The sequence below is a fragment of the Bolinopsis microptera genome, chromosome 13, assembly GCF_026151205.1.
Source record: "Bolinopsis microptera isolate Bmic1 chromosome 13, MBARI_Bmic_1.0, whole genome shotgun sequence".
Taxonomy (NCBI): domain Eukaryota; kingdom Metazoa; phylum Ctenophora; class Tentaculata; order Lobata; family Bolinopsidae; genus Bolinopsis; species Bolinopsis microptera.
The window spans coordinates 12,521,351-12,593,439 of NC_087084.1; the positions used below are offsets into that span (position 1 = coordinate 12,521,351).

General features: G+C 38.4%; 6 protein-coding genes across 7 annotated transcripts; all 6 read right to left on the reverse strand.

The window, feature by feature from the left end:
* Positions 1-3,238: 3,238 nt before the first annotated feature.
* LOC134825153 (serine/threonine-protein kinase tousled-like 2) lies at positions 3,239-20,724 on the reverse strand. Of its 2 annotated transcripts, none has more exons than XM_063837297.1 (21): positions 20,645-20,724; positions 10,995-11,062; positions 10,712-10,768; positions 10,373-10,531; positions 10,083-10,157; positions 9,755-9,895; positions 9,353-9,466; positions 9,059-9,163; positions 8,626-8,738; positions 8,257-8,348; positions 7,905-8,056; positions 7,666-7,745; positions 7,453-7,508; positions 7,213-7,341; positions 6,665-6,811; positions 6,395-6,499; positions 6,086-6,202; positions 5,743-5,843; positions 5,384-5,509; positions 4,890-5,012; positions 3,239-4,701 (listed from the first exon to the last, which is right to left on the reverse strand). In XM_063837297.1, exons 1-21 carry the CDS (start codon positions 20,709-20,711, stop codon positions 4,618-4,620), a joined length of 2,211 nt encoding a protein of 736 aa, XP_063693367.1. In that variant the 5' UTR covers positions 20,712-20,724; the 3' UTR covers positions 3,239-4,617. The 2 variants fall into 2 exon arrangements, with proteins under 2 accessions (XP_063693367.1, XP_063693366.1); XM_063837296.1 differs by having other exon boundaries at positions 9,755-9,898.
* Positions 20,725-23,516: 2,792 nt separating this feature from the next.
* LOC134824652 (phosphatidylinositol N-acetylglucosaminyltransferase subunit Q-like) lies at positions 23,517-27,176 on the reverse strand. The gene is made up of 6 exons (XM_063836606.1): positions 27,004-27,176; positions 26,476-26,564; positions 26,170-26,301; positions 25,819-25,956; positions 25,443-25,634; positions 23,517-24,403 (listed from the first exon to the last, which is right to left on the reverse strand). The coding sequence occupies exons 1-6, from the start codon at positions 27,114-27,116 to the stop codon at positions 23,889-23,891; spliced, it is 1,179 nt and encodes a 392-aa protein (XP_063692676.1). The 5' UTR covers positions 27,117-27,176; the 3' UTR covers positions 23,517-23,888.
* A 1,339-nt stretch (positions 27,177-28,515) lies between these two features.
* On the reverse strand, positions 28,516-30,271 carry LOC134825166 (ADP-ribosylation factor 1-like 2). The gene has a single exon (XM_063837318.1). The coding sequence runs from the start codon at positions 30,227-30,229 to the stop codon at positions 29,645-29,647; it is 585 nt and encodes a 194-aa protein (XP_063693388.1). The 5' UTR covers positions 30,230-30,271; the 3' UTR covers positions 28,516-29,644.
* A 694-nt stretch (positions 30,272-30,965) lies between these two features.
* Positions 30,966-32,375, reverse strand: LOC134824798 (deoxyribodipyrimidine photo-lyase-like). The gene has a single exon (XM_063836774.1). The coding sequence runs from the start codon at positions 32,373-32,375 to the stop codon at positions 30,966-30,968; it is 1,410 nt and encodes a 469-aa protein (XP_063692844.1).
* A 340-nt stretch (positions 32,376-32,715) lies between these two features.
* Positions 32,716-34,718, reverse strand: LOC134824919 (deoxyribodipyrimidine photo-lyase-like). The gene has a single exon (XM_063836926.1). It carries the CDS (start codon positions 34,680-34,682, stop codon positions 33,072-33,074), a length of 1,611 nt encoding a protein of 536 aa, XP_063692996.1. The 5' UTR covers positions 34,683-34,718; the 3' UTR covers positions 32,716-33,071.
* Positions 34,719-52,185: 17,467 nt separating this feature from the next.
* Positions 52,186-54,565, reverse strand: LOC134824653 (E3 ubiquitin-protein ligase TRIP12-like). The gene is made up of 5 exons (XM_063836607.1): positions 54,422-54,565; positions 54,118-54,277; positions 53,767-53,972; positions 53,497-53,575; positions 52,186-53,267 (listed from the first exon to the last, which is right to left on the reverse strand). The coding sequence occupies exons 1-5, from the start codon at positions 54,560-54,562 to the stop codon at positions 53,077-53,079; spliced, it is 777 nt and encodes a 258-aa protein (XP_063692677.1). The 5' UTR covers positions 54,563-54,565; the 3' UTR covers positions 52,186-53,076.
* Between the last annotated feature and the right edge of the window lie 17,524 nt (positions 54,566-72,089).

Here is a 72,089-nt window from a genome sequence, read left to right on the forward strand (position 1 = left end):
TTATCTTGGATACTCAGGTGACACGCCGGATCCTTAGTTCAGATCACAAAGTTGAATGTTAGCTCTCGACATATAATCTAATGTAAGCTGGTTAAATACCTTACATATTCGCCCATTGGCCCCATTGAACCCGTTGGCGTTACGAGATAAGATTCCAGTACTGTCGGTGATGATTTGCAACTACTTCCACTATCTTATAGAGTGTGCGGATTAAATACCAATGTTTTGTTTGTTTTAAGTCCGTGTTGTTGTTTGTGCCATTTTCACCACGAGACTTTTGCAAATCGACAATTTGCTACAGGAAGTATTTATGAACCTAACAAATTTAGATATCCTACTCCATAGATTACTCAGTTACAATTTCAATCACAATTATGTTGATATTATATAAAAGCTGATCGGTTGGATTAATAAAATATTATCATATTAGTGCTGGTACACATCTCGTGATTGTTTTGTGTTTGCAGTATGGCTGTGATGCCATTTCTGCTGGGTTCACATCATGTTGTTTCTACTCAATACCCTGTTTTCTACAAACAGTATGCCTGCTGACGTATATAGAACGAGAGTCATCTGGCCAGTAGCCATAATCCCATCCAGTATACAATAAACCTGCACGACGATTAATATATATATATATAGGAAGATTAATAGGAAGATATATAACAGTTTATATTGAGTTGGTGAGACTGAGAGCCTGGAAATATCAAAAACTTATTCGATGCTATATGAGTAAGAATTGTTTGAAGTTTGTATTGATATCCTGAAAACTTGTGCGATCTTTGAGCTGAAGTGCAACAAACAACACCACCACGCTCCCATCATTTTTCCACTACGTTGCACTTGCATCACTGATCACGTAGCCACCTTTAAGTCAATTACAAATTACAATATTCAATGTAACTATAAACTTGTTTAACCGCTCTTTGAACAAGTGACCAGATCTTACCCAGGTTGAACATTATCTTGGATACTCAGGTGACATACCGGATCCTTGGTTCAGATCACAAAGTTGAATGTTAGCTCTCGACATATTATCTAATGTAAGCTGGTTAAATTTAAATAAATACCTTACCTATTCGCCCATTGAGAGATATGAGCAATTTGATATTTAAACAGTATCAAATTGTTTATAATGTCAAATGTGCTCCTGTACCTTTTTATACAAATATGCAAATTATTACGATCATTTCTACATATAGAAATTATAAAAAATAACTTAACCTAGCTTGCTGGCCTATTGCTTGCTACTCTCACGTATAATGCGAGAAGCTCAAAAAGAGCGCCGCGCATTGGGACTGACGTGCCAGGTTACATTACAGACTGATTATGGTCAGCTACAATCTACATGTAATACTATTCTGATATTCAGTTGAATATTTTAACCTACAGTATACTAATACTACAGGGTGGCCCAAAAGTGACTACCCACACGCAACCTTTTAATAACTCACGTAATTCGTCTCCAAATTGCACCAAAATTTCAGAGATTATAGATATGGGTCAAACTTAGATTTCCTGAAAGTTTCGTAAGCCACGCCCAATTACAGTGGGCGTGGCGTGACACTCCCTCTTTTTCACTATTGTCTTCATAAAATGAGAACGCTTTAAGCTAAGAACTCCACATTTTTTGCACACATTTGGCTTGATAATTTAAAACCTTTCCCAAAGTTTCAAGTTCATTGTTCAAAATTTGGCTGAGTTATGACCATTTCAAAATTCATCGGAAACGTGATCCGAGCACTCAGTCAGTGATCTCTGCACTTGGTTAATGGCCTGTTTGGCTCACATGCACCGCTTGATTGGTTGCAGGGCTTGTTAGCCCTGCTAGTCACAGGTTCGTTCCTTACAATCGATAAAAAGGAATGAACTATCCATTGAATTATCGAAAATGGTTCACTATCCTCCCTATACTGCGGAACAACGATTGTTTGTCTACCTGAACAAAGAGAATGGGGAGTTCTGTCCTCAGCTTAAACGACAATTTCAAATGAAATTCAACCGACCATCCCCTTGCCGGAAAAGCTGCTTTGATATGCATCACAAGATCAAGTTCACTTTTTCTGCAAACGATCGGCGAAGAGTCGGCAGAAGACGAACTGCGAGGACCGAAGAAAACATCACCATGGCATGGTTGTTTGTGACGTGATGGATACACCTAAAATTGGCACCCGAAAACGAGCTCCTGCCTTAGACCTCAGCAGAACATCCCTTCAACGAATCCTAAAGCGAGATCTTTCTAACCGGGCCTATCGGATCACAAAGAAACACCAACTTTTAGACCGTGACTCCTGATTTTCCTGAAAAGGTCACGATCTGGTGCGCCATCAGTTCTCGTGGAATCCTAGGACCTTACTTTTACGAAGAATTTGGTGTTTTCCTGTCTAGCAAAGTCATTATCGGTATCCAATCAATCATGATCAGGTCGTCATCTCCTCAGTATGTTTGGTAAAGCCTAATGAACCTCATTAATACAGCTAACGCCTTACTCTTGATCAGATTGGGTGACGAGATCACTGATTGAGTGCAGAGATCACTGACTGAGTGCTCGGATCACGTTTCCGATGAATTTTGAAATGGTCATTACTCAGCCAAATTTTGAACAATGAACTTGAAACTTTGGGAAAGGTTTTAAATTATCTAGCCAAATGTGTGCAAAAAATGTGGAGTTCTTAGCTTAAAGCGTTCTCATTTTATGAAGACAATAGTGAAAAAGAGGGAGGGTCACGCCACGCCCACTGTAATTGGGCGTGGCTTACGTAACTTTCAGGAAATCTAAGTTCGACCCATATCTATAATCTCTGAAATTTTGGTGCAATTTGGAGACGAATTACGTGAGTTATTAAGAGGTTGCGTGTGGGTAGTCACTTATGGGCCACCCTGTATTATAGTATACTGTATAATACCGTATAATACAGATCCGCGCATAGTGATAGAGTAGTCTTAATATTGCTACACATTGCACATCTCTTTCACACTCACAGAAAGCCGTGCTGAACTCTGAAGAGAGCTAGAGATAATATATCAATTATATATTCATAACACTAAGTTACTAGAAACAAACATTTCGTCCGTGATCAGACGTTCATGTCCGCCCCGTTGTCTTATCTTTACGTACTGTGAGTCCGCAACATTCCAGTATCCGTGCACTACGAGAACAGAGAATCATTGTCTGAAGTTTGAACATGTATCCCACGTCTGTTTGGTCTCGGCAGTTAAACAAATAAAACAATTTCTTGAAGGAACGCAATTCAAACAACCCCAAAACAACAATTTTCAGTTCAAATGATCAAAACCATTGTTACCAGGCTATTCTCATAACCTATCGCATTCAGTGGACACAGCACTAGATTCCGACGCGCTCTCAACCACAAAAGTACCTAATTTTACATACAGAACACGATCTTAGCAAACATCATAGGTTCAAAATAAGTCCGGAATTTCTGTGCACGTGGAGAGTAGTCGGAATCACGTGTGCATGTCACTACAGCTGATAAAGTTAATACCCGGACCAGTTTACTCCGCTAGTCAACCTGCCAGTTAGCATCCATTCTAAAAAGCGCACTTAAACCATTCTACTGGCACCGGCTCATCGCTAGTTACATTTTCGGAGATGTGGTGTCTATTTGGTATCGTAGGAATGAAATTAATGAGGGCTCTCAGAAAATTTAATAACGCAACCTGTGAGAAATTTCAAATTTGTTCATAGATTTTGCCGAACATTTGAATTCAAGATGATTTTAATGGTGAGCGTGATTTAGAGAATGAAAATTTCGTAGATTTTTACGTTAAAAAAAAAGTTAAAGTAACTCTGTTATTTTGAGTAGTGCAGTGTACTACTTACTAAACGATCTATTTGACCAATTTCAAATGAAATATTGAACACCATTTCAAACTATGTACTTAACCATGACATTGGAATTATGTCGTTAAAACTTATCTGTTGAAATTGCGATGAGCCGAAATGTGCCTCAAAATCGTGGGATTTTATCATGAAGTAGTAGTTAAGTACTTATCTCACTGTAAGGAGAATTCTAATGTAAGGGCAACTTACTAAATTTTAAAGCTTAAAATTGTAGACCAAATAACGACGTCACCAGAAACGATGTCGTGACGAAACAGACTTCATGTCATAAAACATGGTATCTGACGTCATTAAACATGAGATATGACGTCATTAAACGTGATTTATGACGTCATTAAGTAGCGCCCTTCTTATCTCCTATCTACTCACGCCACACATATATAAATTTTTCAAACAAAATTCGCAATGTAAATAAAGAAAGTAAATCGCTAGGCAACGTAGCAAAATGGTCTTTTACAACTTTGTGTAAATCATACTAAAGTGTTCGGGTGTCTTAACACGTTCCAATATCGAAAATGCTTCCCGTGCCTTAAAAATCTGTTATCAATAAAAATATACTTGTCGCAATTAAAGAAATATTTTCCATGATCACGTACAAAACAGGAAATTTGACGGTGTAAACTTGAGACGGGAAGCATTTTCAACTAACACTCGCAGCTCTTTTCTCGTCTCAGAGCACATGAATAATGTAGGGAGGTGTGCGCGCGCTGCACGCTTAGGTTGTCATGACAACGCGGCACGTTGGAGCAGGGTTAGGAGTGACTACTGGTTACTACTGGAGGAAGGAATGTGCCCATTGTCTGGGGAATGGGAGATGGGGGCGCTTCTGGTACCACCTGAAACGGTGTTGGTATTGCAGTCTGATGGAATGCACGTGCTAGTTCATTATTAATGTTCATACTGCGATCCTTATCACATCTTGGGACCAATTGCCATATTACTTAAAATTTCGCAATCCATAATTAGATGAGAAACGTCAAGTTAATCTTAATAAATAAAAATTGAAGTAAGAATATTTCCTAACCGGGGGCTGCATTTTCTCGCTCTTAGTCCGCTTGGGAGGTTGTTTGAGATAAAGATCTTCTGATAACTGCAACACGTCTACTCTCAGATCAGCCCGGTACGATAAACACTTTCTTATAAACGTCTGAGGTGGAATTATAAATACTTTCTTATAAACGTCTGAGGTGGAATTATAAACACTTTTTTATAAACGTCTAGGGTGGTACGATAAACACTTTCTTATAAACGTCTGAGGTGGTACGATAAACACTTTCTTATAAACGTCTGAGGTGCAGTGGAATTATAAACAGTTCGCTACAAACGTCTTGGGTGAACTTGAAGAAACTTTTATTTTTCTAGCTAATCAGAAAGTGAGATATTAAATAATTACGTTAACTAGACGTTAACTAAACAAATTGTACCCCGTAAGAAATTCATGACAGAAAATCAACTGCAGTGCTAACTGCTAGGGATAATCAATGAAAAGGTTGATAAATAAATATACAATAAACTAACCTTGGCTTCCTGTGATATCTTAGGGGAAGCTGGAAACTCCACTTCCTTAGCTTTCAAGATAGTGTTGAACTTGAGGATAGCGTCTTGTGCCATGTTGTTACCGAATGGCTTCTTGCCATATAAACACTGCGATATTTAATGTTATAAACAATGATTGCAAAAAGTTCATCTTTATAAACGCTTGAATGCTCATAATTTTGGAGGAATTGAAAATAAATATTGAAACATAAAACTAGTTAAAATTTTCCCTTTAAATTGCAGAAATGTTGAAATTACTAGTATAGTTGAAATATTTGGGTAAAATGCTAGATTCTATCTGGCGAAAATCGACTTGAATAAATAACAATTAAATTCAATACCTGATAAAAGATGACTCCTATAGACCAGACATCTACTTTGCTGGATATCTTGGGTGACTCTGTAAAACACTCTGGAGGTAAGTACCAGTATGTGCCGGCTCCTGTAGGAATTTCAGTTATTTTAGTGTAAATTATTATACTGACAGGTGTGTTTGAGCTTGTTATGTATAAGCGGGCTTAGTGATACAGTTTCACAATTCATTCGAATAATAATTATAGTAAATATACAAATTGCAGAGTTGTAACCATACTGCTTACACGAAACTACGAAAAAGTGGGATGCGACGACAACATATAATATTAGGAGCAGTAAATAAAAACAAAGCACTAATTCTGTTTTAACCTTGAGAAGTAAGCTCCATACCACCGTCGTGACTATTCTCCATTATTTTACTGAGACCAAAGTCTGTTATCTTTAGGCTGCCGATAAAGTCTCCCTTACCCACCAGCAGAATATTCCCTGGAAGGAGAATTACAGGGTTAAAAACGAAGTGATTCATCAACAATTAGGCTGATGAACTTGAATGATCTTTAAAAACAAAATTGGATACTACAAAATAACACGAAAAGTCTTTTCAGTTAGTGTTATCTAACTAACGACAATACAACAATTTGACTCAAAATAAGATAAGAACAATAATAACGAACAAACCTGGTTTAAGATCGTAGTGAATAACAGGGTTTTTCTTGAGGTTAAGATACTTAAGAGCGCTTACTATCTGCATTATAATACAACGAGCTTCTTGCTCCCTAACACCTGGTAAAATTGCAGACTTATTAAACAAGTTTTATTCTTACACGAATTATAATTGAAATTGCGTTTTATTAATCCAAATATCGAAACATCTATCTTGTTTATATCTAGAGGTATCTTCTAATCTTTAATATCTATAATTATTTAGACATCATCAGTCTGGCTCACTTTTATTCTGCTTAAGGTAGAAGTCCAAGTCGTTGCCATCACAGAACTCTAGCACCGTACAGAATGACATCTGATCTATCTCGAACACGTCAAACAGTGATACGATGTGAGGGTGATTTAAACTCTTCTGAATGTCATACTCCCGAACTGAAGTAGAATTATAATAAATTTAAACTTCTTGAAAGAAAAAAAGAAATTAGTTGATAAATATTCGTTACACTTACTCCCACAAAACTACAAATGTATACCAAATGTATACCAAATGTATACCAAATGTATACCAAATGTATACCAAATGTATACCAAATGTATACGTTTAGAGTTTTCTGTAGTAGTGGAACAGCAATACTAAGGTAATGGGACTATTACCTTAGTATTGCTGTTCCACTACTACAGAAATAATCCCGATAACACTCGACCTCTGCCTGATCCAGAGGATATCACCATTTTACCTTCACACAGACATCGAACGCTGTACGAAGATGATGATCAGACCTCATTATTAAGTTTAGAGTTTTCACTTAAAATTTAAAATAGTAGGTACATACCAGCATGTTTCAAATAGTTGGCGCGTTTCTCGTCTTTCCACTCACTCGCAAGCTGGTGAACTTTACAAGCAACATAACGCTGTCCTTCGAAATCGTACGCTTTATGGACTTCACTGAACCCACCCTTACCTGGGACGAGGTGGTATGATTGGGATGTAAAATGTACGCTTAATCCTCGTAAATAATAACTTGAACTAAAAGAATTTCTGGTATTTACTGGTCAGTAACTTTACCACTTACCAATTAAGTGTAGCAGGAGGTACCGCCCATTCTTCAGGGTGGGATTATCTTTAAATCTGGAAGGTCATGATGTGTTGAGAACGCAACACAATTTTACTAACAATCTAGAAAATGATGTAACACAATTATTTTTGGTCATGTTATGAATTAATTTCTATTTTCGGTTAAACAGTACCCATTCTTATAACACTACACTCATTGCCCTTCTTTTACCTGCTGTTGTTTTCAGCCTGTATTCGTTTGCTCTCTCTCATGTGAAGTTGACACTCTTGTTGCAGTTTCTCGATCTCGGTCTGAACAGTGTATCGATTAAACGATAAAATAATGATATTCGAAGCAAACGAGATTTATTTATTACAAAATAAGAGCTAGAGGTGGTTTAAAATAACCAATTAGAACCCAGTGTTCCTTTCACCTGACACAAACCAACAAATCAGAACACAGTAGCTCACCTGAATATCGAGCTCCTCCTTCTTGAGTGCAGCAGCTTTTATCTTCAGAATTTCTTCCATTTCGTGAAGCTCCTGCTGGTCTATGACCGGTGTAACATCCCCAGAAATCCTTTTATTTTCCTTCTTAGGAGTCGGACCGTTCATCATTTTACCTAAATTATACACTGGTTCAGATCATATTAGGAGTAATAAATAAACTGAGCCAAAATCTTAACTTAAGCAACGCCTTAAATGCTATTATTCAGTTTCGTTCCAACTTAAGTAAAGAAAAATAGTAAAATTACGACATTAGAACAGGGATCAGATGCTAACAAAGATTTTCGGACTGAACTATTTATAACGTCGCACTTACGTTTTTGACGAAGAACTTTCTGATCGTTTTCTAAACTCTCTTTGTTCTGTTTAAATCGTTCGACTCTCTGTTTGTGTTCTCGAAACGCATAACTGAAAGGAAATGTTAAGGTATTTTACTTTTACATAACTGAAAGGAAATGTTAAGGTATTTTACTTGGACCGGAGAGTAGAAGAATTGAAATGCAGCGTCACAAATCAGGCGTGATAGGATGCGAATTACAAACCAACTAATTTAATCATAAATAAACATAAATTAGTCCGTGAACAGAAAAATTACAATATTAACTACACAATGGCGGACTAGTAAACAGTATAATTAACACCAATTAACCTATTAATTAATTAATTACAATAAAGACAAGCTAACCCGTTCACCCAGTCTTCTTGGTAGTGAGCTCCTGATCTAACAGTATTATATTGTCCTAATCTCAACTTGTTGTTATTACACCTCTCCCGCGACTGCTTACTGTATCTGTCCACCTGAGGTCAAGAAAAATTAGCAACTTACTTGAAACATAATAAATCACGTGTTGTTTGTTTTCCAACACCGCACAGCATGGTCGTGGTCTAAAACGATTCACTCTTGTGAATTTACGATATGCAATGATCTTAATATGCATTGATAGTACAACATAGCACTTAATCTTTAACAAGAGCATGCGATATGAGTTTAGCTGTATATAATGCAGGGACAAAAGAAAATCGCGATCATTTTCCCCAAAAATCGCGATACCGCGATTTTTAACAGACTATACATAAGACTATACATAAAATTTGTCGCAAATAATGGGAAAAACTACCTTTTCGAGGAGGAGCATTTTCAGCTCTTTTTGGCACTCAGAGTATCTGTGGCTCTCTTGCTCCAACTCTCTGGTGAACTCTGCCTCCCTCTGCTTGTACTGATTCTGAAAAGAAAAGGTTGAAGATTGAGTGTTTCTTGGAACTGCATGCTGTTAAATAGAACTGATAACACGAACCTTGTTTAGCCATTAGCTGATTTTATAATCCAATTAAAAAGTGAATTTCATTTTCAGGGTGAATTTCATAACAAAATATATCAAGATATTTCAATTTACCCCAGAAAAGGTACAAACCTGGAGGTTTTCAATAGTTCTGCGCAGCTCCAGCTCAACAAGTTGAGATGATTCTGAAGGGGGCGGCATTCTGCTCTCTTCTAATCTCCGCAAGTCTTGCGCTGTGACCACAGTCTGTGGGGTATAACATCTGGTTTATATGGTGTACTGTAACCAATGTGACGGATAGCCCAAATCATAGGACTAAAACATACCTGTTCCAGGTAGACTGATCATTGATCAACGTGAGCACGTGATCAAATTATTTTATGATTTTTTTGCCATGTTAAAAATTATTGCCGACGACACTAAAATAATACTACACGTACAACCCAAACTTTACGATATAATCTCTTGTCGTTTAACAGATTTAACGGTCAAATATCCTGGCAGTACCCCCCCTCCCCTGCTACCCCGTCTAACCTGACAAGCTGACTCGTTAGTACAGGAAGTGTTCGAATGAAAGGAAGAGTTGGAGTCGTTAGCGCTGCTAGCTCCCGCTCTCAGATATAGGGGTTCCTGGTTCCCTGTACTCGGTCTCCCATTGTTAGCTCCAGCTCCGTCCTGCTGTTATCATGATGTTGGGATATTGTTTGGCAAGTCTTATAGTAGTATTATGTTAATTTTTCCGCGGAATATCTAATCGTTGCTATGAAATAGCCCCCTTCCTCAGTTATCTGATATGCTTGAACTGCACTTCTCACTCTGATCATGCTGCCGTAGCCACATAATAGTAAAAAAAGCAACTTACGCTGTCGGAGTATATAAGGACAGATTCTGGTTTCCTGGCATTTCCGTTTAAATTGTCCAGTTGGGGGTTGTTGCTCTGAAAATAAATCTGTTAGAGGAAAAGCAAAACTGATAAAATCACAAAACTAAGAAATACCTTTCATGAGAAATGTAATTACACGAATGGTAAAATCTACATATTCTTAATTATCCAATTAACATGAGAACTTATCTTCTACGGAGTCACATACGATTACAGCATTTTAAGTAAACCGAGATCCAACTACCAAAAAACCAGTTGATGTAAAATACCTTGAAATATTCACTGATCTTTCTACCGCTACGGTTACCAGGACTTTTAACGCCGTCCATGTCGAGTCGGCGCCGTTTCCTGTCGGCAAGGGATCCAGCCGGGGACAAGATACCGTCTTGTGAGATGCTGTTATCACTGAACTCATGTAGTCCTAAACTCTGTTTGGGAGGGGTCGGTTACGTTCAGAGTTTGCGGTATTGGGAAATTTCAACCAGCGAACAAAATATATTTATCTTAAGTTATAGATAATAACATAACTGTTGAATGCCTAATTAAAATTTAATAAAAATAAAAATAGATTAATATAACTTGAGAGTTGTGAAAGAATTGAAACGCACCTTAGAATCTGAATCAAGTTTTCTCGGCGGCATGACTGGCTGAATCGGCGAAGAGTTCTGAAAATACATCAAACTGTACTCAATACCACACACCAAAGTCACCCCACATAATCACATACAACAACCAAACTAATGAAGCTAAATACGAGTGTCAAGTTCCCCCTTCACAGGAAATCTAACCAGTGTACTGGCTATACACTGTGGTATGCAAGATTAATTATACATTGTATGGATATATGACATTGTACCTTGTGTCTGGCTATAAATAGATATCGCTTATTACCTTTCCGACAAATCGTGCTTCTAACATCTCCCTTTTCTGAGGATCTAGACCTTTGGGAGCATTAGGGGCTGAAAGGAATAATTTAGAGAAGAACCGAAAATAGTCTCCTACATAGTAAAAATGTGATTTACAGACCAAATATTTTACGCCAGTCTAACTTAGCAACGAAAATAATGATAAGAACATGACATTAGTAGTGTCTGATATGTACAGAGCGGACGGTCGTAAGGAAACAAAGAGATTGATATAAGAGACACTCCACACAACGCTTATTAACATTGTAACCGTGCACGTCACTCTTATCAAATATCAATCTCTATACTCGGCTGAACACAATTTCTACAATTGCGCCTTTTTGAGCGCGCGTAAAGCTAAATGTTGAAGATAGGGTACTTTTCATACTATTTGTTACTGAAATTGTGTGCTTTAATCTGGCGCGTAGCCGCGCGGCTCAGGAGAGCCATCCTTCTAGATGGAAAGTTAGCTGCAGAACTTAAATTAGCAAATTAAATCAGAAATAGCTGGGGAGAATGGCAAGATAAAGCCGTGTACAGGACTGTTTTCACGGATTACGCAAAAAAATTCCTTCGTTACGGTGAGGGTAAATCACATAGCGACCAGTGCAGGGAACAAGACATAAGAGCGCTTTAAAAACAAACATGCAATACGACAAATACACTCCAATGCATTACACACAAAGTAATTATGTTAATTAGGCTAATTATGTATGAAGTATGACGGTAATGGCAGTGTAACTTCCACCATTTGGTTATCATGGCTATGTGAAACCCACAGACAGGAAATTTAAAAGTCTGATTACAATTGCTGAGAACTTGTTATTAAATGGGAATATTTAAAAACCAAGTCTACTTGTTTTACTGTTTAACTTTTCACAATTTCGCTCACGAAAATAATCGAAAGAGCAAATCAGTTTAGATATGTATGTAGTTAGCTCAACTGAGAGAAATACTGCAAGATGTGGATACTGGAAGAAGAAAGTTTCCAGAAATAAAATTTACAAAAAAAAAAACAATCACAATCACAAGAAGCCTTCTGACCAATTTGTTATTAATAAGCGAATAAAATGAATCAATTACGGCCCGTAAAGCACAAAATTGATAATGAGTTAGTAACTAACAAAACAACAAAGATTTGAAGACGATGAAATACTCCCGACCCAAATTTATGCGAACCAAACCTCTTAGCCGTACGTAATATTACGAAAGTAAAATCTATAAAATATACATTAGTAAATATGCTCCTCTCTAACAACTATAGTAAAAGCAGTAAAATGGAAGAAGAATATTTTCACACATAATTTCTGTAGAACGAGAAACTTAAAAAGGACAAATCACTTTTATTATATATTCACAAACTTACATTACGTTTGTTGTTGTTTGACATTACGTAACACTGCATTGTTCAACTTAAAACACAAATCGTAAAAATAGATGGCGGTATTATTATAATATTGGGATTTGGTACGGTACTAAATTATGTTTGTGATTATGTCTTAAAAAGAAAATCGAAAATAATAAATTTATTTCATTGAAAATCTGACCGATCCTACACAATTACTGAAAACGATTGGACCGGAAAAGTTTTGGGTGTAAAAGTTAATTGGGTACACGATAACCAATAACCGTGTAACATGCACATACATGTGAGTACATTTATATTGGTATACCCAATAGTGAAGAGCTCGTAGTTATTTAAGTTAATGTATATTATTTATGTTATTAAAGTTAATTTATATTATTTAAGTTATTAAAGTCTATTATTTCTAAGCATTATTTAGTTTAATTTTAAATGTGAACTTAAAGATAATCGATTATTGTACAACTAATTACCGATTAAAAGAACACATGTAATCTACAAGACACGAGTGGAAGTGAAAAGTAATTAAAGTTGCAAGCATGGTTTCACAACTCCACTACAACAACTAGATTGTAGTACAAAAGAAGAACAATTCCAGCCAACTAGATGAAACGATACAAAATTATCACAAACGATCACACAGTATTAATAAATCATACAAATAAACTGAACATGTGAGCAATAATGGCAGTTAAACAAAGATAACAGAGCACCGTACAACTGAAGTAACAACAAGTAACAACAAGTAACAACAAGTAACAACAAGTAACAACAAGTAACAACAAGTAACAGCAAGTAACAACAACTAATAACAAGTAATAACAAGTAACAACAAGTAATAACAAGTAATAACAAGTAACAACATGTAACAACAAGTAACAACAAGTAACAACAAGTAACAACATGTAACAACAAGTAACAACAAGTAACAACAACTAATAACAAGTAACAACAAGTAACAACAACTAATAACAAGTAACAACGAGTAACAACACGTAACAACAAGTAACAACACGTAACAACAAGTAACAACAAGTAACACCAAGTAACAACAAGTAACAACAAGTAACAACACGTAACAACAAGTAACAACAAGTAACAACAATTCAAAAGTTCGACAACAACTCATGCGCTGCAACATAATATCAAATAACAAACTGTAACTATCGTACAGTGTACACTTGATAGTACATCGTCCAGTGATAACGGTGGTACAATAAATATGTGCACATATGTGTAACATATGTTATATATAGAAGGGTCGAGAACGTCATTAATATAGCCCAGTTTACTATCTAGCAGTATAAGCAGTATTTTGAGGCCGAGGGAACCGTGGGTTGGGGTACATCGTGTTTTTTTGTCTACTTTTTTTCAGCCGATTTGAAGAATAAAAACATGAGCACCGTTCTATGTATCATTAATTCTAACTTGAAAGATGGCCAAAAGTAAAAACTAAAAAGACTTACAAAATCACTAACGACAGATAGATCCGAAACTAAAAATAGATAAAATATTTCCAAAGCACAATGTATTGCAGTGACGAAAAGCTCAACAAATCCACGTCTACAAAGTGACTGATTGCACATAATATACTCACTAATCATGTATAGTATTCTGTGCGGGACAGTATTATATAAATTATATTATTAAATAAATTATATTATTGTACAAATTATATAAATTATATAAATTATATAAATTATATAAATTGTACAAATTATATAAATTATATTATTATATAAATTATATAAATTATATAAATTATATAAAATATATAAATTATATAAATTATATAAATTATATTATTATATAAATTATATAAATTATATAAAGGGCCCGGCTCCTCATGATGATTACTTTACATTGTGTGTAGTGTGTGTAGCTTACGTTGCAATTATCGAGCTCCCTTATCTTTTGTAACTTAGCGATAAGTTCAGTTTGCTGCTACCGCGTAGTTAGCCTTTGCGTGTGTAATTGTACATTATTATACAAGTACACCATGGAGGATGATCTGAATTTGACCCGATCTCAGAAGAAAATCAAGGATTTCAACTACGATGAAAAGGAAGATGTAGAGGGCTGTACTGAAAGATGGTTCACTTCGATGGCAAGAGAACTGAAATTAGAAAACTTCGAAATTCGTGGAAATATGGACCAGGAAATACTCATGTCTCCGTCTATCTATAAAAGGTATATGGCAAACTGGGTTATGCAAGCAGCAGACCTCGTACGACGGCAGAGTAGTCAGATGAGCGCTATGATGGAAATCGTTGAGTGCCTCAAGACGGAAGCACTAGCAGACAAGGAAAAGATGGTCAGGTTGCAGGACCAGTTGCTAGTGCAGAAGGACGAACAACTACAGTTGTTTAAGACGTCAGTTGAAGAGACAGTACAAACAACGGTGGAGACAGGAATTAAGAGCTACAGTGCAGCTGTACAAAAGAACAGCACAAGTGGCGCGGTCTGCAACAGTAAAATTCTGAAGAATGTAATGAAGAGTGTGGCTGCAGAGGAGGACAGGAGCAAGAATCTGATAGTGTTTGGTCTGAAAGAAGAGGATGAAGAACAGCTACCAGCTCTGGTAACCGCACTATTGGAGGAGATCGGGGAGAAACCTCATTTTGAAGCGACTAGAGTCGGCTGGAAGAGGCCAGGTACGGCTATCCGACCAGTCAAGATCACCGTCCTAAGCTCAACAGCAGTTCATCAGATTCTGATGAAAACAGGGAGACTGAAGATGGCTGATGCACACAAAAATGTATGGATCTGTCCTGATAGATCCAGTGAAGAGCGTGCAGCAAGGAAGAACGTGGTAACTGACCTGAAGAAGAGGAGGGCTGAACAGACTCATCTCGACCACTACATCCGTAACGGGAAGGTCTGTAGCCGGGTTAAGAAGACACCATGATGACGTAATTCATGTTTCTCGGACACCACCGATCAGTATAATATGTACTTGTAGGGGTATTTTAAGAGTTAACGGACGTTATCTGTATTTGAGAGACAATTATATTATATACATACATTATTATTTGATTGTTTCACACTTTTCACATTTCATAATTTTATTACTAGGTGGAGGTGATGTTATTGAGACTTTGGGCGGCCAAAAAACTCCTGTTCTGAAAGTTGTCCTCTGTACTTGTTTCACTGACCCACGCTTTTTAGCATTTATACATTTCGGCCCATTTTATATGTTTGTTCGAATTGCTGTACATTTGTATACTTGCTATTTTGTAAAAGTTTCAAATCAAAATCATATTTTCATGGCAAGTTAGGATAAACAAATAACGGTGTGTAATCGCGTACACAATTAGAAAATACACGAGAGACTAGTTTTCATACTATTCCTGGGTAAAAACATAATTATGCACCCTCTCATGAATCTATCAGCTTAACAACGAAATTTCAGAGACGCAACACACACTGGTGAACATTTAGTATGTTTAAAAGCTTCAAATAAAGTATAATGCGAACGTTTTAATAGCTGATATATAAAGGACCCAATATTTGATAAAGATGGTATAATCAATGTATCATTCTATATTTTAGGACCACAGTAAATAAATGCTGCCTTAGTTCTACTAAATTGAGGTTTCCTATGAACTTTTAGCAAATAGAAGCTATTCCAGCTGTAAAGTGTAAGTATATAACACACAATATAACACAACATACTGCACATATACACACAGTACTTCATTGTAACTATTGATAAATCAAGATCAAAGAGATGCTTCCTTAGAATTGGAGGTTCAATTCTAGGTCCAATTCTGTTTATACTGTACACAAAGGAGCTTAATCATATTGCAAAGAGACATGGATTTAACATCCACATGTACGCAGATGACACCCAACTTTACATTGAGTTTAACCCACTAATTCGAGATCTGTCAACAATCGAAGAGAGAATTACATGTTGTTTTCAAGAAATTAAGAGCTGGATGACCCAAAATAAACTCAAATTAAACCAAAACAAAACAGAAGCTCTTGTAGTACAGACCAAGAACAGTTACTCTTCATGTCCAGTCGACTCAATACAACTTGACAATGCAGCTGACCCTGTGGATGCATCCCACACAGTAAAAAGTTTAGGTGTCCTCTTTGATCAATTCCTTACATTTGAAGATCAAGTCAATTCAATTATCAGTTGTTGCAACATCCATTTGAGGAACCTTCGAGTTATAGGCTCAAAGCTTAACTATGACCTAAAAAGACAGCTCATTCACTGTTTGATCTTTTCAAAACTAGACTATTGCAATGGACTTCTCTATGGTTTACCCGATTTTCTCATAAAGAAACTCCAGAAGGTACAAAATTCCTGTGTACGATATTAAAAAAAGACAAGGTATTAAAAAATGGGACAGTGTCACTCCATTCCTGAAAAAGGCCCATTTTCTTCCAATTAGACAGCGAATAGAGTATAAGATTACTCTAACAGTGTTCAAATGCATCAACAACATAGCTCCAGACTAGACTATATATCACCAAATGCATCGACATCAAGAGTCAACCTGTACGTGTGCTACGAACTGAACAAGACTATTTCCTCCTAAATGTTCCTCCTGTCTCAAATTATAGTAAAACTGAGAGAGGTTTTAGTTACTGTGGACCCTCAGTAAGGAATCAGCTTCCTTATCAACTGAGAACATTGACTGATATTGTCTTTTTTTTAAAGAGACTAAAGACTCATCTACTTGAAAAAGTGTTCATATAAGTATCATATAATATCTTTCTCATACAAACCATACTTCATACACACTAAGTTCTTATGTACATGTTCATGAGTCGCTTTAGATGGCTTGAACTGAATCTCAGGATTTTGAGTTCTTTTTGGCTATAAAGCGATGTTTACATTTCTAGTTATTATTATTATTATTAGTATGTCACTAGTTAACGTTACGTAATACACACACCACAAGTACGATAACACATGGTTAAAGGGACCAGTTAGGAGAGAGTTTCCTGTGTAATTACAACCAGAGGTTGTGTCATAATACATACATCATACAGCACATAATACAGTTACTGTAACGTGTGGTAATACATTTACTGTAACGTGTGGTAATACATTTACTGTAACGTGTGGTAATACATTTACTGTAACGTGTGGTAATACATTTACTGTAACGTGTGGTAATACATTTACTGTAACGTGTGGTAATACATTTACTGTAACGTGTGGTAATACATTTACTGTAACGTGTGGTAATACATTTACTGTAACGTGTGGTAATACAGCACATAATACAGTTACTGTAACGTGTGGTAATACATTTACTGTAACGTGTGGTAATACATTTACTGTAACGTGTGGTAATACAGCACATAATACAGTTACTGTAACGTGTGGTAATACATTTACTGTAACGTGTGGTAATACATTTACTGTAACGTGTGGTAATACATTTACTGTAACGTGTGGTAATACAGCACATAATACAGTTACTGTAACGTGTGGTAATACAGTTACTGTAACGTGTGGTAATACATTTACTGTAACGTGTGGTAATACATTTACTGTAACGTGTGGTAATACAGCACATAATACAGTTACTGTAACGTGTGGTAATACATTTACTGTAACGTGTGGTAATACATTTACTGTAACGTGTGGTAATACAGCACATAATACAGTTACTGTAACGTGTGGTAATACATTTACTGTAACGTGTGGTAATACATTTACTGTAACGTGTGGTAATACATTTACTGTAACGTGTGGTAATACATTTACTGTAACGTGTGGTAATACATTTACTGTAACGTGTGGTAATACATTTACTGTAACGTGTGGTAATACATTTACTGTAACGTGTGGTAATACATTTACTGTAACGTGTGGTAATACATTTACTGTAACGTGTGGTAATACATACAGCACATAATACATTTACTGTAACGTGTGGTAATACATACAGCACATAATACATTTACTGTAACGTGTGGTAATACATTTACTGTAACGTGTGGTAATACATTTACTGTAACGTGTGGTAATACATTTACTGTAACGTGTGGTAATACATTTACTGTAACGTGTGGTAATACATTTACTGTAACGTGTGGTAATACATTTACTGTAACGTGTGGTAATACATTTACTGTAACGTGTGGTAATACAGCACATAATACATTTACTGTAACGTGTGGTAATACAACACATAATACAGTTACTGTAACGTGTGGTAATACATTTACTGTAACGTGTGGTAATACATTTACTGTAACGTGTGGTAATACATTTACTGTAACGTGTGGTAATACATTTACTGTAACGTGTGGTAATACATTTACTGTAACGTGTGGTAATACATTTACTGTAACGTGTGGTAATACATTTACTGTAACGTGTGGTAATACATTTACTGTAACGTGTGGTAATACATTTACTGTAACGTGTGGTAATACATTTACTGTAACGTGTGGTAATACATTTACTGTAACGTGTGGTAATACATTTACTGTAACGTGTGGTAATACATTTACTGTAACGTGTGGTAATACATTTACTGTAACGTGTGGTAATACATTTACTGTAACGTGTGGTAATACATTTACTGTAACGTGTGGTAATACAGCACATAATACATTTACTGTAACGTGTGGTAATACAACACATAATACAGTTACTGTAACGTGTGGTAATACATTTACTGTAACGTGTGGTAATACATTTACTGTAACGTGTGGTAATACATTTACTGTAACGTGTGGTAATACATTTACTGTAACGTGTGGTAATACATTTACTGTAACGTGTGGTAATACATTTACTGTAACGTGTGGTAATACATTTACTGTAACGTGTGGTAATACATTTACTGTAACGTGTGGTAATACATTTACTGTAACGTGTGGTAATACATTTACTGTAACGTGTGGTAATACATTTACTGTAACGTGTGGTAATACATTTACTGTAACGTGTGGTAATACATTTACTGTAACGTGTGGTAATACATTTACTGTAACGTGTGGTAATACATTTACTGTAACGTGTCATAATACATTTACTGTAACGTGTGGTAATACATTTACTGTAACGTGTCATAATACATTTACTGTAACGTGTGGTAATACATTTACTGTAACGTGTCATAATACATTTACTGTAACGTGTGGTAATACATTTACTGTAACGTGTGGTAATACATTTACTGTAACGTGTGGTAATACAGCACATAATACATTTACTGTAACGTGTGGTAATACAGCACATAATACAGTTACTGTAACGTGTGGTAATACATTTACTGTAACGTGTGGTAATACATTTACTGTAACGTGTGGTAATACATTTACTGTAACGTGTGGTAATACATTTACTGTAACGTGTGGTAATACATTTACTGTAACGTGTGGTAATACATTTACTGTAACGTGTGGTAATACATTTACTGTAACGTGTGGTAATACATTTACTGTAACGTGTGGTAATACATTTACTGTAACGTGTGGTAATACATTTACTGTAACGTGTGGTAATACATTTACTGTAACGTGTGGTAATACATTTACTGTAACGTGTGGTAATACATTTACTGTAACGTGTGGTAATACATTTACTGTAACGTGTGGTAATACATTTACTGTAACGTGTGGTAATACATTTACTGTAACGTGTGGTAATACATTTACTGTAACGTGTGGTAATACATTTACTGTAACGTGTGGTAATACATTTACTGTAACGTGTGGTAATACATTTACTGTAACGTGTGATAATACAGCACATAGTACATTTATTGTAACGTGTGGTAATACAGCACATAATACATTTACTGTAACGTGTGGTAATACATTTACTGTAACGTGTGCTAATACAGCACATAGTACATTTATTGTAACGTGTGGTAATACAGCACATAGTACATTTATTGTAACGTGTTTTAAAAACCCTTAGCCGAATAGAGTCCTCTAAAGCCCCCTCAGTAGTAAAACTTAAAAGTTTTATTTAGTAAAAGTGTTAATTAATGAATACCCTTGCAGGTACCACCCGTATTCACATTCAGTATTGAGTCAGGTCATTTTTCAGGATGAGATTGGGGACGGGTTCCCTCAAACAAACAAACAAACAAACAAACAAACAAACAAACAAACAAACAAACAAACAAACAAAATAATAAAAAACAAACAAACAAACAAACAAACAAACAAACAAACAAACAAACAAACAAACAAACAAACAAACAAACAAACAAACAAACAAACAAACAAACAAACAAACAAACAAACAAACAAACAAACAAACAAACAAACAACATGCTACTTACTCGTATCTTTAGAAGGTTTAGTTACATTCCAGGTCTCTACTTCATCCCCATCTATTAGTGTATTCATATGTCACAATCCTTGCAGAAGAAAAAAGTTAGTAATTAGTCAACTAACTTACAGTTTCATTTAAATTTAGCGGTATCCAAAATATCTGCAACTTGTGCGAAGCGGCATATATCGATAAAAAATTACTGAAAGTTTTCTTTTTTATAGTGAGTATAATGAAATATTTGTTTCGCGATGGAACACAATGAAAAAAAATGCTCAACAATCTCCTTTAACCGTTAGTAAACTTCTCTGAAAAAAAGAGGTAATCATTATAGCGAGACAAAGCGAGTATAAATTATCAAACTTATTATTTCAAATAAAATTTTTCCTCAACCAGGAAAATGTTTTCTAGTAGTACATTATAAAACTCTAAAAAGCTAAAAATCGTTCAAATTCAAAACAATATCTGGGGTGCTTGTTATTTCCCAAAATCCACAATACGTTCCCAGAACAAGTGTTAATGTTGCGCACTGTTCATTCTGAATGATTCTATTTTTGCATGATATGTGCGAAAAAAGGAAGTTTAACTAACATGATTATGTTCGGAGAGTCTAGTACTGATATGATGTAAGAATTCAAACATCTACATGCATTGTGGAACGTTTTTCTACCAAATTCCAGAACACGTGGGCGATGATTATTGCTGACGTGTTGAGGAGGAGGGTAACGTTCGACAGCCACAAACACACTATTAGCTGGATACAAGCACGTGTCCAAACATACATACCTCAACTTCTTCTGCCTTACAAACATGTAAGTTTTAACTGATTAACCCAATAAAATTTAACCCTCCCTAATTTTTTCCCAAAAAAACATAATAATTCCCCGAGAAACAGTTGAGTTGATCGCCAAATTCCGGATTGCACAAGTTTGAACACAAACAAACAATTAATCGTTATTTAATGAAAGAACAGGGTCACTTCTCTGAGATACATGTAGAATAACAACCAACTAAGACATTAACATTACAAACGACAGCTATCCACTTGAACGACGTCTTGATCTCCGAATGATGATGAGTGACGTCCATATTTGGTTCTGCGTGTCGTGATTCTCAGATATTGCCCTGAGGGCGACTCTTTTTTATGCTCTACAACTCTTGACAAAACACTGATGACGTCACCAACTCAACATTCCCCCAATAGCATTCCGCACCCAACATAACAACCCTTGACCAGCAAACTGCTCCACCCCACTTCTCATCCCACTGAATAAACTGACCACATTCTTGACATACTTTACAGCATACAGTACCATAAACTTTACACGTTCTCCAAGAAAGATATATAATTAGATAGCTCTGATAACCCGATCACAGTTTTGGAGGGGCACTTTTCTGGTACAGTCGGGAACACAAACTCCTCCTGCACGTTGTTCTGCGCGCTATTCTGCGCACTGTTCCCTGCGCACTCCTCGCGCCGCCACCCCAAACTATCAACAGTCTCCCTGGCACCCTCCCTGCTACTCAGCCCCGTCATAGTCTGAAACTCTGCTAACGATAAGGACTTGTAGGTAACTGATATAGTGTGTAACGTCCGGCGTGTATAACTTGACAGTACCAATGTTTCTAGTGAGGTTGGTGAGGGGACGCTGTATACATTAGGGTAGTCCTCCAGTATCATGGCGCGTCCTATACTCCACATTCGCGTGAGTTCAGTGTGTGATTTGAGGGAAGAGGGTACTCGTAGCCACAGAAGTCGAGCCTCGTCTGAATCACCCTGTAGAGTGGCGGGTTAGTTTTACTAATAGTGGGTTAGTTTTACTAAAAGTGGGTTAGTTTTACTACTACTAAAGAGCCAGGTGTTCCTTAACATAACCGAGAAATACAGAGTGCAAGTAGTGAGTGAGCGACTAAAATGCTAATGTTACCTTGGCAACTAGTTGGTTTGCAAATGCCCTGTTATCTACCTTTATAAGATATTCTGTTATATACCTTGATAAGATGAGCTGCTAATAAAAACTTGTAAGTGTCCGGCGAGATGTCTCGACTTGTGTTGATCTCCTCCTCTAGACAACGCGATATCACTTTGTCTGTTGAACCTTTACGTAACAGTGCTATCTTCTCTGATGCCTACAAAGAGGTCGGTGTTAATCTGAAATCATCTGGAAAAAATCTGTATAAATCTGAAAATATTTGTTTCCATATACTGACAGTGCAAGTGATTTACGAATTTTATTGATCAATGCTGTTCACTGGTTGGTTAATAATGTCTGTCACGTGTCACATGGCCTCCCCACAAGTATCCAAATCAATATTATATTTAAATCATATCGTACGGGTTGAACGATCAACGTGATGTTAAATATGTGCAGATTGTTACATTCGTAATAAGAGTAAAAATAAAGTGGCTAAAATCTCCCTTTTTCACCCTGTACATATTATTTAGAGTATAACACGGATAATATAAGCATGATAAGGAGGATGTTCTTGATGTTCACTAACTAGTTGGTTAATATCACTGGCATGGATGAGAAATACTTGCCACTATTCCGCCTTCCTTAAAATCACCATATTTAAGTGATTAATTTAACTAAATAATGATTCGAATAATCTATTAATTTAACTAATTAATAATTTTTAGATTAACTAATTAATTATTTAAATAATCTATTCACCTGATCTCGGACATCCTCCTGTGTGTCTACTTCCATCAACCACTGTTCAATTCATCAAGCTAAAAATACCAGGTTCTGTTAGTTTACCATGTAAGATGAAATTATATTGAGATAATCCCTATAATCTATATAGCTATCATTATACTTTTATAATGATACGGAATTTAGGAAATTATCTTATTTAGTATTAATCAAATCTCCTGTTTTATAACTTTTACAGAAGTTAAATTTAAATCAATATCATGAACATAATCTGGAATATTAATGCATTAAAACTTAATTCATCAATAACTTAACAAAAAGAGCAGCTGACTCACATAAACAACATCTTCCCCATCTGAATAGAGTCAGAATAACAAATTAAAAAATATAAACTTAGTTAAGAAAAGCTGGAAATAACACAATATTAATATTCAGTATAACTAATATACAAACAATTCAAAGGTCAGAATACCTTAATAAATAGTACATCAAATGTAAAGCAAAGAGATCATACTAAAGCATTATTATTATATTAAGTTATCACCATGACAACTTAACTTAAAAAGACATCACCTAAACAATTTATCACCATGACAACTAAAAAGATATCTTAATAACGTCACCCTTCAAACACTTACTCTTTACTTTCGTCAGACTGAGTTTATGATTACCTAAACTAGTCCGTTTCAAACAGCTAACCAGCGTCTTATAAACAGCGGTCACTATAAACACGTTACCATGGTTACCTGGTGAACCATCAGCACTCTCAGAACCATCATTACCCTGGTAACCCGCACCCTCGTCACCATGACAACCAGATAAAGGCTGTATCATGACGTCACACATAACGTCACTGTCACGTGACACAACTTTAACCAAATCTCTGATAGGACAGGTTCTGATAACGGATATAGCAGTGACAATACACATCTGAACCAGCACCAGAGCTAGATTAACAAGTGTAAAGACACAGTAATAGAGCAGTGTGGTAGGGAAGAGGAAGAGAAGGGTGGAGAAGAGGAGGGTGCCCAGAATCAGCTGATCTCCGTGTGTTTTAACTGAGTCTACCCTGGACCGGAGAGGGTTGTATTTTACTCCAGCAAACAGACGACCTGAGGTTAGAGTCATTTTTATTGTGTTTAACATTTAAATTTTAACTTTTGATTGGGGGTTGGCCCGTAGTACCAGTCAATGTTTACACAAAAATATTATATGATTATTGTAATAAGATGTATTCATTCCCGCGGGGCACGCAAATATGTAAATATATATATCAAATATCAATATGAGATACGATATTGAACTTTTACGATAGGTAAAAGATACAAGACGCTGTAATTGTGATTTGAATTTATATATTTTACACGTGCAATCTGAACACGCGCATTTAATCTGGTATGAACTGCTGTGAGATTGAGAATGTACACGTGACAATACGACATTCCGTATCTTATACCCAGTACATAATTAGCGTTGTCAGTTCTAAGTTTCATATTACTTCTCGTAACATTATGTACTTGAAATTACAATCCCTGTACAGTGTACATTCCTTATGTAGAATTACAGAGAAGTGTAGAGAAAGAGAACAAGGATACAATCCTGATAGTACTACCAACCAAAAGTGCCACATATTACTTGGATCTTGGAATGCAGCAAGATTTGACTGTTCGACAGAATATCATGTACTACCGAACAATGTATCTGAATTCTGATACAGTTATAGTTTCCGGACTTTTGGTTATGTAATCCACCACGAAACACACATAACAATGCATAAAACAGTGCATTAAACGTAAAATAAAATCTATGCAAATTGTTTTGAACCGACAATTTAACTTGAACAATTATTACGAGTAACTTAGTCACGCTCGGGTAGCTATTATATTAAAATAAACATTCAGTTGCTAGCTTGCACACTTACAGTATAACAATTCGTGAGTGATATCCGTGATGTACAACACCGTGACGTCACTATCACGTGACTCAGTGACGTCACTGTCACGTGACTCAGTGAGAATTAACACCGTGCCTACTCACACTATTCTCATTTAAACGGCCGTAATTCTTGCCACCCCGGCCCCACAGACATTCAGAATAGAGATAAGAAATATTAACAATTAAGCAATCACACATAATAATGGGTTTACTGACCTAGCGAAACTAGAGCCTTAAGCTGAGCGCTGTACAAATTACACGCGTACGCGTAGAAACAGTGAACATGAAGCAGGAGTATGATGGAGAAAGATAAGGTGTAGGAGAGAAAGCACGTGATTCCCGGGATACAGGTTAGGGATATGGTGTAGAGGATACAAGGCATGTATCCAGAGATCAGATCTAGATATCCTGCAGGGGGGATTAGGTGTTAGAACCTGTTCAAGATATGGGTCAACGCTCAACAACGATCTATTGCAATGTGGTAAAATTATCTAATTCTTATCTATGGTTAAGAAATAATCGAGACAAAATTATAATTGTTCAGCTTTTTGGCTGATCTGATTGTGTCTGAACTCTAAAAAAGAAGACTAACCTTTAAAAAGGTGAATATGGTAACGGAAGAATAGTCCCAAGAACTGAACGAGCTCGTTATTCAGCTTCAATCCAGCAGGAACTTCTCCAAGCCAGGATATTGTATGATCAAGAAGGTTAGCTAGCAACACCGCTTTATCTGGAAGAGGAAATGTGTTCTGATTGGTTGGTTTGTGTCACGTGGTGTGAATACTGTGTTCTGATTGGTTGGTTTGTGTCACGTGGTGTAAATACTGTCTTCTGATTGGTTGGTTTGTGTCACGTGGTGTGAATACTGTCTTCTGATTGGTTGGTTTGTGTCACGTTGATAAAATACAGTGTAATGATACGACCCACTTCATAAGGTTCTGACCTATGAGAGAGTCTGAGAATTTGCGGATGTCGGTGTAGAACCAAAAGTAGTAGAAAAGAAGGAGTCCCAAAGAAATGTCCAGTATCCTGTTTTCTAGCGCCATCTTGGGGAATATATCTCTCCTTAAACGATCTGTAAAATAACATTGCTAATTAGATAAAATAATTAGTTAATTAAACCACCAAATTCAAATAATAGATCTGAAGATAAGAAAGCAGCAGAAAAACTACCCCAACAACAAACTGTGTGACTGACAAAGTGAATGTTACAAATAACAATATAACGTGACAGTTCAGGGTACAGTACCTAAAATAGTAGGTTTACTAATGGGGCTATCCACTGGTTCTGTAGGTGCTGTATCGTCATCAGTGGAGGTGGGCTCTGTGTTTATGTACCTGAAGAAGGGGGCTGTGAAACTCAGACAATAGATCATGTGATTAGTATAGGTGTCACGTGTTATGTCACGTGTTATATGAACTTCGTCTCCCGAACTTGCTATTTCATTTTTAGAGCTGTACACGAAACCAATAACACTTATTGACGCGAAACAACAACTCCGTCAGACAGGAACACTGAACAGAACAACACAGTATTCACGCAACGTGACTAACCAACCAATCAGAAGACAGTATTCAAACCATGTGACTAACCAATCAGAACACAGTATTCAAGCAACGTGACTAACCAACCAATCAGGAGACAGTATTCAAACCACGTGACTATCCAATTTAAATACAATATTTAAAGTTCATATCATGTAACACAATAGTATTAATACAACTACAAGACGTGACTAAACAAACTGATCGATTAGAAATAATATTTTAAACTCACCTTTCTTTGAATTTCTTCAGAACATGCTCGTTTTGACACACGAATATACAGTTAGCATCGTTAACTAGAGTGTTGCTTTCTGATGAGCTACTATCCACATTCCGCCTCTTCATTACTGGTGTTTTATACAACTGGTTAGAAACACTGTGAGTTAGATACACTGGTTTAGTTAGAAACACTGTGATTTGTTGGACTTCAAATTTGAGACGTATTTAGATTATGGTAATATTAAGTTGTAACATTCGGGGGTCCGTATTTAACAAATAGAATCAGTTACGATGTACTGTATTTGATACAAGATGGTCTAAGAGGAAACATTGAAATATCATTTTATTTAGTCAAGAATTGAGTTTACATCCAATCAATAGAAATAAATAAAATCAAAGAAAAATCCAAACTCATCTCAGACAAAGTCATACAAAATTCTGAAGAAACCACTTCAGTCAGTTCAACCCCCCTTCTCCCCTGCCGCTTCATTAAACAAACCCAGATCAGTCACATCCAGCAAATCAACATCCGACAAAGTCTTCACCTCCTCCTCCTTCTCCCTCAAAATATCCACAACATTAACCTTCTCATCCCTGAACCACCCCAGGTTATCCGCTATAAGATGTAAATTATCACACCCGTCACACCTTATCAACACTACCCCCTGCTCATACGACTTCTTGGACATTGTCTTAGCTTGTCTGGTCTTACAGACATTACACGTGAAGATTATTGACATGGTGGGCTTTATTCGTCCGATTGTAGTCTGATCTGATAGCAAGCGAGATAAAGGAATGCTGGGTATTTGATTCTGATTACATAATCCTGATTGTATGCCAGGGGTGTTGAAGTTGCGTCCCACAGCGCCCAGAATAACACGCGAACATCTTAAAAACCTGCTAGTAAACATTAACCAGCCCGTAGAGAAATGTCCAGAAAAGAATGAAAGTCAGCGTTCCCCCGAGTACTCCCGTAGTCCAGATATCCCACGAGGACAGGAAATACTTCTGCCAGGTGAAATTAGCTTTTCCTATGAGAAGAACTGACATAAGTAGGGAGGAAAATATGTAAAAGACAAAGCCGTGAATACCGTATAGTCCGAGAACGCCGGCCACGCTGCCTGAGATTGCAGAAAGCGCAGTGCGGCAGTAATTCAACACCACGTGGTTCATTTGAAGTGCGGACGCGCTTAGCGCTGATGCTTCTTTACGTATCATAACTACCTGGTATTTAATTAATTACCTGGTATTTAATTAATTATTTAATTAAATAATTAATTTAATTAATTATTTAATTAATTTGGTTGACACCTACAACTTACTATTCTAGTTAATCACACGTGTCGAGTATTTACAGTTAAGTGAGTTCCATGTTATTATTATGGTAAGCACTGTAAATTATAGTTGGCAGATCTAGTAATGATCGGCGGAATGTTATCAGTATAAAATTCAATGCAAAAAATTACAGTTAAATTACTTTATTATCTATAAATTTGGTCTAATTTTGATGCAATGAAAATCTCTGTCGCGTTTGTCTGAATAAAAACGATAATATGTAGAATGAGGCAAAACAAAAACTTATGCCGAAGCTTCATATCTGTCATTGTAACAATTTTACATTGTGCTATAATATAAACTTTGTAAAAACCAATTTTGCAGTAATCGAATTTCCAATAAATAACTATCACACAATAAAGGACAAATTACATCACTTTAACCCATAGCTTAGAAAATAATGTATCGTTAAGAGAGTTATTAATCATCTATTAGTCTAGGATAATAATGCGAAGGGTATAGGTATTGGCATGACGACATTTAGAAATTTTAAGAAATTTCTCATAATTTATAACGAGGGTAATAATGTGCATAGTTTAGAGGGGTACTTAATTAATTAATTAATTAATTAGGGGTACTTAATTTAAATCGTACAAACAAAGCTTAGTATTTACAAAACATCAATATCTTTTCCTCAAATATTTACCAAAATAATGCTAAAAATAGCTCAACGGATCAATGTTTAACGCTTGGAATGTCATGATTAGTAAAGTTGTGACTGTCTTATCTGCTTTTATGTTCAGCACGTGCTTCGAATGGATGTTATCGTTAAGTTTAGCCTTTATTTCAAATAAAATAATAATATATGCTGTGTCATTATGGACATAATACGTTGAGAAGTTTAACACAGTAGTTTGACTTGGAACTACTGTTGTTGTAAGGAAACAGTTCAGTGGATCATGTTTTGAGGTACACAGCAGGTAATTAGTAACTAATTAGGTAATTAGTTACTGATTAGGTAATTAGTTACTAATTAGGTAATTAGTTTAAACGACAAACTCGGAGTTATCCATACACCACAGTCTTATTAGGCAAAAACACGTCACATCATGATAAAATTAATAAACCCTCAATAATACTTTTCAAGCGGTAAAAACGTAAATCAATCCCGATTCTTTGTTTTCAACGGTTATTGCACAGTATCAAAGAAATGTACTAATAATCAAAATTGGTATAAACGCACGATTTGCTAATTCAAAATTTTTTACAAACTTATAGTATAAATTCAAATCACTAGCCTGCAGTGAACACCCAATCTCTGCAAAACCTATTTTTTTAAAAAATTGACGACTGATAAATGAACTAAACATAACTATACGTCACTTCTTCTTTTTCCTCCTCTTATCTCTCTTATGATCCTTAATCATCTCAGCAATAATCTCAATTCCCTCCCAGATGCCCTCCCCGGTAACCGCACACGTACCCTGCACATACCAGCTGTGGTTATTGTATCTGTTCATGTGCAGCTGCTCAATTAGTTGAGGTGGGTTAACAGCTCCCCGCATGTCCTGTTTGTTACCGAATATCATTATGGGCACGTCCTGCATCTCTGGTAATGCCAACAAGTTTGACAGTTCTTCTCGTACTTCGTCAACGCGAGTAAAGTCCCAGCAGTCCACCACGAAGATGAGCCCGTCAGTACCTTTGAGGTAGTGTTTCCAAAGGGGACGCAGTTTTTGTTGTCCCCCAATGTCCCAGACAGTGAAACTGACACTTTTGGAATGTTTGACCGTCTCCACATTGAATCCGATAGTTGGAATGGTGCTGACAGTTTCATCTAGTTTCAGTTTGTAGAGTATGGTTGTTTTACCAGCAGCATCTAGGCCCAGCATGACGATTCTTGAGTTTTTCCTGAAGAGACCCAGGCCTCCATTTGTAGAGAGTTTTTTAAGAGAACCTCCCATTCATGTCGACGACACACCTGGTGCCTTACCTTTAGTTTACCTAAATTAGAACAGTGTGTTAGATAATAAATATCATTAAATGTATCATATAAAATAGCGTTTAGGACAAAAGTAAGACATTTTGCAATTTTTTGCCATAAGTTCCAAATAATTTGGTCAATGACCAATGTTTTCTATGGTTAATGTATGTATGGTGAGATTTCAGTACCTATACCACTAAAGTTGAAGCGAAAACACATGCCTTAGAACGATGAGAAGTAAATAAATGAAACGCAATTATTCAATGGAACAAAAAATGCATGTCAAATGAGGGTCACTCAATACTTGATCACAAATCTTGTATAAATATTTAATAAATTAAATAATTGATTAAAATACAAATTCCCTTATTTCCAATGAGGGTCACCTAATACAGGATCACAAATCGTATAATGAAAATATCTGACAAATCAAAATAAAACTCCCTTCACTGTTCCATTGAAAGACTTATTTTATATAAAAAATAGCATTAAAAACACACAGATACTATGATTGAACTGTTTAAAGAAATCATTTAAAAAAACAAATGTTATCAATATATAATCACAAATGGATTAAATCAGTATTTTTAACTGTAAAACATCACCAAAATTTTAGTGGATTATAAGTGTTCGATGAATTTAAACTCGAAACTCTTCATTCTTAAACCAGTAACCAGGTAGTCGGGTACTGGGTCCCGAAGTTGTGATCTTTGAAATTAGTTTGGTACTTTAAACTTCTTTATGTAATCCGAGATATCAAACCTTTCAGTAATACTGTCATATGACATGTATCTAATTTTCCCATAGATTGGTCTTTCGCCCCATTTAGCATCATAAGGATCGTGTACTCCAGCTATTGAATACATGACACCAGTAAACCCATTAGAATCGGCTCCATCCAAACTGTAATGATCATTAAGATACAAAGCAGTTGATATTGCCTTATCTGCGCTACTTGACCACTCTAGAATCATTTTAGCCCAATACAGCCTCATGAATCCATGCATCTTCCCTTCTAATTTCAGCTGAATTTGAGCAGCATTCCAGAGATCATCATGTGTTTGGGCTTTTTCAAATTGCTCTCTAGAATAGAGATACTCCCTTTTATCACCCCTATGCTGATTTAGACTGTCAATAGCCCATTTGGGAGCACCATTCAAGTTATCATAGTTTTTGTTGTAGAGGCAATAGTTGTCTGACATTTCACTCCATACAATAGCTTCATCAACAAATTTTGCAACAGATTCAGAAAACAAATCTTCGCATTTCTTGACGGCAATAACAGCTCTTTGGGCACTAACCTGTCCAGTATGAAGCCATGGTGACAGATTAGAAAGTGCATCTGCAGTAGGGTTGTTCCGTTTCTCGCTGTAGATTTCCAAACCTTCAGTAACAAATTTCTGTAATCTTTGCAAACCATAACGTGAGCCAGGTTGAGCCCATTCACAACTCTGAACTGATTCATCAACAGACACAGAACTTCTAATTTGATCCCAATCAATGACAGGAGAAGCCTGTGCTGCCTTTATGGGATGAGATTTGATGACAGGAAACTCTGTAAAGAATTCATCAAAGCGTTTCATGATCTTTTCCCTCATCTGGACAGCTTGTAGCTCCTCTTTATCAGATGCCACCCATGTGGGAACAACACTATGGGCATCAACTTGAAACAGACAACTGTCGTTACCAATCTTGTCACTCAATTCTTTAATCTGGTTTCTTTGAGGGTGCAAAGGGCTGAAATCAGTAACAATGCAATGGACAGACGTTTCTTGCATAAACTTGAGAATACGGTTATTTATTGGCACATGGTGATCTTTCAGGAAATAGAATTCAATTCCAAGTTGAGAGCATTCTTTTGCAACTTCTTGCAGCCCTCCAAGAGAGAATTCAACTGTTCTACGAGTGGCTTCAGGACTCTCTGGATGGTTGATATTCAAGCCAGCTAGTACGTAAAGAGGCAAATTGTGCTTAAGTGCAAGTTCTTGAGAGTATATAAATGCCCAATTGTCTTGGACACGCTGATCCCTATTCATAAAATAAGCAACTCCATTACTCTTAGAGCATGCTTCCTCACTTCCAGCAAGTAGACGGCATCTTTCCAAGTTGAAGGAACTGTAGTCCATGACACTAAGATTTAACTGAAATCAAAGAAAGAAGGTTAGGATAATTGATAAAACACTGATCAATAGCAGGCTTTGAGGGAAATAAACAGTTTGGGTAAATCAGGGTTTGCAGTAAATTGGGGATTTTATTGTTCACGTTAAGTATCGTTATTTACAGTAAATATGGGCGCTGTAAATATGGGCGTGGTATAGGTATATCAGGTTTGACTGTATAATAAAGTTTTGAACAATTTGATAAATCAATTCAGTATATATATCATCTTTTCTATGAATATTTACATTATACGCTTATTATTGACTTATTGCAAGATATTAATAGATTGAAAATGAAACCAACAAATTCATAGCAAACATGCCTAATGTCTATCGAAGACGTAAGTAATGGTCAGGTTGGAATTAAATATAATCATCCAAATTCCAATTGCAACACAACAATTCTACTACCATTCAGAAAACATCTTTACAATCTGAGTTACACAACAATTAAGTCCTATTTAAGATCTAAAACACAATTGAATAAAACAAGAAATTGATCCAACTCATTTCAATGAGGGTCACTCAAAATGTAGGGCAGGGGCACAATTACAATATCAGTACTATTTCTCGTGAATACAATGAGGGTCACAAATAATATAATAAAATTAAGCACTAAATGCAAATTTATGTTGATTGCATTATAAAACTAATAAAACATGATCATTGATTTTTATTAGAGTTCACACCACCCCAAGACCCTTGAACACGCCCAGGCCCTTGTTTTCGACCTTGAGGCTGAGATTTTGGATAATAGTTGTGAAGTCCTCCCTGTGCTTTTGAGGGGGCTCCCTCTGACTTGTACTTTTTAATGTATTCAAAGATGTCAAACTTCCCTTTACAGCCTTTATAGGACATGTATCTAATTCTACCATAAACAGGTCTTTCACCCCATTTAGGAGGATCATGTACTCCAGCAATTGCCCACATGACACCTGCAAACCCATTAGAATCGGCTCCATCCAAACTATAATGATCATTAAGATACAAAGCAATTGCTATTGCCTCATCTGGACTACTTGACCACTCTAGAATCTTTTTAGCCCAATACATCCTCATGAATCCATGCATCTTCCCTTCTAAATTTAGCTGAATTTGAGCAGCATTCCAGAGATCATCATGTGTTTGGGCTTTTTCAAATTGCTCTCTAGAATAGAGATACTCCCTTTTATCACCCCTATGCTGATTTAGACTGTCAATAGCCCATTTGGGAGCACCATTCAAGTTATCATAGTTTTTGTTATGGAGGCAGTAATTGTCTGACATTTCACTCCATACAACAGCTTCATCAACAAATTTGAATACAGATTTAGGATACAATTCCTCGTATTTCTTGACAGCAATAACAGCTCTTTGGGCACTAACATGTCCAGAATGAAACCATGGTGACAGATTTGAAATTGCATCTACTGTAGGAATGTTCCGTTTTTCATTGTACATTTTTAAACCTTCAGCAACAAATTTCTGTAATCTTTGCAAACCATAACGTGAGCCAGGTTGAGCCCATTCACAACTCGGAACTGATTCATCAACAGACACAGAACTTCTAATTTGATCCCAGTTTATGATAGGAGAAGCATTCAATGCCTTAATGGGATGTGATTTAATGACAGGAAACTCAGTAAAGAATTCGTTGAAGCGAGGCATAATTTTTTGTCTCATTTCCATGGCTCGAGGTTCGTCCTTGTTGGAGGCTTCCCATGCGGGGACTATATTATGAGCATCAATTTGAAACAAACAACTCTCCTTATCTATTCTATCACCTAACTCTTTAATCTGATTCCTGTGAGGATGCAATGGGCTGAAATCAGCAACAATACATTTTATTGATGTTTCTTGCATAAACTTGAGAATGCGGCTGTGCATTGGCACATGATGATCTTGAAGAAAATGAAATTCAATACCAAGCTGTGAGCATTCATTTGCAACTTCTTGTAGCCCCCCAAGCGTAAAATCTATAGCTCTTCGAGTAGCTTCAGGACTATCTGGATGTTTGACGTTCAAGCCAGCCAGTACATAAAGAGGTAAGTTATGCTTCAATGCAAGGTCTTGTGAGTATATAAATGCCCAATTGTCCTGAACACGCTGATCCCGATGCATATAATAGGCAACTCCATTACTCTGAGAGCATGCCTCATCACTTCCAGCTATAAGACGAAATCTTTTTGAATTGAAGGAGTGGTAGTCCATAGCACTAATATTTCGTGTTAAAACTTTGCACCACGATGTTATCGAACTATACCTTAAACGCAGGACTGTTAAGGATATCATCATAATTCATCTCTATCAGATGTGAGTTTATGGTCAGTTTCAAATTAATAATAATAATTCTAAACAGTTACATAATTGATACAATTATGGCCCCTTATTGTGGGCAGAGTATGTGTCTTGTTTCAAATTACTAATCAGTTTACACCACATGCAATTTCAAAACTCAAATCTATTTTGCATTAAAGAGACAAGCAGTGTTTGGCATGCTGGAAGAACAAAAGTCGTAAATCAATATTTAAGTTGAATCATAATAACCCAAAATGTATTTATTTACTGACACAGGATAGTTTTAAAATTCCTACATATTGTGTAGGAATTATTTTTTGCAAAGAAACTCATTAATTATTTTAAAAACTAATGTATACCGTTTTAATCCGATGTTATTACATGTTTATATTCTTAGTGTGTGCGTTGAATATCAGGGAGGTATTAGCTACACATCAGGTCTTGGCTTGTAAATTATGTAGAGACTAACACAGAGAATAAATATATCTGCAAGTTATACAACAGAACTGGCATTTTTATATAAGAACGAACATGTGCATCAATTTATTTACAAGATATATAGTACAGCCAGTTTATGGAGTGCACGTAGAAGTTTCTTATCCTTACGATATGCAGATTTATCGACAACCAAGCTCGTTCAACACTCAATCGCAGTTTATAAAACAAGGCTGAGTTGGATACATAGGCCCAGTGAATAACTTCATATCAACTTATCGTAGAGATTGATGGTGCATGAGCAAATACACAACTTTCTGATTAGATAATAGATTTTCAATAAATTATTTTATAAGGCTCGACGGTGGCTCAGTTGGTCTGCCTGCTTGTTCATCGTGAGGTACCAAGTTCGATTCCCAGCCGAGCTACCAGCCATTGCACATTGGTGAGCGTCGTTGACTAATTCAGAATAGTCAAATGGACGTGAAGATTTTTAAATTGTGTCTTACGTAGCTAAATACTTACTTAGTTTACTAGTCTATTGCTCACTTCTTTCACGTATATCTCACGAAGCTTAAAAAGAGCACCGCGCACAGAGATTGGCGTGCCCGGTAACTCAATACAATGTACAAGTATATATTTTACTGGCAAGAAACAGTTATATGCAGTATTTGTTGCAGTTGATGATGAATGAGTATATTATTCCATTGCATATACTCCATAATACTCTTTCTTTAAGATTTCCATTTACTGCACCGTCTCTAATATTGAATATAATCTGGACTCCCTCTCGATTGTTTTAATTTTCTTTGTGATTCCATCAAGTAATGGTTTAAAATTTTAAAAACACAGATTTATCTCAAAACGGTCATTTTAAACCAAATAGTTGCCAAAACACAAAAAGCAAAATAATAAAATCAATTGGAGGACTTCGCCGCTTCGACGCGCCGCGCGAACTAGCATTCTTGCTTCGCATTCTTGCTTCGCAAACATCAGCCCATCGTCGATCGTTGCTCTGCTTCGCAGAGCAACGGTCTCGATGGGTTGACATTGTCAATCAATAAAATCAGTAATGATCACGGAACGTTATTTGGCCTGACACGTGAAACGCGCAAAAGTAAAAAGGCTTCATGGTGTATGGTGCAGGTGAGAACTTAAAATATTTGATATAATACATGTACACTGTAAGTGTACATACGTGAGCAGTGAGGAAGCAAGCACTTTTTGCCGCGCACTTGTATTTATACAGGCGCGGCGCCACTGCCACAGCGTGGAGCGAAATAAATTGCCCCTTATGCTTGTGGCTTTTTAACAAAGATCAGTAGCTGGTATCGCAACTTACGTACCTAGCTTGCTAGTCTATTGCTCGCTTCTGATCTCACGTATGGAGAGAGAAGCTTCCTGCTCAGGAAGCTTGAAAAGAGCGCCGCGCACACAGCACAGGGATTGAGAGCCGAATAGTAGAGGCTCTTACGGGCATTGTCTGCTCGATACGTTAGGGACCCCAGATACACCTTACTAGACGTATTTTTGACCGTAGAATCGATTGAAAGTGGTTTCAAGATGATTGGACTGATTGTTCTGGGGTAAAATCGCAAAAAACCGATTTTTGGGCCAAAAATAGGCCAAAAAACCATGTTTTTTGATATTTTGAGCAAGTTAATTTTGTTGGCATGTCGGCAAAACTTGCATAAAGATAGCTAATAGACAGCCGCACAAGATTGTATAAAAATAAAACAAATCCCTCTATTTGTTCTGAGGTAAAAATCCAAAAAAGTGGTAAAAATTTTGACTTTTTTGCTTTATAGTAGAGGCTCTTACGGGCAAATAAGGCACTCTTCTGCTGGAGCCCCTAGGCTCCTGAGATGATTGTTTTATGGACTAGTAAGTAGTGCCGCATCGATAGCCGATCTCAGATACCACTATGGAGGCTGTATGGCCATGTGCTGACGGTTATTTGCTTTTTTTCCGCGCACCTCGCTAAATCACAAAATACCCGCTCGAATTTGATTTCAAAATATTCACAAAACTCCTAGATACCTACTTGACGATATTACGTAGCCAGATTTACCTCTGTTGCTTATCTCTTGGTGTTATGACTATTCAAAGTTTCAGATTATCACGTGACACATTATGTCACAGTAAATGCGCGCAAGAAAAACTTTCACACATATTTTTGATTCGGCGCAAGCGCGTTCCGCACAATTACTACAAAAAGAACCAGGGTTTTTCCCGACGAGTAATACTACTATACGTCATTTATTACTTTGTGTGATACGAATGGTAACGAAACTTGTATCATAAGAAACAGTGATTTAAAAACAAGCTGCTATGATAAATGTTGCTATAAAGTGGTCGTTCACATAATACGGAATCACCGAGAGGGGGGGGGGGGGGGGGGGGGGGGGGGGGGCAAATTAAACGTTGTTCAGGACGTGATTACGTAATATGTCAACGATCCTGTAAGAACATTACATTGGCCGTCCGCTGTTACATAACATACATTGAGTTTTACGGGGCTAAATTTGAACTTTAACAAGTTCTCTCATCTCTGTTTGTTCTGGTGTTAGTTGGCATAACAAATAGACCATTTGCAGCTTTAAATGTGACAGTGATCAGTGACGGGGAAGATGTAAAATAACATTTAGTCCGCCGTATTTCCCTAACACCCAGTTTGGAATTTGGATCTTATGTCATGGTCAGTGTAATAAATTCCAACGAATATTTAGACTAATATCCACCAGGTTCTGAAAATAGCACTTTCAGCTGCTTTTAAAAATAAGCTATTTCTAATTTTCGATCTGACTGTAACTTCGTCGATTAGGCGAGGTTTTACAAGATAAAAAACTTTCATATGCTCCGTTTTAAACATCAAACTGTATTTTAATGTAATTAACAATGTAATAAAAACCATTTGTTTAATCAGAACTAAAAATGTCATAGCTGAAATCGATGGATCAGTCTGATAAAAGTTGAAACTGGTATAACGTGCTTCAAACCCCGGGTTGACACTTGGCCGTAAATCTGTGTTTGACATCTAGAGTTCTAAAGCTTACACACAAGAATTCTAGCAAACGCAGTGTATTAAGAGAATACAACGTAAGAGAATTAAATTACAAAGAATACAAAAGTAATGTCCACAATCATTGATATAAACAAGATTGATGTTGACGTCTTATTCCCTGAAGGTACTTTTGTAGAGTATAGCTGTGAAGTAAGCTTAATTCCTATATCCTTCCATAGACCGTCCTCCAATCTGAAGTTATACAATTGTTATTTAATCTGAATTCTGAAGTTGTAGCAATTCGACTTCTAAACACCTTTCCTTTCTGTCAATATTTCAACAGCAGGATAATTCTGTGATATAATAGTATGAAACACTCAGAATTGTAACCACAAGTCTATATTTATGAAAAGAATCTAGACTTGTGGTTAAAATTCTCTTTCTGTCCTCTGAAGCATGTCGGTACCACGTGACCTCACCAATTATGTTTTAAAGACCCGAGGGCCACACTTAAGGGCTTTGAAACCGGTTTATTGAATACAATATAATATACAAATAAACTGCAATCATAACATTCAAGTCGATACTAACTGAAATAACATAATCTGTAGTTAAAATAATAATACTGTCACTTAATTAAGATATATGATATAGGTAATAAAATAAATATCTCTTTTATTTCCACACTAATTCTCACATCAAGCTTTAATTCACACACCAAAACTTTAAATTTTATCAGATTACAAATGTCCTAATATATACGTCTCTTATCTTTAGTTAAAAAGTCAGGGGTGCAGCCGTTGTACTTCAATTAAAATAATTGATCACGCCGGATCACGATGTTATTTCTTTATTTTATCAAAATCAGCTAGCCGTTTAGAATTGATTGCTGAGCTCTGTGCAGGCTGTGTGTGGTACTGTGTAGTGGGTGTGTGTGTGTGTCTGAAGTGAGCGGTAACAGTCCTTGCGAGTGGTTGTTATTATGATGCGCTGAGATCAAGTTGATGATATATTATGTGATTGTGCGTGTTGTGCTGATAAGGCTTTGATTGAGCGATGTTACAGTTTTTGAAAATAAACACATTGCACGAGCACATAAAAATGTTTTATAAACATTAGCACACTACAGTAATGTGTATCTTTTTTCGCTCTTGTGAGTGGGTCCATCATATTTCATTTTTGGGGACGAAGTGAGAGTCTCCTACAATCAAATATTAGCATATCGCATTGCACTAGATGATATCAGAGTTGAAGTATTAAATCAGATTTCGGAGCGTACAGACTACAGGGTGTTCAAAAATATAGCAAGGATGTACTTTTGAATAACTCTTTATCCACTAGGATTGCCGACTAGGATCAGCTACTACAAAAGTAAACTGCAGTTTAGACAAATGACTTGTCTAAATTTGATTTTGTGAAAATTTATTGGTAGTTCTAAGGTTTAATGGCTAATTTGGAGTTATATTTTTCTCGAAGAAATATGGGCAATTTATTCCATGGTCCTATTGATGGCACACCAAACCATAACTTTTTCCTTGGAATTTACTTTGGAAAGACCTGCTTGAACAGTGAGCTAGTGAATTGACGATGATTGAAGTTAAAATTGTAAAACAGTACCAAGGATTAGTTAGGTAAATCACCCAAATTTGCCTCGGTTGCTAGGGCACTGATTGTGGTTGCTATGGGGCCATGGCAACGTGTTATCGAGTTATAAGACCTTGATTTTAGAATTTAATCCCACCAAACCTGCATAATATCGAAGATTCCCTGTACTTTAAAGTAATGCTTACGACGTTTGTGAAATCATTCTTAATTGTGAATAATGGAAAAATCTAATAAATGGAATGGAAAATGGTTTCAAAAAGTCGAAAAACGTGACTAAAATTGTTGTAGACTAAAAATTTGCAAAATTATGGTAACCAAATTTATTGTCAACCAAATTTATTGGCCCTAAGGTAATACGAGCACAATGCTCAGTCTGTTCAATAATAAAAAATACTGACAATAAATCATTGCTTCTAAGTTGGTTGTAATTGTGGAGGAAAGCTTGAAGGTACACAATTAAGAATAACTAATATTAACTAACCAGGTTACAAGTAAGACAGTCAGTTTGTTGCAGAGGTACATCAGTCACAGTCACAGTGTGAACTAAAGCATCTGGCTCTGGTGTCCATCACACTTGTCCACCGACCACTGTAGATTGTAGCACCGCTTCAAATCATCTCCTAAACAGTTTAAAGCTAAAATAGTTTAAACGAAGAGTAGCGCAATATATTTTTATCAAGAATAGACCACATTAAAATCAATAAAATCTTGGGCTGCAACTTCAAATTGCCACCCCATCAATCAAAATGAGCACTTGATTCCTACGTGGATAAGAACAATATCCTTTGAGGAGCTATAAAATAATGACATTATATATCTTACAATATCATACATTTAAAACACTGCGTGGGGAAGTTAAACATAACTTTCGAGATACAAATCGAAAAGTTCAAACATCCAGACAAGATATATTACTATTAAGTATCTGTGCTCCCAAAAATCTTAACAACCCTCTAACACCAGGCTAGTAGCCAGCTGTTACGGTAATAGCCCAGCCCTCTAACAACCCTCTAATAGCCATAACACCACCAGTAGTTATCAGGTATAATCCACGATTCTGCCTTCACTGATTATCTGCCAGTGTCCACAATTATTTAATAAAGGATAATACTACACAGTGTAACTGTATATATATGATATGATATTTATGATAAATACAATGTATTTAAACATAAAATCGAGGGTTTAGCTGACACCTACATTTCCCTGGTATCATAAGCCACAATTATTTTTTTACATCACACCAGTTATCCCCAATCGATGAAGATCATTTTCCAGATGTCTTGAAAAACTACAGACCAGTGTCAAACCTTGGGAAAACTAATTAAAAGAGAAGGCTACAGGAGCAATGAGCATGTAATGATAACTTCAATTGTCCTGGACAATATGCTTACAAAAGAGATCATATTTCATTTGTTATCATGGACAAAAGGATTTCGCGATTATTTTGGCCAAAAATCGCGATACCGCGAAATTTAACAGGCTATACATTAAACTATACATAAAATTTGTCGCAAATAATGGGAGAAATCGCGATTCCGTACATGCCGCGATTTCCTTTTGTCCCTGTTTGTTATTAAGATAGTGTTAATGATATCTTCATAGCAGCTGATGAAAATATGAACATATTTCTGTTCTTCAGATTAAGTCAAAACCTTCGTCAACCAACCGAGAAATTGTTTCTTGAGGACAAAGAACTGGATGTTTAAATAGGTACCGCGACAATTGACCCCCTGACAATTGACCCCCTATGTAATTACACTGGGGTCAATTGTAACGAAATCTAGGTCTTAGTACGACAATTGACCGCCCGACAATTGACCCCCCCAACAATTGACCGCCCGACAATTGACCCCCTGACAATTGACCCCCTGACAATTGACCCCCCATGTAATTACACTGGGATCAATTGATCGGGTTAGGGTCAGGGTCAGGGTCAGGGTCAGGGTCAGGGTCAGGGTCAGGGTCAGGGTCAGTGTCAGGGTCAGGGTAGTAGTAAACCCGCGATGGGGTGGCATGTGCCTCAATAAAAATATTACAATCATTTATTATTATATCAATTTAGCGTTAAATATTTCAAAAATATCAATAACGTATGGTTGATCCTTCACACTTGGTAAAATATATAAAAATAAAGTTAATCTACACTAAAGAATAAATAATCTATATTAAATAAATCAACAATATTAACTCCCCATCTTCATGTAGTCATTTATCAAAGCGGTAGAAATCCAAATAATTTTAGTACGCGGTGCGCAAGGAATTTCGTTTTAAAAAAATGTGTAGGCAAGATAAGCCTAAGTGTGGCAGTGAAAATTGAAAAATAAGTTGCAGAATAAATTGCAGTGACTGACTGTCAAATGCATTATCGCAGTTCATTTATTTGACTGCACTAACGTTTAGGATTCTTACAGCTGTTATATTTTGCTAATATTTTGTTTAAAAGTTGTAAAGGACAAAGTTCTTGTCCGTCCACGAAAGGTTTTCTAGGTCAAGTTTTTGTTTGTCCTGTAAGTAACGTACAATGTTGTCCTTGTATGAATTAATAAACTTATCTTGTAACTTAGGTACGTTGAAGGGAAGGATTTTATTTATTTCGTTTATCGTGTTGTTATATAATCGTGGTCCTACGTTAGAGATGCTATAATCGGTGATCCGTAATCTGTTGAACTTAATTTCAAAATACTTTGGATTTCTCCTTTCCGTTTGTCTAAGCGGTGATTTTTCAAATATACTACAGAGGCCTCCCCCAGCCTCGGATCTTAGGATTGGATTTGCAAACATTCCTAAGACAAACTGCTTAAGAAAAGCTAAGACAGCAAAAAAAGCTGAGACAAAATTTAAGCGAACCTGAGATGTCAAAATAAGCTAAGACAGCGAAAATTCTTAAGACAAAATTTAAGGAAACCTAAGACAGCGGAAAATCCTGAGACAAAATTTAAGGAAACCCAAGACAGCGAAAAATCCTAAGACAAAATTTAAGAAATCCTGAGACAGCGAAAAATCCTGAGACAAAATTTAAGAAATCCCGAGACAGCGAAAAAACCTGAGACAAAATTTAAGAAATCCCGAGACAGCGAAAAAACCTAAGACAAAATTTAAGAATCCTGAGACGCGCGAAAAAACCTGAGACAAAATTTAAGAAATCCCGAGACAGCGAAAAATCCTGAGACAAAATTTAAGAAAACCTGAGACAGCGAAAAATCCTGAGACAAAATTTAAGAAAACCTGAGACAGCGAGAAATCTTTAGATACAATTTATACAATAACAACAAGAATATACATGGATATTACATCTTTTAATTTCTTGCAAAGAATATAATAAATACAATATTACTAGGTATAGTAGGAATGTCAATAAGTCAATAGAATTTGTTTGTTCATTAGAAAATTATTGGACGGAGATCGTCAACTAATATTTCTTCGGATATTTCTCCGGTTTGCAGTTCCATAACCTTATCCGGAAACCATCTACGGTAATTTTGTTGATTCTCACAGAGCAAAGTGCAAAGAAACTGCCGCAAACTGCTACAATCTCCAAGAAATCTATTTATTGACTAGCTTGCTAAAATTCATCGTCAAATTACCGCTGCTCGAGTTACCTAGCCAGGCCCATTTCAGTTTTGAGTACTGGAGTCGGTTATCTAGTCAAAGCCTAGCTTTTTTGTAACTTGCAAGTGCTTTTGCGGATTGTCGTGGATTTCGGCAAATAGTCGTGGATTTCGGCGATATTTTCAGATTATTCTTCAATGTCCTCAAACCTGAGCACTGGGACTACTTAAGTTTTTGCTACTATCTGAATTATTTGCTCAAGCTACTGGCTCGCTAGGTTCAAAGGTTTATTTCCTATTTATCATGAAAAAAAAAATTGTGCTGGGTAAAAGTTTACACGGTGTTCACGCAGGTTTGAACTCCCGACCTCGCGCAGAGCTAGCCGATCGCCTAGCCGCCGAGCTACTCGGGTGATGTACTCATGAAATTGTTGATGTCATTATATATTTACCCCTTTTACCCCCAGTTCCATAGCGGATATTATGCCAAATTATTGGACGGAGATCGTCAACTAATATTTCTTCGGATATTTCTCCGGTTTGCAGTTCCATAACCTTATCCGGAGACCATCTACGGTAATTTTGTTGATTCTCACAGAGCAAAGTGCAAAGAAACTGCCACAAACTGCTACAATCTCCGAGAAATTCCCGGAGAGCTTCATCTCCGTATAACTGTATAATACAGTAGACGGAGCCGGAGAATCATCACCGTAGAAATGGACCTCCGTCTAATAATTTGGCATAATATCCGCTATGGAACTGGGGGTTAATCTGATTAAAAGCTACAAAAAATTCCAGAAATGAGATGGCTGGTTAAAACCTACCTTTGGAAAGCTCTGATGAACCTGCCCGTGGAGAAATAAACACACTTAACTTCACCTCAATTGAGCAATAACTATTTATCGCTTATTACTTCATTTATTTAGGATGTACAGTGTGCTTCGTAACTAATTTATTATTACAAAGTTTACTTTCTAATAAGCTAAAACGACAACTAATCTTTCGTTTTACTCCTTACTGTACTGGTTTACTCGTCAATCCAGGTATATGAGAATGTGTGAGAATGGTCTTGAAACTCTGAAAAGAGGGAAGCAGTTTTGGGGACGGGGAGATTGAAGCGGGTGGGCGACAAATGAACCCCCCCCCCCCTATTGTAAGCCCCCCGGCTTACAATTGACCCCCCATGCAATTACACTGAGTCAATTGATCTCAGTATAATAACATGGGGGTTAATTGTCGTACTAAGCCCTAGATTGTACCTGCTAATGAGGTGAATATCCCAGATCATAGCTTCACAGGTAGGACTGTATAATGGGGGCCCTGATGTTATAGTGGACATCATTTTCCCCTCCCTTATCTGATTAAAGGATACAAAACAGTCAAGAAATGAGATTGGTTAAAACCTACCTTGGGAAAGCTCCGATGGACTAGCCCGTGGAGAAATAAACACACTTAACTTCAGCTCAATTGAGCAATAACTGCCTATTTATTGCTTATAACTTCATTTATTTTGGATGTAGATTGGGCTTCGTTGTGAGATACTATACCTGAGTGATTACTCCGAACTTTCTAAAAAGCTACAAAGTTAACTTTCTGAAAAGCTACAAAGTTAACTTTCCTACTGTACTGGATTACTCGTCAATTCAGGTATAGGAGTATGTATTAGAACGGTCCTGAAACTATGAAAAGAGGGAATTAGCGGTTTTGGGGACGGGAAGATTACAGCATCAAAAACGGGTAGGATGTAGGAGCCTAGGAGGGTAATTATAATAATAAAGGTACTGGGGGATTGAACAACTTACTTACTTTCGGCGATCCTCGATCGAACTCCCATTCACTGTCTGCCTCCACACGTCTTGATCGCACATAACAGTTCGAAGGTCGTCCAACTGGAGCCCAGTGTCACGAGCTACTACGTCCAGGAAGGTGAGTGGTCTCCTTCCACAGTTCCACGGCCGGACTGGGTAAGTCGCCAGGGGAGGATAGAGGAGATAACTTGGTCAGAAGCTCTCATGCAGTGCCCAGCAAATCTGTTACGCCTTGACGCAAGCCTAGGGCTTAGTACGACAATTGACCCCCGACAATTAACCCCCATGTTATTATACTGAGATCAATTGACTCAGTGTAATTGCATGGGGGGTCAATTGTAAGCCGGGGGGCCACCTGCTTCAATCTCCCCGTCCCCAAAACTGCTTCCCTCTTTTCAGAGTTTCAAGACCATTCTCACACATTCTCATATACCTGGATTGACGAGTAAACCTGTACAGTAGGGAGTAAAACGAAAGATTAGTTGTCGTTTTAGCTTATTAGAAAGTAAACTTTGTAATAATAAATTAGTTACGAAGCACACTGTACATCCAAAATAAATAAAGTAATAAGCGATAAATAGTTATTGCTCAATTGAGGTGAAGTTAAGTGCGTTTATTTCTCCACAGGCAGGTTCATCAGAGCTATCCAAAGGTAGGTGTTAACCAGCCATCTCATTTCTGGAATTTTTGTAGCTTTTAATCAGATTAACCCCCCAGTTCCATAGCGGATATTATGAAAATTATTAGACGGAGGTCCATTTCTACGGTGATGATTCTCCGGCTCCGTCTACTGTATTATACAGTTATACGGAGATGAAGCTCTCCGGGAATTTCTCGGAGATTGTAGCAGTTTGTGGCAGTTTCTTTGCACTTTGCTCTGTGAGAATCAACAAAATTACCGTAGATGGTCTCCGGATAAGGTTATGGAACTGCAAACCGGAGAAATATCCGAAGAAATATTAGTTGACGATCTCCGTCCAATAATTTGGCATAATATCCGCTATGGAACTGGGGGTAAAAGGGGTAAATATATAATTACATCAAAAATTTCATGAGTACATCACCCGAGTAGCTTGGCGGCTAGGCGATCGGCTAGCTCTGCGCGAGGTCGGGAGTTCAAACCTGCGTGAACACCGTGTAAACATTTACCCAGCACAATTTTTTTTCCATGATAAATAGGAAATAAACCTTTGAACCTAGCGAGCCAGTAGCTTGAGCAAATAATTCAGATAGTAGCAAAAACTTAAGTAGTCCCAGTGCTCAGGTTTGAGGACATTGAAGAATAATCTGAAAATATCGCCGAAATCCACGACTATTTGCCGAAATCCACGACAATCCGCAAAAGCACTTGCAAGTTACAAAAAAGCTAGGCTTTGACTAGATAACCGACTCTAGTACTAAAAACTGAAATGGGCCTGGCTAGGTAACTCGAGCAGCGGTAATTTGACGATGAATTTTAGCAAGCTAGTCAATAACTCAATAAGTATATTTCTCGGAGATTGTAGCAGTTTGCGGCAGTTTCTTTGCACTTTGCTCTGTGAGAATCAACAAAATTACCGTAGATGGTCTCCGGATAAGGTTATGGAACTGCAAACCAGAGAAATATCCGAAGAAATATTAGTTGACGATCTCCGTCCAATAATTTGGCATAATATCCGCTATGGAACTGGGGGTAAGAAGGGGTAAGGGGGGGGGGGGGGGGGGGGGGGAGATGATGTCCGCTATAAAGCTATAACATCGGGCCCCCATTATACAGTCCTACCTGTAAAGATATGATCTGGGATACTCACTTCATTAGCAGGCACATAGAGGTTTCAGACAAATTCTATTGACTTATTGACATTCCTACTATACCTAGTAATATTGTATTTATTATATTCTTTGCAAGAAATTAAAAGATGTAATATCCATGTATATTCTTGTGGCTATTGTATAAATTGTATCTAAAAATTTTTCGCTGTCTCAGGTTTTCTTAAATTTTGTCTCAGGATTTTTCGCTGTCTCAGGTTTTCTTAAATTTTGTCTCAGGATTTTTCGCTGTCTCGGGATTTCTTAAATTTTGTCTCAGGTTTTTTCGCGCGTCTCAGGATTCTTAAATTTTGTCTTAGGTTTTTTCGCTGTCTCGGGATTTCTTAAATTTTGTCTCAGGTTTTTTCGCTGTCTCGGGATTTCTTAAATTTTGTCTCAGGTTTTTTCGCTGTCTCGGGATTTCTTAAATTTTGTCTCAGGATTTTTCGCTGTCTCAGGATTTCTTAAATTTTGTCTTAGGATTATTCTGCTGTCTTAGGATTATTCTGCTGTCTTAACTTTTGCACCTGTGTCTCAGGAATTTTTGCAAATCTAATCCTAAGATCCGAGGCTGGGGGAGGCCTCTACAGATACTCGATGGTGCTACTCCCATATAAACCTTGTGCATCAAAGTTAGACAGCTTTTAGCAATGAGATTAGGAAGAGCTAAAATTCCTATTTTGTTGAAGATGGATTTTGTGTGAGATGGTAGTTTACGTTTTTCTTTGTCGTAAAAATAGTTATGATATTCTGAATCAGTGGCGCGAATAGCTTTCTTTTGAGCAGAGAATAAAGACTGAATGGAATTTAAAGATTTAGTACCCCAAACAGTAGCGCAGTAATACAGGTGAGATTGAATTAAACTATTGTATTGTCAGGGTCAGGGTCAGGGTCAGGGTCAGGGTCAGGGTCAGGGTCAGGGTCAGGGTCAGGGTCAGGGTCAGGGTCAGGGTCAGGGTCAGGGTCAGGGTCAGGGTCAGGGTCAGGGTCAGGGTCAGGGTCAGGGTCAGGGTCAGGGTCAGGGTCAGGGTCAGGGTCAGGGTCAGGGCCAGGGTCAGGGTCAGGGTCAGTATAGGGTTAGGGTTAGGGTTAGGGTTAGGGTTAGGGTTAGGGTTAGGGTTAGGGTTAGGGTTAGGGTTAGGGTTAGGGTTAGGGTTAGGGTTAGGGTAAGGGTTAGGGTTAGGGTTAGGGTTAGGGTTGGGGGGGGTCAATTGTCGGGGGGGGAAATTGTCGGGGGGTCAATTTTCGGGGGGTCAATTGTTGCCCACCCGTTTAAATACTATCTGCAGCTAATGTACATGATTCTAAAACTAATATAAATAATTCTAAAACTCAAATTAAAGTCTTTCGGTCTAATATAGTATTGCTCAATGAGATGGTGTGAAAATCGCTCATAAAACATTAGTAATGTTTGTGCTTACTATTAAAAGCCAGGGAGTGTTTTAGACGAGATTTGTAGTGAAATCAACAAGAAAATGTACGAGGAAATTCAATCTTGCAATTTGATGAACAAGAGATCAGTAACGAAAGAGAAACCATGAGAATGCTTGGAAACTGTTTGTTGTATATTGGACCAGTTCAGTATCACCTGGCTAAGGAAGGCGATACCTCTTGCAGAAGAAATTGACAAGTTGAAAAGTGAGAAGATTTCAGAGTATAATCATCGATCCATAGAATAAGGCTATTGAAAAAAAGCAACAAACAGCTCAAATCAATGCAGAATACCGTGCAAACGGAGATGAAAAGCTACTCTTCAGTCGTTAGAAAAAGCATCAATGCTGCTTGCGCCCCGAAGAAGATCCACGCTGCAGTTAAAAAAGTAGAAAACCAGATTGAGTGAAGCAAGAACGTAATCATTTATGGTCTATCAGAATCAGAGAACGAGCAACTGCTGAGTAACGTTGAGGAGGTTCTGAATGAAATTAGTGAGAAGCCTTTAGTCAGGGACTGCTGCTGTATTGGAGCTCTGAAAGAAAATGTATCCAGACCAGTAAAGTTCACATTGAGCAGTTCTGACCATGCAACACCAGTGATCAGAAACACCAGTACACTACGCTCAAAGGAGGGGAACAGCTCAGTTTACATCTGCCCTGATAGGACTGCCACGGAACGAAAAGCTTATAAAAAGCTTGTAGAAGAACTGAGACTGAAACGAACTACAGAGCCTGACAAGTTTCATAGTATTAGGAACAATAAGATAGTCAGCTTGTAGAGAGTATAACTAGAGGCGAGAGTGGCTAAAATTATTATTCCTACTTATCTAAATTTAAACATTATTGTTGATTTTGATCTTGAAGGGACCATAATTTTTGAGGCCATTACTTGCCGATGATGTCAATGTTTATTTCAGGATTACCACTTTTGGAACTCAATAAATGTATCCTTGTATCCTTGTATCCTTGTATCCTTGTATCCTATCAGGTCCAGTTACTACAAAATGCCGTAGCCAAAGCTGTTGATAGGCAATATAAACATTACCATCTTGAGGATGAACTGATCAATCTTTACTGGTTGGATAATGGATATAGAGAAGAGGATTGAATTCAAAATCCCGCTACAAAATCTCACAAATCCATACTAGGATTGGCTCCTACTTATCTGCAAGATATGTTCGGATTTGTGTTTGGTGTAGGTAGCCTCTCTGTAGTAGCTTCTAAGATGTACAATCAATTTGCTAATTCTTTGAAATCGTTAAAGCTCTTCTAAAAACTTTGTCGAAAAACTATTCAAGTCATATTTGGTGAAAGACCTTCAATTTAAAAAATATAACCTCATCGAATATTTTGAAATGGCCACAACCCATTTAAATATTTTAGTTTCTCTTATTCCGTCACATCTTACTATACATTTCTAACAAAGTAATCGTATAGTATCAATTAAACCAATTCAGTATCAACAAACCACGATAAACTATGTAGAAGATAAGAGGTATGTCACAAATAGAGCCGACTCTAGAGGAAAAAGAATATGATAAAAACGATAGGAAATAGTACGAATGGGTACTCCACCCAATGAGAATACGTGAAAAAATAGTTAGTAATCAAATTACACATTAAAAAGATAACCAAATAGGGTGAAAAGGAGCTTCGAAATGCGACGATAACACTAAAAAACAACCTAAATATTATTGTGAAAATATGACATTATTTGGTTTAGCGCTCGATTTTCATACCACGGTGTAAATATTCGAAAATATGCGCGGCGCACCTAAAATTTTGGTTCCATTAAACATGAATTTTTTGGTCAAAATTATATTAAATATACTTTAATTAATTGTTATTACAAGATATAAGTTTAAAAATTTTCAAAATATAGCATATAAGTACCAAAAATAAATTGCGCGCAAAAAAGTCAAAATTTTTACCACTTTTTCGGATTTTTACCTCAGAACAAATAGAGGGATTTGTTTTATTTTTACACAATCTTGTGCGGCTGTCTTTTAGCTATCTTCATGCAATTTTTGCCGACATACCAACAAAATTAACTTGCTCAAAATATCAAAAAACATGGTTTTTTTGGCCTATTTTTGGCCCAAAAATCGGTTTTTTGCAATTTTACCCCAGAACAATCAGTCCAATCATTTTAAAACCACTTTCAATCGATTCTACGGTCAAAAATACGTCTAGTAAGGTGTATCTGGGGTCCCTAGCGTATCGAGCAGACAATGCCCGTAAGAGCCTTTACTATTAAGTTTGAATAATTTTTTGCAGTTGTATTAAATCAACCCAAAAATAGTCACATCGTGTTTGCCTAAATTTTTCCTTTCCGAGAAGTACCCACTTCATATACTTAATCGAAGTTTGAATATTGTCACTCCGCAAGCGTTTTTGCCAAATTTTCGACGCGCACTACGCGCAAAAGCATTTAGTTGTTATCAATTGGCACCCGCGCGTTCATCATAAATTTCAAACAGCTATAACTCAGCGAGATTATGTCCGTTCTAGCTCATATTTTCACACTAAATAGAAAATAATGTGATCTTATTGCTGACAAAATATGGATATAATTACTTTATTTGCCTTAGAGTAATAGACTGTCAAAGTTTAAAACACGCATTGGTATAGCACGTGACTAATAAGGCCAAATTTATACTTCTTAACATATTATCGATCCTTAGACATCATACTATTGTGTCCAATTAGCGGTTAGGTCTCTAAACTCGTAGCAGAAAACACGTCTTTTTGCCCGTAAGAGCCTCTACTAGAATAACAAATAAGGAATCAGCGTCCATGGTCCAAGATTTGTAGGTTTATAGCCTACCAAGACGCGCGCCGAGTTGGACTCGTCGACGGTCTTGAATATTATTGATATGTTTTACGAGTATCAGCCGTTAATCCAAAGTACATTAACAAGTGATACTCGTTTATCGGGTGATACTCTTAAAATAATTGAGTCCAACTCGGCGCGCGTCCTGGTAGGTCATAAACCTACAAATACTCGTTTGTAGGTTTACAACCTACCAGGACGCGCCGAGTTGGACTCGTCGACGGTCAATATATGGAACAGATATTTTACGAGTATCACCCGTTAAATACTCGTAAAATATTTGTTCCAAGACCGTCAACGAGTCCAATCCGGCGCGCGTCTTATAGTAGGTCATAAACGTGAAACGTAAACCTACAAAAGATACACAGACTGAAGCTACTTTAATAAACCCCAGGGCCCTTCAGCTTCTTCATAATCATTCTTTAACACAATGCAATTATAAATGCTTGGTTAATGATTCAGTGAAACCAGAAATGCAGCTCATAAAGTGCCATGGGCTGCTAAAATGCGTAGTTGATAGTTCGTACGTATTAGTATTACGTAATTTAACGTAATATAAACACTCCCCCCCCCCCCCCATTAGAGATGCTTGTGGAAGTTGATTTCTACTGGCTATGTGCCAAGGATTCCTAACTGCTAATGATTTGTCATACGTTGTATCACGTCGTGACCCCACTGTCGTTTCACTATAGTAGTTTCACTATAGTCGTTTCACTGTAGAGTTTCAACGATACAGGGCGGGTCATATATATAATATTAATACAACGTATGAAAAGTCATACGTTGTATGACCTCAGACCTGCCGCGCACGAGTGCGCGGCTCCCCCTGTCATGTATCGTAGAACTAGAAAGGATATTAGTGAAACAACGGGGATATTAGTGAAACGATGGGGGTCACGACGTGATACAACTAATGAGGGGATATAATCAGTGACCAGATGATATTTTGTAAGAAGGCAGAAGTCAGCAAATATGCATTATGCTTCTATAATTAATTCTTCTATAATTAATTTTTCTGCAACATTACAAATTAAACGCTCAAGTTTGTCAACAATTAACAATTCTATCGGTTATCAAATCGACAGTATTTTGCTTCGCAATGTAAAACTAAAAGCGCATATTCCAATTCGCCCCATTCCTTGTGATTTGAGTTAGAACTCTGTTTTTATCGCCCAAAATGTAAAAGTCTACAGAAATTCTTGAGTTCATAGAGTCTTGATATATTTAGTGCATGATCGCGCTTAATCCCTTCTAATAAAATCATAAAAATCATCCACATGACAAGACAAATTTATGTTGTTGATCCGTGTCAGAAAATAAATTAAACCTTATTTTAAAATTGTCTTTGAGCAGTTGTGAATGCTGCGTAACCAGTAAAACATTTGTAAGAACGGTTATTTTGTAGGCGAGTGTTACACGCTCCACGATTCTGTTTTGATATTCGTCAGGTTCAATGTAAAGGAACGTTATGGACCACGAATCACGGTAAAACGTGCCAATATCACGTGACTCACAGGGACCGTTATCAAATTTGCAGTCGGTGAAAGGCGTTGGTTCTTTTCCCTTTCTAAGGAGCACATTTAACACTTTTACCAAACATTACAAAACAATGTCGTCGTGAAATTGCTCCTTTTAATTCCTGCTAAACATTTTGTTCTCGACCAGTATATTTTTCAGTAGATTGTCCCAGGAACACAACACATTGAAAACAACATCTCAAAAACGTGGAGTTTCAACTTTTCAGAACAAAAACCGACCAACTTCTTATTTCTCCATCAACTTGAGATATCTTTAAAATTGCAGTGATGTAACGACAAGTCATCTTATTGTGTTTTAATCCGGCGAGATGAAACAAATAAAGAATGTCTTGAAAGCGATCGGAGACCATGTAAATTAGACCAAAACAGAAGTCACGTGATTCAGATCACGTGATGTTACGAGAGATGGAAAGAGTTCTGACCCTCGCTAATGGCGATGAGAAGCTTGCTTCTGAGTGACTGAGTGGTTGAGTAGTCAGGAAGTTTGAGGTAGTTTACACATGTCATTACACTGGGCAGGTAGCTGTCAGGTGGTCCGTCCACTGACTTCTTTACTACCGTCAAACGGGGGTGCAGCGCCTTGAAACCTGCGACAGAGGAGTCAATATTAGTATTTAGTACACTATACAATGTATAATACACTAAACAATTATGTATACATTATGTACACTATACGATTATACATACTTTATATCTACCGTAAGATAAATTCTGTTGAATTTTAATAACAAGACCGTGGCATCATTCACTGTAAGAATTATCTCCGAGTTATTTTGAGGAATTTAACGTCGGTATTTATTAATTATTAAAGCTTACCTCCCACAGGGAGTCTGGGACAACCTGTAACGAACTTTAGGAAGGCTCTTTGTTCATTTGGCTGGAAGTCAATCATCACCTGAAGTAAAGTGTCAGTTGAGAGTTGAAAACGTTGTTCATTTATAATCAACCAACTTTTAGAACAAGCACAAATGGGCTTTATTTCGGTATTTAAAGAGGTTAAATTGAGTTGTTTTAATTTAGGGGTCAAATACCAAGGTACCAGCTACACGTAAAGGTAACAACAGTGTACATTACCCGCCTCCCCACCTGTATGAGATGTTTAACAGCGGTAGAAGACGCAGTGTAGCCGTGATCAGGTTGCAGAGTGGTACACAGATCCTCCTCAGTCCACCGACCAGGACCAGTGCCGCAGAGCAGTTGAGACATTTCGTTAGCGTAGAAGAGTTGGAGGTGAGAGAGGGGCATGACAGAGCTGAAGCCTTGTCGCAACGCTTCCATCTGCTTTCTTACACCTGGTGAGATGGTGTTTAGTTCAACTTAAACACAAGGATATATTTTTTAAGAACCGGGAAGACAAGGCGAAGTAGAATGAGACAAGACGAGACAAGATAAGGTTTTAGATGCAATGATAAGATAAGAAAGATAAGATTCCTTTACCTTCTCGAAGAGTGTAATTAACAACAGCACACAAGTACTCCTCGACATTCTCAATAGTAAGAGCCACAGTGTGACCTCCACCTGTTAGTTCTATATCAGTTCCGGGCAGGACAAAGTCTAGACACAGGTCATCAAGTGTGGCTCCGTTATCATCTGTTATCTGTAAAACAAGGATTTGTATTATACCAGCAATGTGTTCCACTGAAGTATTCTTTACACGAGGCATATTTTTCGTAGGTCGCCTATGAAGAAAGAAATATATGCGTAGACTAAGGGAAGATAATCTCTTAGATAACCGCTGTACCTGTTTGATAAGACTATCTTTTCTCTCTTGGGTGAGATCTTCTTGTTTCAAGATAGCTTCTTTCTTGAGGGCGAATATTTCCACTTGCTTGAGTGAAGAATGAAGCACTTCATCTATATCCTGAAAACAGAAATACATCATAATGGGACTCTAGAGGTTGTACAACGAATCTCAATTGGTTAAACAAATATTTGGAATCACTGATAAATTAGATAACTTGTACTAATCACGTGACACAAACTAACCAATCAGTATACAGTATTACCACCACGTGACACAAATTAACCAATCAGTATACAGCATTACCACCACGTGACACAACCCAACCAATCAGTATACAGTATTACCACCACGTGACACAAACTAAGGGGGGGGGGGGGGGGGGGGGGGGGGATCATGTTATTTTTTGTCCGTTTTTGTCCGTTAATTTTTGTCCGTTTTGAAAATATAGCTGCCAAACGGACAAAAACGGACAAAAACGGACAAAAATTGTAACTTTTGATTTAAATTTTCTCCACAATTTGTAACAGGCTATCTGCAGAAATGGGTAGCCCGGTTAATGACCATGGTCCTTTCTCAAACTTTTAATCTTCAATTAGGCACAAAGAATAGTCTACACATTTTTTAATAACATAAAAAGGGATGAAAAGTTTTATTACTGGAGAGTAAAACTTTGTTAAACACAAAGATTCTTGAGCACATTTTGAGTCAGACTCAAATGCGCTTAAAAACATTTTAGTATATAACAATAAATTATGTTAACAATAACACCAACAATAATTATAAATTGAACAAATTATTGAGAGATGAAAGAGAGGAAAAGGAGGAGGGGGACTGAGGAGGGGGACGGAGGAGGGAGAAGAGGGGGGCTGAGGAGGAGTGAGACTGAGAAGGAGAACTGAGGAGGAGGAATGAATAGGAGGAGGAGAAGAAGGACTCAAGAGGAGGAGGACCCAAGAGGAGGAGGACCCAGGAAAAGGTCCCATGAGGAGGACTGGGGAGGAGGAGGACCGATGAGGACTGATGAGGACTGATAAAGAGGACTAAGGACGAGGAGGAGGAGGAGGAGGAGAAGAACTGAGGAGTGAGGAGGAGGACTGATGAGGAGAAGGAGGTGTATGAGGAGGATGAGGAGGAGAAAGGAGATAAAGGATGAGGATAAGGAGGACTGAGGAGGAGGACTAGTGAAGAGGACTGATGAGGAGGAGGACTGAGAAGGGGAGGACTTAGGAGGACTGAGGAGGGGAGGACTTAGGAGTAGAAGGAGGAAGAAGACTGAGGAGGATCAGGAGGACCCAGGAAGAGGAGGAAGAGGAGGAGGACTGAGGAGGAGAAGGAGGACCCAAGGGGAGGAACCAGGAAGAAGAGGAGGAAGAGGACTGAGAAGGAGGAGTGAGACTGAGAAGGAGAACTGAGGAGGAGGAATGAATAGGAGGAGGAGAAGAAGGACTTAAGAGGAGGACTGAGGAGGAGGAGGACTAAGGAGAAGGATGAGGAGGAGGACCCAAGAGGAGGAGGACCTAAGAGGAGGAGGACCCAGGAGGAGGACCCAGGAAAAGGCCCCAAAAGGAGGACTGGGGAGGAGGAGAACTGATGAGGACTGATGAGGACTGATAAAGAGGACTAAGGACGAGGAGGAGGAGGAGGAGGAGGAGAAGGAGTGAGCAGTGAGGAGGAGGACTGATGAGGAGGAGGTGTATGAGGAGGATGAGGAGGAGAAAGAAGATGAAGGAAGGAGATGAAGGATGAGGATAAGGAGGACTGAGGAGGAGGACTGGTGAAGAGGACTGATGAGGAGGAGGACTGAGAATGGGAGGACTTAGGACTTTAGGAGGACTGAGGAGGGGAGGACTTAGGATGAAGAGGAGGATTGAGGAGGAGGAAGACTGAGGAGTAGAAGGAGAAAGAAGACTGAGGAGGATCAGGAGGACCCAGGAGGAGGAGGAAGAGGAGGAGGACTGAGGAGGAGAAGGAGGACCCAGGAGGAGGAACCAGGAAGAAGAGGAGGAGGAGGACTGAGAAGGAGAAGGAGGACTGAGAAGGAGAAGGAGGACTGATGAGGAGGATGAGGATGAGGAGGAGGGTGACTGGGGAAAGGATTGAGGAGGAGGAAGACTGAGGAGGAGGAAGAGGAGAAGGACTGAGGAGGAGAAGGACTGAGGAGAAGGAAGAGGAGGAGGACTGAGGAGGAGGACCCAGGAGGAGGAGGACACAGGAAAAGGCCCCAGGAGGAGGAGGATGACTTGGGAGGAGGAGGACTGATGAGGACTGATGAGGAGGAGAAGTAAGTGGATGAAGAGGATGAGGAGGACTGAGGAGGAGGACTGGTGAGCAGAAGGAGGAGGAGGATAACTGAGGAGGAGGAGAAAGACTGAGGAGGAGAAGAGGGATCCAGGAGGAGAACCCAGGAGGAGGAGGAGGAGGACTGAGGAGGAGGACTAAGGAGAAGGAGGACTGATGAGGAGGATGAGGAGGAGGGTGACTGGGGAAAGGACTGAGAAGGACTGAGGAGGATAATGCGGACTGAGGAGGAGGAACCAGGAAAAGGAGGAGGAGGACTGAAGAGGAGGACTGAGAAGGCGAAAGAGGACTGATGAGGAGGATGAGGATGAGGAGGAGGGTGACTGGGGGAGGACTGAGGAGGAGGGTGACTGGGGGAGGACTGAGGAATATGAGGAAGACTGAGGAGGAGGAGGAAGAGGAGAAGGACTGAGGAGGAGGAGGACTGAGGAGGAGGAGGAGGACTGAGAAGGAGGAGGACTGAGGAGGAGGAGGACTGAGGAGGAGGAGGAGGAGGAGGAGGAGGAGGAGTGAATAGGAGGAGGAGGGGACTGGGCAGGACTGAGGAGGAGGACTGAGGAAAAGGATGAGGAGGAGGACTGAGAAGGAGGACTGAGCTGAGGAGGAGAACTGAGGACTGAGGAGGAAGAGGAGGAGGATGAAGAGGAGGTGGACCCAAGAGGAGGAGGTCCCAGGAGGAGGACCCAGGAGGAGGACTCAGGAGGAGGAGGAGGATGACTGAGGAAGACTGAGGAGGAGGAGGAAGCATCTAAATATTATTTCCATTTTTGTTATTTTTTGTCCGTTTTTGTCCGCTCTATTGTTTGTCCGTTTTGATAATATAGGGTTCCGAACGGAAAAAACAGGATCCCCCCTGGAGGAGGAGGATGAGAAGGATGACTGAGGAGGAGGACTGAGGAGGACTGAGAAGGAGGAGGACTGAGGAGTACTGAGGAGGATCGCTGAAGAGGATGGCTGAGGAGGATGACTGAGGAGGATGACTGAGAGGGAGGAGGAGGAGGACTGAGAAAAAGGAGGAGAAAGAGGACCCAGGAGGAGGACTCAGGAGAAAGAGGAGGAGGAGGACTCAGAAGGAGGAATGAGGAGGACTCAGAAGGAGGAATGAGAAGGAGGAGAACTGAGGAGGAGGAGGAGGAGGACTGAATAGGAGGAGGAGGGGGACTGGGGGAGGACTGAGGAGGAGGAGTACTGACGAAAAGGATGAGGAGGAGGAATGAGGAGAAGGACTGAGGACTGAGGAGGAAGAGGAGGAGGATGAAGAGGAGGAGGAGGACCCAGGAGGAGGAGGACTGAGGAGTTTGGGGACCGGTTTTTGGTACCCGGCCAATGTTTACAAAATAATATAATACATAACAATATAATTTTATTTAATATGCGTGAATATGAAAATTGAAAATGTTGATTACGTCTATTCATTAAAAACAAAAACAGAAATTTTAAAAATTAAAACTTGTATATCATGATTTATTAACATATAGTGACAAAGAGGAGGTAGATCTAATTATTATTCCCATTTTTGTTATTTTTTGTCCGTTTTTGATCCCGTTTTTGTCCGCTCTTTTTTTTGTCCGTTTAGATAATATAGGGTTCCGAACGGAAAAAAAACGGATAAAAAACAGGATCCCTGCGAGGAGGAGGAGGAGGAGAAGGATGACTGATGGGAGGAGGACTGAGGAGGATGAGAAGGAGGAGGACTGAGGAGTACTGAGGGAGGATCGCTGAAGAGGATGGCTGAAGGAGGATGGCTCTGAGGAGGTTGACTGAGGAGGATGACTGAGAGGGAGGAGGAGGAGGACTGAGAATGAGGAGGAGAAAGAGGACCCAGGAGGGAGGACTAAGGAGGAAGGAGGAGGAGGAAGGACTCAGAAGGTGGAATGAGGGAGGTCTCAGAGGAGGAATGAGAGGGGAGAACTGGAGGAGGAGGAGGAGGACTGAATAGGAGGAAGGAGGGGGACTGGGGGAGGACTGAGGAGGAGGAAGTACTGACGAAAAGGATTGAGGAGAGGATGAGGTGAATGGAACTGAGGACTGAGGAGGAAGAGGAGGAGGATGGAAGAGGAGGAGGAGGACCAGGAGGAGGAGGAGACCCCCCTCAGGCGGATGATGAAGATTGCAGAGGAGGAGTACTGAGGAGGACTGAAGAAGGACTGTGGAGGATGGCTGAGGAGGATGCTGAGGAGAAGGTGGAGGAGAAGGTTGGAAAGAGGAGGAGGAGGAGGAGGAGGTGGACGAGGAGGAGGAGGAGGAGGAGGAGGAGGGGAGGAGGAGGATGAGGGAGGAGGAGGAGGACGGAGGAGGAGGAGGAGGAGGAGAGAGGAGGAGGAGGAGGAGGAGGAGGAGGAGGAGGAGGAGGTGGAGGAGGAGGAGGAGGTGGAGGAGGAGGAGGAGGAGGAGGAGGGAGGAGGAGGAGGTGGAGGAGGGGAGGAGGAGGAGGAGGAGGAGGAGGAGGAGGAGGAGGAGGAGGAAGGAGGAGGAGGAGGAGGGCGGAGGAGGAGGGGCAGGAGGAGGAGGAGGAGGAGGAGGAGAGGAGGAGGAGGAGGAGGAGGTGGAGTGGAGGAGGAGGAGGAGGAGGAGGGTTAGTCTGGAGGAGGAGGAGGATGGAGGAGAGGAGGGGAGGAGGAGAGGAGGAGGAGGAGGGAGGGAGGAGGAGGAGGAGGAGGAGGTGGAGGAGGAGGTAGGAGGCTAGGGAGGAGGAGGAGGTGGAGGAGAGGAGGAGGGAGGAGGAGGAGGAGGAGGAGGAGGAGGAGGACGTGTGAGGAGGAGGAGGAGGAGGGGGGAGGGAGGAGGAGGGGAGGAGGAGGAGGACAGCAGCATCTAAATGTTATTTCAATTTTTGTTATTTTTTATCCGTTTTTGTCGTTTGTGTTCCGTTTTGTCGTTTTTGTCCGCTTTTTTTGTGTCACGTTTTGAATTATAGCTGCCCAAACGGACAAAACGGACAAAAAAAACTGTGCCCCCCCACCCTTGTCCTTACAACACTATAAAATTAACGAATGTTGTAAGTAATAGTTCGAAAATGAGATGACTATCATTTTTACGGAGGAACTGTGGTGGTGTTTACAAGGGAGATTGAAATGACCCGGTGAGAATTCCTTAACTGTGCTGTAGTATTTCGTAGATTTGCAGTATTATAAGTAGTAGTCACAGAGTGCCAGAGTATAATCTCATTAACCTCTCCATATTTAATGGTATTAAAACTGTTTTTCTAGCCGGTCCTCGATTGGTCATTTTCAAATTCAGCTTATGCCGTGACACAAATTTCACTGTTTTGACTGATTTTTTTCTTGGTTGACCTTCTTGCTAGGTCATCTGGGGATGGACAAGACACGATTGAGGTACTGAAAGTTGGTTTACTTAAAGGATCAAGGAAAGCTTGATCTTTAACTCAAATAACAAATTCTTTATCAGGATTATTTGGGACGACATCAAGTCGCAGTGATTCAGCCCATTTGTTGACCTCGACATTAAAGTACTTCATCTTGGAATTGATGATGAGGGACCGAAACTGATGATCAAAGTAAGAGATTTGTTTTATTTCTTATTTTTGTAATTTCTGTTTATTGGACTGTGGTTATTCACAGACTATTTGGTTCGTTTTAAAGGTGTTTTTACGTCTAGATTGTCCAAGTTAAAAAACCCAATGATAGCTATTCCTCGTTTGTTAAGCATTACTGTAGATAAATCAGTTTACTCATCGACCCCATTAAAAACCTTAACGCGAGAGAGTTTTCTCTTCTTTGGGCCCAGTATCAAAAGATGCGCGACACTCAGTCAGGTAGCTAATAACATTAACTGCATACTGGTGCGTCTTCGTGTTCTTGGGTAACTGCAAAATTGTTGATCATTGATATATGGACAAGAATCACTCCTATCAATCCATAACTTTCTCCTTAATGCGTTACATTTGATAGTTTGAAGGAACTATTGGTAAATTAATCAGTGGCCTATTATATGGCCACGATGAGGTAAAATTTTGTCACACTATGAAACTATATAAATCCTCAAGGGTTTTGGATAATCGTCTCATCTCTAGGCTAAAACTTTGTCACATTACGTATATTGTTTATCTGACGATAAGATTACGCTTAATGCGGCCGGCGTTGAGTTGTTTATACTTTGTCACTATATTAATAAGTGACAAAGTTTACATGGGGGCCCTTAGCTGCCGTGTTTGACATAAATTTTCGATTGTTCAGTTCATAGGATAGTTCCATATGACTTTTTTCTACATAATTTAGCTTCTGTTTTGGTTATATGGTTTCCTATATTTGTAGTATATCTCACAATGTGCAAATTGAGAAATTAGGTACCAACTTAAACAAGTAAACACCTTATATTACGTACTATGGATCAATTAACAATATTTTAACCAACACACCGGTTCATATTAATTATGATGTGGCAGCCATATGTAACATCGGCAAAATTCTAACTCATGATAACATGGTAAAAATATGGTAAAGTTCGTCGCAAACAAAATGTTTATAACTTTTATTTGTCTTTGTTGTCTAATAAACTAGTTTTTCGACATAGGTATGGCGATTATGAAATATTGTCTTCTAATAGAGGTATGATTCTTCAATAATAGGGGCAAGAAATGTATATTTCGTCACTTCAGTCATGGCATATAGTTAGATAGATTTTCTGTCACATCAACATTCCTTCATTATAGTTGGGATTTGATATATGCAGGAAATATAGAACCAAATGCCAATTTTTCATAACATTGAATTATACTTGTTGGGGCAGGAGGAAAAGTGAATTTCGTCTCATTGGGTACTCTAGAAAAAATAAAACTCAGCATTGTTAATACTTGAGTTCTAATTTGCTGATCATAACCAAACCATTAATTACGGAAGACGTATTCGAATTCTAATCGAGGTAGGTCTTCATAAAATAGGGTCAAGAAATGTAAATTTTCGGTCACATACGTCATTGCATAAGTTAGATACATTGCTTCTAAATTTAACATATTTTACGATTTCGTATCAATTTTGAGGACAATGTTATCCATCAATACGGCTCTTAACTTGAATCAACTGTATCCCGTGGTATCGACCTTATATAGAGTTTTTCCGCCTTTCAAACAAAATCAAGAAATAAGTGATTTCGGCAATTCACCCCAAAATTTCAAATTCCATATATTAACAGAATTTACCCTCTTTTCCCAATAACCAAGATGCATGTATTGTTATTTTCCAATACAACATATTTTAGGGCTATGATTGGTAGTAGATCCATCTTATAAGAACTTAATGAGTTGAAAGGTTTTGGGGAACCTCACAGTAGGAAGAGGTATCGTTTATGAGTGTGACCCCCTAAAGTTTACGAAATATTGCCTTTAAAACCGTTCGATCCTGCACTTTAACCTATGTATCGTATTCTGGAGTGTGACAAAGTTTACGGCGAAAATATTGCACTTAATACGTTCGTCTCCTTCCCCTTGTAACGCAATGTTGGTATAATGTTGGTATCATATTGGTTAGATTGACCTATATCCTTTACTATATTTAGACCAAAGAATGCTAATTGGGTAGCTATGGTTAAACATCAGTATCCAAAAATGTGAATGTAGGAAATTAGTGTTGGAAGTAAAAAACTTGACTTTTATCAAATGCAAATCAATCAACAAAGTATCATTGACAGTGTGCTGTAACTGTTAAGAGCCACTTCTGTCTCAATTATGAGCCCATTTTTTTAAACATCTCATATTGTATTTAACATAAGAATCTTGGTTATTCTATATCACGCCTCAGCGCCGGAAATGAATCAGCTTACTGTGTCAGTGGTAGTAGAATCTTTCGGGGTTTTGTGTGTCAAGTCAGTTGTTTTCTTCCTTGGAAATCGTGCTGCAATTATACTGCGATGTAGTGTCATGTTAACATTAACTTGAAAAATGTTCTAAGGGAAAGTTCTCGATTTGTACAAAGGTGCTTGGCATGAATACTGCTAAAGTCGGTGGGCTCTGACTTAGTCAACGTCCATTTCCGCGAACATTGAATTTGCCACACTTCTTCGGAACGCGCGATTCTTGAGTTTTATGAGAAAACTGCACAATGGGTACACGCTGTAATTCGGCGTTTTGAACCGACGGCGCAGCGCGCCTGGCTGGTGCACCGTTGATCGGTTGTTCGTTTATACCGGGCCCATCGCATCGAGATTTAATTAAGAAGCCAGGGCATGGTTCACCCTTTACAGTCATCACGCCTATCTGCGGACCACCTCTCTGTGTAGCAGGGTACGGGGGTTTATCCAGTAGAATAGAATGCCATACAAAATTACTGTGGTCCATCTCTTAAGGGTAGGTCAAATACAGTCTTGGATGTTCAATTAATTTCGGGTGTGTGACAATCACTATCAGCAATTGTCAAATGGGTGATTTTACCGCATCTGAAGCCGTCTATGCGTAAATCAAAATGTTAAAGGCTGGGGGCTTCTCTGTCGCCATGAACGATTATGTGCCGGAAGGATCACATATACACAATCTTATTTGGAGGAAGCAACAGCCGCGGTATTTGGTAGTCACATTCTGATATAATTCGGTTATGTCCGGTAATGAGGGGTGTACTGTCTTACTTATTTACTGGCGGTTCTTCAGAATGTATTTTGTTTGTTTGTTTGCTGTTCCCAGTAACTTCAACTTGTTGGTGAATCACGAGGATACTTCCTCTATGGTTAATAGATTAAAGAGAAACAATATAACACGAGTCTGACTAGTTGCTTGCCTTGGTCTGCCAGGAGTTCTGCCAAGGAGTTGCTTGTGTGTATCAATGGTTTCGTCCGTAACTACTCAAATCGCCGTTATGCTGATCTAGTTCTCAGATGACATTCACGGGTCTAGTTCACAAGTTTACAGGTGCAAGATAGGATAACCTAATTATTATTTGTTACAAGCTTTAGTGATCTGGTTGCAATGGTTTTTACTCAGATTATTTTTTTTTTGATTTGCTCGCTGTGACAGCGTTCTAGGAGGAGTAAGATATGTATATTTGTTGATCCTATTATGTTTGAAGCGGTGAAATGGGTCTAAAACAACGCCACTTCGATTTTTATAGAGGTTATTTTTTATCCGTTGCGTCACTGCCTGCCAAAACATAACAGATAGTTTCAAAGGAAACAAACCGTTTTCAAGACTCTATGTTTCCGACTGGTAGAGGCCAGTGGAAGGGACGATATAACTTGGGAGGAGGTTGAGGGCTTAGCTGCTCTACGAGGACGGCACAGTGTGTGTTGACGAGTTTAACTCTAATGCATCCATCGCCATCTGCAAGGAGCTTGGTTTGAATCTGCTAGACGGCTGGACACGACGAGTCGCTTGGCATTCTCTGCAGCTAAGCTTCGAGATTTAAACTCGATACTGTCAAATGCCTGGCCCAAGAATGGTCTTTCATGCACATCACCACCGTCACATCTCAACTTGGTCACAGTGAAGATGTGTTCGTACGCTGCAGAGGAGGAACATGCTTCTCAGGAAAACTACCGGTTACTCCGGCTATGTCAGCCATGTCTTTCAATCACCTACCAAGCTCTTGAAGTGTTACAGGAATCCTGCCCCCTTTCCTTTTTTTTTTTTGGGGGGGGGGGCACATGTATCCTCTGTGTAGGTCCCTGGTTCTTCATGCGTTGCATCTGCTAAGGCTGGTATGTGCTGGATGTGACGGATAAGTCTTGTCCGCAATGCTCACAGATATGGTAAGTAGGAGAAGGTGTCCTGCCAGGGAACAGATGTGCCCATTCTCGGTTCAGTCAACTGAGGGCACATCTTGTAGCGGTCCAAACAGGACGATGGGGATGGATCTGGGAGGATCAAACTAGGGGTCCTGTCAGCCTTGTCTTCCAGGCACTACCAAAATTGCTCTCACTGGGTTAAAGTAGTGAAGTTTGTCCGGAAGGTACCTTTAGTTCAGACAAATCCGTCTGGAAAAAATTCGATCTAATCTACTCAACCGAAGCTTTCAGATGACTTTTGACGTTTTTGAGTCCTAATGTGGGTTGCCACCTCTATGGCTGACCCAACTTTTCCATACTTTTCCACGGGTCTCTTAAGGCCCTCTTTGTGCCACTTTACCTCTTTTTTTTTTTTAATACCCCCCCACCTTTCTTGTTTGTCAATTATCTTTAGTTGTGAACAGTTTAAAAGGTTGTGGAATCATTGTGTGGGTTCGTTTTACTTGAAGGAATAAACTTTTGTTCTAACAATTTTTTTTTTACGTAAGGAGAATCAAGTTAATTGGGATAATTAGCAATTAGCTCTTTTAGCAAAAAGTCTATAATTTATTTATCGTGGTCTCAATAATTGATCGGAATAGCTTTAATAACACGGAGAAAAAGTAAGTTTTTAGAAAAATCTTGAAATTTTTCTCTTACAATTTTTTTTTCAGGACTTTCAAAAAATTTCGAAAATTCAAAATATTTTTATTCCTCCAAAAGTGATCAAAATTCATGAAACGCGGAGAAAATGCTTTTCAAAAAAAACTTAGTGAATTTTTTTCGTTTCAAGAATTCTTAATAGCACCAATATTTGTAGTTGGAGTCAGTAAATCGCTGCAGATTTTAGGTAATCAGGAATTACTAAGTGGAAAGGTATGAAACTGAAAAACGTTAACCACTACGTTATAAGAGTTTCATAAACTAATTACAATCCAGCCTTATCGATTTTCACAGAAACTGCACCAAGGCTCCAGTCAAGATCGGAAGACGGCGTAAAGGATAGACTGCTGTACTATCATTTTATTGTCTCAATGCGGAATCGTTGGTTAAGATTTCACTTTTGTAATAAATTAAACCTCTCTTACCGTCAATCATTGTGCTAATGTATACCGGCATAACGGATTACAGACTCTTCTTTTCCTCATCAATATAACCAGTTGTTAATTTCGCATTAGGGGCGATGTAAGGTACATATCGCGGTGTATTCAATCTCCACATACGTCACTCAAGGCATACGGGTTTTTATTTTTATTTTATGGCCCTTAAAGGTAATGGGGTATATGAAAAATTTTTTTCTATTTTTTCTTTATAAATCCGTACTACTAATCGTTTCGCCAGTGAGTGGCCCCGGTATGGAGAGGTTTGTACAGTTTTCACGTAAACGTCTACGGCCATCGTGACTTTTGACTAGCGCAAAGAAGGCAAGAAAATACCAGGAAAGCTTAAATTGTCAACTCGCTCTTTTCAATGCTCTTCGCATCTGTCCCACATTGATCCCGAGCTGATCATCATGGGCCCGATATTCGTGCGGAATGAACCTGTATTTTTTCTTAACAAGTCCGGATTTCAAAATCAACACTCCTAAATACTTTTACAATCTTCCTGATAGGAGCTGTCTCTATTAGCATTTTCCAAAAATATCCTGACTCTGTGGATACATTTCCTGAATGATTTATTAACGGTCTACTTTACCAGTTCCCAACCACTTGCCCGACGCTCGTATCTATCTTATCCTTACCGTATGTTACCTTCGTTGATTTTATTTTAGCCGACCCGAACATATGGGGGTGATTTTTATCCGCATAGCAAATGAAGCGGTATGCAGTACAATACAAAACAAGTCAAGTAGATATACGGAAGGAGTAGTTTTTACACTTGCTTCCTGCACCTGGCTGTTCCCGTAGTTTCCCTGGTTGTTATTGCCTTCTTCGAACCTGTAAATGAGCATGAGGCCAGTTTTACCTTTTCGTGATTAACTGTTACAAACGTCTCTATTCGGGGTTTACTCACGGTATTATGCGTTTCATAAACCTCATTTAAGAAGCCTTATAATATTACACGTTTTGTGTCGTATTGTGTTAAATTACAGCTCGTTATGTACTTACATCGCCCCACAAATGCGATATGAATAAACTTGGTTTTTGTTTGTTGAGGAAAAGAGAGGTCTGGTATTCCAGGTCGCTGGTTTGGAATTAGAGCAATTGACGGTTATTAGGGACAAAAGGAAATAGCGGCATGTCGGAATCGCGATTTTCCCATTATTTTGCGACATATTTTATGTATTGTTAATGTATGTCTGTTTAAATTTCGCTGGTATTCGCGAATTTTGCCAAAATAATCGCGAAATCCTTCTGTCCCTGACGGTTCAGAGAGGTATTTATTCTTTACAAATGTGATTATCTTAACCACACTGATTTCATCATTTGAATCAATTAAAATCGATAGTAATGCATGAGCAGGCTATCCGGTTCGTACTTTCGATCTTGACTGTGCCATTGTTGCAGTTTCTGTGAAATCGATAGAAGGCAGTATTGTAATTAGTATGAATACTCTTAGATCGTTGGTTTTAAGATTTTTCGTTTCAGACTTTTCACTTAGTAATTTGATTACTAAAAATTGCGGATTTACTGAACTCCACTACAAATAGTGGTGATTTAAGTATTTTGAAAAACGAAAAATTCACTAAGTTTTTTTTTGAAAAGCATTTTTCTCCGCGTTTCATGCAATTTGATCACTTTTGGCCGGAAAAAAAAAATATTTGAATTTTAACGAAAGTTTTCGGAGTATCGAAAAAAATGTTATAAGTGAAAAATTTTCAAAAGTTTTTTCTAAAAACTACTTTTCTCCGTGGTTAAGCTATGCCGGATCATTTTGAGCAATAAAAATTTTTTAGAATTTTGCTAATTAGCTAATTGATTAAATTATCCAATTAACTGATTCTCTGACGTATAAAGTGTTTAGAACAATAGTGTTTCTTCATAGTAATAGATACACACTCTACTTGATCCACAACCTTTAAGATGTTCACAACTCAAGATAATCGACAAACAGAAGGTTGGTAAATAGTGGTTAAGTTGCAAAAAGTGGCCTTAAGACGACGTGGAAATAGTTTGGAAAGCGGTCGCCATAGGGGCACCCATTAGGACCAAAAACGTCACAAATCCTCTGAATTCGTGTGTCAGCAGATCGAAATTTTTTCAGACGGATTTGGTCTGATACTACTTTATCCAGTGTCAGTTCGACTTTCTGTTGTGTTCCGCCGGTACATTCTGGAACGAGATGATTGTCAGGAGTGTGCCCAAGGATCTCCGTCAGCTTGAAGGGAGCTCTAAAGTGTCTGCCATGTCCATTCGTGTGCTACATACTGACCCAACAACATGCAGCTGTTTCTGAGGGAATGTTATGGTTAATGGGAATGAACAGAGAGATGGATTGAGGACCGTGCATGCTGGTTCTCCCCTACAAGTACGGTTTGATGGACCCACTGTGAGTCCTGTCCGCCAGGTTCGTCTTCCTCAGCAGGGTCTGTTCACTGTGATTGTGCGGTTGGAATGTTCTGGAATGGTTACAAGTGTGAGGGTGTATGATGAAGGTTACGCTATGCGCCAAGGTTCTCTGGATTGCACGCCCTGTCCTTTAGAGTCTCCTCCGTAAGTGAAGGATCATCGTGTACTGCCCTTGTTGAAGTGAGTGGACTGGGCAACGACCAATAGAGGGCTCTTGTAGACCTTGTGCTCAGGGATCGTACAGAGGTCGACCAAATGCAGTCTGTAGTTTCTGTCCGTTCATTCACTGTTGTGATACATCGCAACACTGCGCACAAGTCCGTATCTCTGGCTCCAGCCAGTAGTGCCTTTGCAAAGCTGGGAGGTTCTGGACGGTCGGTTTGTCGGAGGTGTGGGGGAGGTTCTGTTTGTCGTAAGGAGCTCTAAAGTGTAAATAATGTCCGCAGGGTTCACATGGATTTATCACATTGCAATGCACCAGCCGGTAGGGTGTGGTGGTGGGAGGAAGAGCACGGTGGTTCCTGCGTCTCTTGTGTGTCCCGGGACTTATAAAACAGAGAACATGCAGTTTTTGTGGGATTTGTCCTGCTGGCACGACCCTCGCTCGTTGGTTCTGAACACTGTGTGTTGTTTTAGCCTGGCAGGTTTTGGAACGGATGAGCTGTAAAGACAGTCCTACAGGGATTTGTTAGTCAGCGGGGGCTCTAGAGTGTCAACACCTGTTCCTCCTGGATTCACTAGGGCAACTGCTGGAAGTTCCGGCGTGTATCTGGCTTAGCGGGGGTGAGGAGGACTTGGAATTGGGGACGAGGAAGACAGGGTCTTGTTAGGTATATTCAACAAAACCTCACTAAGGTTCCGAGCCTGAGTTCTCTCTGAGTCTGAGGTCCTGGTTCCAGTCATTGTTCGCATGAGTCTGTCTCGGCAGTGACATGCTTCATTCTGTCCAACTCTGATCCCTGATTAGTGCTCGCAAGTTAAAAAGTGTAAAAGGTTAAACAAAGTAAGGTTGTGTACGTACGAGTGGAAAAGTTTCTTCATGTCGACGGTTAGCCATTGAGGGGTGATGAAGTTGTGGTGCAGGGATGATTGATACGGTAATCTACATTCAAGTAGAGGAGATAGATGTATGTGCGTTAGGCGATATTGGGGGTAGTAACCCTGCTATACGGTGAAGTTGGGGAGAGCAGCCGACCGCCTTACCATGCCAATGATGTCTGTGATAGTTCTAATGGAAGTCGGAGAGATTAGTGTGTGGGTAACCATTGGAGCTTGTTGAAGGAGTGTGTTAGCGGAGGTCAGTGGCGGGTGAAGGAGCAGTGGAGAATGATACGACTCACTCAATTAAGGGATAACGAGACTTACAAGTCGGACAATATCGGGTGTTTACTCTTGTGTAATCCTGGTGTTTTAGCCACAATCGGTATTTTTTAAATCCAGATAAAACAGTCGAATAAACGGTTCTGAGAAATTTGGATAACTAGCAGGAAACCCGTTTCTAACCCTAAAGTTGTGTCAAGACTCAAGAGACTAAAATAATTATTACTATTTTAATTCGCGTTTTTTGTCACCACTTGAGAGAGTCAAATTTTTGGGCACTTAAAATATTATTCCCTTTGGCCAATTTTTTATTGTTTCATGCTGATTCGGTGGCCATTAAAGCATTTGACCCTGTCTAAAAAGTTTCAGTTGTATATCTTTTAACTCGGTTTTTGCGGGGAAATTCGCGTTACATGTTGATCATACCGTGGGTGTCACAGTAAATGCGTAGGATCCTTCCATCGATTAAAGTCACTATTGTGACAGTAATTAGAACTGACAGAATACAATAGTGTGAAGGCCTGAATTCATCTCGCTTTATCTATAGTAAGATGGACAAATATAGATTAACTTAAGTAAAAAATCAAGTTATTTAATTTGTGTGATTTCCTTATCAGATCGTTGTTTTATATTATCTTCAGTTTTTTTAAAGATAAGGTATCCAAATCTTCTTACTTTCGACTATGAATCAAACAAAAAATTTACCGGGTGACTTATATTCTTTGGCTTCTTGCTACTCGAGTTTAATTTTCGAATCAAAGCTGAATTTACGAAATGTTTTAAGTCTTAAATTAAAAAATAAAAGTTAGTTAATTTCGTCGTGATTTACTTTATTCAGATTGCCTCGTTTTTTTTTCTTCTGTTTTTTAAAGTTAATGTATCCAATTCTTCTTACTTTCGAGGCTAGTGAATCAAACAAAATATATTACGGGTGCTGGGATCGTTGTGGCCTCATCTGCTTACTCGGACATTTTAATTTCGAATCAAAGCTTGAATTTACGAAATGTTTTTAAGTCTTAAGAATATGAATATTCACTTTAGACTGTAAGTTGATGGTTTTTTTGGTCGATACCTTAAAACATGCGATAATAGGTATATCTCAGGATTTATAAGTATTAGTAGATGTAACTTTATTGGATTAATATAAGCAATAGTGAATAATAGGTTAATTTAACATGGTTCAGTTGACCAAACGCAATTATTATTGTATCATAATCAAGCGATAATCATAATTCACAAATATTTAATAAGTTTCAAATACTTGGACTCAATTTTGTTTCAAAAATCTTCCTTTTTCTCCTCGCTTTATGCTGAAGTTGACACTCGTGGGCTCTGTGAAAAGACAAAACTACAAAAAGAATCTCTAATAGTCCTCCATCTACTGCGGCCGATCAGTAAAATCTAGAGATCTTGCCTTTAATTTTGATCCTACAGAATGACCGATTTATACTACCATTACGTAAATTATTGATGGGTCTAAAGTATCTTTTAACTTATCACCTTTAAATAAATCCTCTTCTTAACTTCTACTTCTACTACCTGATAATAGTATATATATATTTATTATTACTTATACTTTCTTGCTCGGGAATATTATAGATATTGTCACTCGCCCCTCAGAAAAACGTGCTTTTCAGATACACCACAGTCTTCCTCAGCAGGCCGACTAGTTTATGATGATTCTTCTTCAGGGAAACGGAAAGTCCTCCTCTTCTCCAGCTATATATGCTACATTTGTTACTCCTGTGAATGTACTTACCACTTGCACTCAGCGGTGACTCGTAGTTTCCACGCCATCTTCAGCAACGTACGATTGATTTTCCTTTACGGAGAATGGCATGCCACTCTGCTGATTACATGAAATTTTCCGCATCACCTGAACAACGTAACGCTACATTTGTTGTGCTCCTTCACATCCTTGTCCCTCCTTTGTTTATGGGATAAATAAGACCACAGCCCAGAGGACTATGCCAAGAGTTAGTGAATCAAGCCTAGCACCCCCAACATCGCAGAATCAGGACAAGACCAGTTATGAGGCTAAGGCGGAAACCAGGTTGCAGGTACCCTCTCCTCCATCGTTCCAACTCCAAGCTTCCCAAAGGGGACACAAGCAGATTGTTTTATCTGTATTAGGGACTGAGTCGGGAGGACAAATCAGGCAGTTGAGAACACAGGGAGGGGATTACAGATCTTTGGCACAACCATCAATCTTGGTTGTTCCAGTATTACCAGGCAGTGCACAGTACAGTGATCGGAACCAGCCTATGACATGTAGAATATTGTGGGCAGGACTTGGCAAGATACCATGGGGTCATTATTGATATGCCTCCAGGCTGACATGGTTTTCAGGAACCATTAAAATTCGCATCCCAATCCCACATTCACCATTTTGGCAGAACGAAGCCGATCCTCCAGTCAAGCGAATGACCATTGGGCATGACGGCAATCATAGTAGCTCCCTCGTAGCTCTCCATTCCGTGGAGCAGTTGTGAGACTGCTTGTTTTGTTCCAGATACTTCCAGCAAGGCAAGAACATTGCTTGGAATCTAAAGTAGAGGTTGTGCGAGTGGGCAGCTAGTGCAAGATGTCATGTTGTCACCTCTTATAGGTTCCTATCTGACAAAGTTCTCATGACCCTACACCTATCTCATTCCACGCCCAGGTCATGCCTTCAGGACAGCACAAGATGTTGCTTCTAACGACTTTGATCCGCTAGGACATGTTGAAACTTGAGATGCCCCACTTTGGCTGATAGTTTCCATTCGCCACAATCTTGACAAAATGTTTCATTCCAGAATGTCCTGCTGGGCATAAACCAGTGGTCATAACCA

What these genes read in the sequence shown, in the direction of transcription:
- LOC134825166 (XM_063837318.1), bottom strand. Translation starts at nt 30,229, where the DNA reads ATGGGAGGTTCTCTTAAAAAACTCTCTACAAATGGAGGCCTGGGTCTC.
- LOC134824652 (XM_063836606.1), bottom strand. Translation starts at nt 27,116, where the DNA reads ATGAAGAGGCGGAATGTGGATAGTAGCTCATCAGAAAGCAACACTCTA. An exon ending in CCATATTCACCTTTTTAAAG is followed by an intron (nt 25,635 to 25,818) that starts GTTAGTCTTCTT and finishes TCCCCCCTGCAG; the next exon opens with GATATCTAGATCTGATCTCT. An exon ending in TAAGGCTCTAGTTTCGCTAG is followed by an intron (nt 24,404 to 25,442) that starts GTCAGTAAACCC and finishes CTCTAACCTCAG; the next exon opens with GTCGTCTGTTTGCTGGAGTA.
- LOC134824919 (XM_063836926.1), bottom strand. Translation starts at nt 34,682, where the DNA reads ATGATGATATCCTTAACAGTCCTGCGTTTAAGGTATAGTTCGATAACA.
- LOC134825153 (XM_063837296.1), bottom strand. Translation starts at nt 20,711, where the DNA reads ATGAATACACTAATAGATGGGGATGAAGTAGAGACCTGGAATGTAACT. An exon ending in CAACTATTTGAAACATGCTG is followed by an intron (nt 6,812 to 7,212) that starts GTATGTACCTAC and finishes ATTCTACTTCAG; the next exon opens with TTCGGGAGTATGACATTCAG. An exon ending in AGATATCACAGGAAGCCAAG is followed by an intron (nt 5,013 to 5,383) that starts GTTAGTTTATTG and finishes ATTCCACCTCAG; the next exon opens with ACGTTTATAAGAAAGTGTTT.
- LOC134824653 (XM_063836607.1), bottom strand. Translation starts at nt 54,562, where the DNA reads ATGATGTATTTCTGTTTTCAGGATATAGATGAAGTGCTTCATTCTTCA. An exon ending in AAGATAGTCTTATCAAACAG is followed by an intron (nt 54,278 to 54,421) that starts GTACAGCGGTTA and finishes CTTGTTTTACAG; the next exon opens with ATAACAGATGATAACGGAGC. An exon ending in TCCCAGACTCCCTGTGGGAG is followed by an intron (nt 53,268 to 53,496) that starts GTAAGCTTTAAT and finishes CCTCTGTCGCAG; the next exon opens with GTTTCAAGGCGCTGCACCCC.
- LOC134824798 (XM_063836774.1), bottom strand. Translation starts at nt 32,375, where the DNA reads ATGGACTACAGTTCCTTCAACTTGGAAAGATGCCGTCTACTTGCTGGA.